Below are 72,089 nucleotides of genomic sequence, written 5' to 3'. Positions count from 1 at the left end.
GGCAACAGGACAATGGCTCCCTGGAATATTGGCCACATGGCCCTCCGAAGTCCTGTGGACAGCTTTATCTCTAAGTAACAGAAAGTACATTTCTACAGTAAATGTCCACTCCAAACTGCAACTATTCGTTAGAACTCTTTTTAACTAAACTAGACATACCAAAAACGGAACTCGGACGACAAAGTTGCAACTTTCTAAATTCCCTAGAGATCTCAAGCATGGACCCACAGCACCCCCAAGGGGTGAAACCGCGAATTGTCACATCACCACCATGAGGACTTGTGCTAATAAGGAACCCAAGAAACGTCTTGCTTTGTCTGCTTGATTATCAACATTTATATAATCTGTAAGCAATACTACTTGTTGTATTAATCTTGTTGTTGTGTAGTACCTAAATATTACCTGTATGTTTTTCTACTATTAAATGCTAGAAATACATAGAGTATAACTTTGATAACAGTCAGACCCAACCATTTAATTGCTGTGAGTTTAGACCATTGACCAATATGTATCCTGAATGTGGTTTTCTTTTCTTTTCTTCCTTTGTTCCTTTCCTTTTATTGTCGATTTTATTTTTCATGCATTGGGTCATGTTCAGATATGATAGGCAAATAGTACCTGTGTTCGTTGACATGTGTTGTGTATCAAGTAACAAGGGTTAAACTCTCTCTTAGAAACATGCCTGAATATCCTAGTTGTTCATTCCTTGATTTTGAAAGTTAAACCAATTTGATGATATAGAAATGTTTCTTTTTCTTTGTTCAAACTAGCTGAAACAAAGGAGGCAGTGATTCTGGGGAAGGTATTCCTAAAATTATGCACAACCAATCAGATTGGAAACAATGAGTAGCTAGTAACCTTAGGTGAGGAGAACCTATCAGCACTCTGGCTCCACCTCCAAAGGGTAGGGCCTCCAGCCGAGCAAAACCCGAGTGCACCGCAAATTTGAGTTCAGATTCCTGCGTTCGGAACAAAGAATAGCTAAGTTTCTAAGCTCGTGCCGGCCTAGGTCAGAAAGACAGGTCAGAAGTATTAGAACACTAAATTTTCAGATCTGGAACCTTTGTTTGTTTGTAACTTGCCTGTGCATCTACACACCTTAAGTTTGAACCACCCGATTCTGCTAAAGAGAGGTAGTTAGTTAAATTAGTATCACCAGCCTCAGAACCCTGATTGCAACCTGAACCTTGCCAGCGGAGTGGGAGCGGTTCTGACGCCACGGAGACCCAGCATCGCACCCAGAGCCACGCACTGATCTGTGAACAGATTGACCCTCGAAAGGCTGCCCAAGCTCCACCCTCAGACGGCCACGAGACGCCTCCACCCAATCACTGACGGGAAGGCACGTGCCCGCATGTAGATGCAGCATCCACAGCCAGCTAGGAGAGGAACCACCGCGTGAGCTCCAGCCTTCGATCGAGTCTGTCCTGAGACGACCCCTCCTGAAGTCAGCCCCCGACTCCCACGTAAGCTGGTTCCATCAATTTGCAGTCAGGGCCCTGACGCCAATTTATTTAATAAGAGAACTTATATAGGTACATCCAGCCATATAGTTATTCCCGTCCAGGCTTAGGTTAATTCTCTAGAGGCTCTCCCAAGCGACTTCCCAAACCACACTGCCTCATACCATTTAGCCGTGAATCACTCTAACTTACTCGAGCTATTTTGTCTTTCATTACTATCACTTTGTTTTGTTTTGTTTTCTGGTTTTATTTTCTATTGTTTATCATTGAATGTAGTCCAAAAGTAGTTTGATATTTAGCCAATAAATTCCCTTTTCTGAAGCATCCTTGGTGTGAGCGTTTCTCTCTCTTGCCCTGGTCTGTAGACTTCAAATAAATCCGGGTTACCTCACACCCTCACATAAGTTTCTAGCAATAATAATATTAAAAGTTGCAAAACCCATTACAAATATATTGTATATGGTTCTATATAGAAGTTTTTTGAAAAGGGTACTGTAGAGCACCAAAAAGGTTCTTCTATTGTTATAAGCTTGGTATTGTAACAACAGCCAAACCCTTTTTGGTTCCATATAGAACCATAGACAACACATTCCCCAACACAAATTCCATTGAAGAGACATCCTTCATGACCAGTAAAACTGACTGTAATGTTTTTGTGTGTTCATTTAAATTTTCATTCTTTTAGCAAAGCAGGTATGGATTGGAATAGAAGACATCACATAAAAATAAACATGGAGAGGAATGCTGAGTACATGTAATCAGTGAGTTGTTGAGGATGTTGAGGATGTTTTTGTTCAGGTCAGCTGGGTGGTTGTAACGCTGTGGCTCTCTGGCGCAGTAATAAACAGCTGTGTCCCCAGACTGAAAGTTCTGGCCTTGTAAAAACACTGTGCTGCTGGACGTGTCCTGACTGAAACTGATCTTGCTCTTCACTGTGTCTTTGATATTAGTGCTACCACTACTACACAGATATCCAAGCCATTCCAGTGTTTTCCCAGCAGGCTGCCGTATCCAGTTAATACAGTAGCTCGACTCTGAGATCTTACAGGAGATGGAGAACGATTCTCCAGGTTTTACTACCTTAGAATCAGCCTGAGTGAGCTCCACACAGTCTACACCACCTGACAATAACAATGATAGAGTATGGTGTTAATTTCTTATTTACAACTATGTAGAAAATCTCAGTTCAGGTTTAATCAAAACTGATGGAGTTAAGGGAACATTGAGACTTACTGAAAGCTGTTAGCAGCAGCAGCAGCAGCACTGAGGAGATCATTGTTGTTTCGTATTAGACTAAACTGAATGGAGATGCTCTTCTCCTCCTCACCAGCACATACAGACCACTGCTTATGTAGGAGGGGCAGGTGGAGAATTTGCATATAGTGTAATATGTTCACCATTAGCACATCAAATACACTGGGTTTCACATTGTGTCCTTTCACATACGTAAGGGGGAAAAAGGAGGGATGGGAGAAAAAAATAATATAAAAGAAATGGACAGAAAGAAAGAAAGAAAGAAAGAAATACAGACAGAAAGACAGAGAGAAAGTCCATTCCAGACGGCCAGCATAGGTCAGTTGTGGGATATGCTGGTAGCTGTTGCTACTGACAGTTATTTACATTATAAAACCAGTTTACATTATAAAAATCAGTTTCCAGTCCTGGCATTTCTAAAATCTGGCAGGTTTGATAAGTGGACAGTCAGTTACATCAACACTTCAGTAATCATCACTGATCACAACATCCAGGACATCCATGTAAACTGAGTCTGTTGGTTAATGTGGAATCAGAAAGTCAGTTTATTCTCAGTGTCCAGCTGTGAGCACTAAGCAGAATTTCCCAGTTCAGATCTGCTTTGCCTCTCTTGTTGAACTTTAGCTCCACCTGTTGGTGCATTAATGGTAGTTTGCATACAAAAGTTTATCAGCAGTCAACAAACTCACATACATGCAGTTTAGGTTACAATCACTCATCATGTTATGATAAATTTAGTCCATTTTTGTCAACAACTTAAAAAAAAAAAATCAATTACTAAAATTATTGATTCAAATGCTTTACAGAAGATGATATTTTTAGATGCTTTGTTTAATATATGAAGCTATTTGGGAACATTAAACATTATTATGTGAGTAAAACTCTGAAATTATTTATATGCAAAAGTTTGGGCACCCCAGTCAAATATTCCTGCACATTTTTGTGCAAAATTACAGTTTCTTTGCTGAATTTAACAAATAAAATAATAATAATAATAATTGATAAAATGTGGCCTGTACAAAATTTATAGCACAGCATTGATCACCAAGTATGAAATATTTTAGGTATTGTTGATATTAATTGTTGATTTTATTGTCTACTTTATTTGATATATTTGTATTTGTCTATATAATTAAGTTCTGTTACCGAAGAAAACAGAACCCAAACCATTCATTCCTTAGATCATCCTGAACACTTTTCCACAGTATTCCATTTCATTTATATACTAAAATTTTGTCCTTTATGTTCTGCAACTTAGAATATTAACACAGTCTTATTACAATCACATTCCATACATATAGCTATGTGCATCATTATGGAGAAACTATTGGACACTTTATTATTATTACTCCAAACTTTTAACTGGTAGCATATGTCGTTCAACCCAGTGTTATATATCTGAGTGCTTCTCCTTAGGATGAATGGAGAAGTGTTTTTGTACAGCTCTGTCACTGTTTTCTATCACTGTGACGCTCTAGCACAGTAATACACAGCAGTGTCTTCACTCTTCAGGCTGCTCATCTGTAAGTACAGCTGACTGCTGGAGTCGGATCTGGAGATCGTGAATCTTCCCTGGACTGACTGGGAATAGTGGATGGGAGAACTTTGTGTGCTTATATATGCAATCCATTCCAGTCCTTTCCCAGGAGCCTGTCTGACCCACACCATACGATAGTCACTGAATGTGAATCCAGATGCTGTACAGGTCAGTTTATGAGATTGTCCAGGTGTTTTAACCACAGCTTCAGACTGAGTGAGAGTCTGACTCTGAAAACCTGCAGAAAAGAAGAAGAATTAAAGTTCTGAATGAAACATGATCACAGAAAGATTTTCTCTGCTATTTCATTCTCTTATTCTAATCCTGAGACGTACATGGTAGACTAGTGATCATCAGCAGTGTTAGAGATGTGCTGAACATGGTTGAGGTTGAGTCTGAGCTGATGAGCTTTTCTCTGCAGATCTCTCAGTGCTGTTCAGCGTCTCTTCATAAAGGGAGGAGAAGGATTTGCATAGTTACAGTGTCAGAGGGATGACATCACTCATCAGATAACTCTATGGACTTATTTGAACTTACTACATTCACGTTATCTTACAATAGGCCTTTTTCACAAGTGCGTACATCCGGTTGATTGTTTGTTCAATCCAGGGTTGGGATAAAATGGAATACATATTTTGGGAATATGTATTCAGATTACAGAAATTATGTATCTCTATTCAGTCCATGTTACAATTTATAAAGGCAGTATTCAAAATCCGGTTATTTTTCAAGAGTTTCTTGAAAAAGCCCTATTTCTGTTTTGCCTAAATTGGTACAATTAACAGTACCACAGCACAACATCACACTTTACTAGCAAGTGATTCAGTTGGCAGTTTTAGGGTAGTTACTCCGTTTACAATCCATAACAAATACCCCATTTCCAAAAAAGTTGGGATGCTGCACAAAATGTAAACAAAAACAAAATGCAATGATGTGCAGATCATTTATACCCTATATTTTATTGAAAATTGTTCAAAGGCAACATATTAAATGTTGAAACTGAGAAATTGTATTGCTTTTTGAAAAATCAATGCCCATTTTGAATTTGTTGCCAACAACACATTCCAAAAAAGTTGAGACTGGGGCCTATTTACTACTGTGTTTCATCACCTCTTCTACACTCTGTAAGCGTTTGGGAACTGAGCAGACCAACTACTGTGGTTTTGAAAGAGAAATGTTTCCCATTCTTGTTTTATATCGGATTTCAGCTGCTCAACAGTTCGGTGGCTCATTTATCGTATTTTTCGTTTCATAATGTGCCAAACGTTATCAGTGGATGACAGGTCTGGACTGCAGGTCAGTTTAGCACCCCAACTCTTTTAATATGGAGCAATGCTGCTGTAGTACTTGCAGGATGTGGTTTATCATTGTCTTGCTGAAAGAATCAAGGCCTTCCCTGAAAATCACATTGTCTGGATGGCAGCATATGTTGCCAAAAAATGTATATATTGTTCAGCATTAATGGTGCCTTCACAGATGTGCATATCACCCATGATATGTGCACTAATGCCCCCCATACCATCATGAATACTGGCTGTTGAACCGTGCACTGATAACAAGCTGACTGGTCTTTAGCTTGGAGGACACAGTGTCCATGATTCGTCGGACCGCAGGATATTTTTCCACTTCCCCTCAGTCCATTTTAAATGAGCTCAGGCCCAGAGAAGGTGGCGGCGTTTCTGGATCCTGTTCATGTACAGTTTCTTCTTTGTGTATTACAGTTTTAACTTGCATTTGTGGATGGAGTGATGAACTGTTTTCACAGACAGTGGTTTTAAGAGATGTTTCTGAGCCCATGCAGAGATTTCCACTACAAAATCATGTCTGTTTTTAATGCAGTGCTTCCTGAGGGCCCAAAGATCAAGGCCAGCAAATACTGGTTTTTGGCCTTGTCTCTTGCATACAGAGATTTCTCCAGATTCTCTGAATCTTTTAATGTTATTTTGTACCATAGATGATGAAAAGTTCTCAATTTCTCAGTTTCAACATTTGATATGTTGTCTTTGTACTATTTTCAATCAAGTATAGAGTTTAAATGATTTGCACATCATTGCATTTTGTTTTTATTTACATTTTTGTTATGTTGTTATGTTGTAATGTTATTGTGTTGGTTCCAGTGTCTCTGGAGATGCTGAACTTGTTTTTCAGTTTATCACTGTACTCTGTGCTCCCACTGCCCCTGATAAAGCCAATCCACTCCAGAGCTTTTCCTGCAGGCTGCCAGATCCAAGCTGTAGCATAGCTTGTAACTGAATATGAGACCTTACAGTCGATAGTCAGACTCTGGCCTGGACGGACCACCATGGAACCAGGCTGAGTCAGTTCCTCACAGTGAACACCTGTGGACAAAAAATATATAGTGATTAGATGCACCAATTTAATGCAGTTTGAAACTGAGCTTAAACTTAATAGCATTCTGACTGAGTGAAATGTGGTCTTTACTGAGTAACTCACAGGATGCAGCTGCCAGCAGGAGCAGTAGAGATGTAGAGAACATGGTTGGTGTTGAAGTTGGACCTTCACAGCTTAACAGAGAGTGTCTAATCCCCTATTTATCATTGCACAAGTGGACATTTGCATACAGGCCGTATTATTCATAGTTTATTCATGGGGGAGTTGTGTGTTTTTGACTGTAAGCAGCCCTCTGATGGCTCCTACAGTCATTACAGTTTAAGTGATGTCACAGATGGAAATGATTTTGGTCCCATCAGTCATTGTTCAGATTTTTGGATAAATCTGTTACATGTCTTGTCCTCAACTGTAATTGTAGAAAAAATGTCAAAACAAAGCATGTTTTGTCGTTTTGTGTCCATTCACATCTAACTGTATTTTTTTAAAATTGCTCCACCAAAAGTTCATCATTTCTTGTAAAGTTTAACTACAACCCCAATTCCAAAAATGTTAGGACACTGTATAAAATGTAAATAAAAAAAGAAAGCAATGATTTGCAAATCTCATAGACCCATATTTTATTCACAATAGAACACAGGACACATATCAGATGTTGAAAGTGAGACATTTAGAACTTGATGGCAGCAACACATCTCAAAAATGTTGGGACAGGGTCAACAAAGGCTGGAAAAGTAAGTGTTACTAATAAAAAACAGCTGGAGGAGCAATTTGCAACTAACTCACATGAGTGGGTATAAAAAGAGCATTTTAGAGAGACAGAGTCTCTCAGAAGCAAAGATGGGCAGAGCAAAACTGTGTCTAAAAATTGAGGAACAATTGCAGAAAAATGTTCCTCAGTGTGAAATTGCAAAAACTTGGGATATCCCACCATATACAATACATAATATCATCAAAAGATTCAGAGAATCTGTAGAAATCCCTGCATGCGAGGGACAAGGCTGACGGTCAATACTGGATGCTCGTGATCTTTGGGCCTTTGTCAGCACTGCATTAAAAACAGGCATGATTCTGTACTGGAAATCACTGCCTGGGCTCAGGAACACTTCCAGAAATCATTGTAATCCGCAAATGCAAGTTAAAGCTGTATCATGCAAAGAAGAAGCCATATGTCAACAAAATCCAGAAACACCGCCATCTTCTCTGGGCCAAAGCTCATTTGAAATGGACTGAGACAAAATGAAAACTGTACTGTGGTGAGATGGATCAAAATTTGACATTCTTTTTGGAAACTCAAGAGACTCCTCGGACTCAAGAGGAGAGGGACCATCCAGCTTCTTATCAGCACACAGTTCAACAGCCTGCATCTCTGATGGATTGGGGTTGCATTTGTGTCTGTGGCATGGGCAGCTTACACATCTGGAAAGGTTCTATCAATACTGAACAGTTTATAGAGGTTTTAGAACAACATGTGCTCCCATCCAGACAATGTCTCTTTCAGGCAAGGCCTTGCATATTTCAGCAAGACAAAGCTGCATCCATCACAACAGCATGGCTTCACAGAAGAAGAGCCCGGGTGCTGAACTGGCCTGCAGTCCAGACTTTTCACCAGTAGAAAACATTTGGCACATCATGAAATGAAAAATCCAGCAAAAAAGACCCAGAACTGTTGAGCAGCTAGAATCCTACATCAGACAAGAATGGGACAACATTCCTCTCCCAAACCTCCAGCTATTGGTTTCCTCACTTCCCAGATGTTTTCAGACTGTTGTTAAAGGAAGGGGGGATGCTACACAATGGTAGACACGGCTCTGTCCCAACTTTTTTGAGATGCATTGCTATCATCAAGTTCTAAATGAGTTAATATACGGGAACACCTTTAACATCTGATATGTGTTCTATGTTCTGTTGTGAATAAAATATGGGTCTATGAGATTTGCAAATCATTGCATTCTGTTTTTATTTACATTTATTTACATTTTATACAGTGTCTTAACTTTTTTGGAATTGGGGCTGTAATATTCAAACATGTCTACTGCCTTTGTAATGACGACATTCCCATAAATGTGAAATTATTTTTCTCAGACGGGTTCACGATCGGAAATCTTCATTTGGGACATTTTACATGTTATTAACTAACCCTATCAGGAAGGACAATCCAGAAGGATTTCTATATTTTTTGTCGTAAGTAGAAATCCCAGAGTAGGTAACTGGGAGATTAAGGAGAATTCCCAGTGAGCTGGTAGCGCTTTGGGCCGGTTACTGTGAGCTATTATATAAACTCATACATATAAGCACAAGAACTCTCAGACAAACATAAAAGTTACATACAGGTGTTTATCTGTTGTACATTAGGGGTTAAACCAGCCTCTACCTACCCCCCTACCTCTAGTGGTCCAGTCCTAAGTTTGCAGATTGAAACCGAGTCTTGTACAGTGGACAGAGATTAAATGAAGCTGAAGTTAGCATCTTATTCTCATTTCCCATTGCACTTTAAATGATGTAGCAGTTACATTTAGACACCTGTTTAGGTGCTAGCATGTAACTGCTGCACTATTTAAGAAGGAAGGAAATTCGAATAGGAAGCTAACATCAGTCTAAAAAAAATGGACAGCAGCAGAAAGAACTGCAAAATATCATGACAAGAATGAAGAAGCTATTTAAGGAGGATGAGGAGATATCCAAGCAGGTGGGCAGTGAAAGATGCTGACCTTAAATTGCTTAGCTAGCATTTTGACTGTCATGATTGTCAGTTATGATAAAAGCAAAACAATTTTAATTTCATTACTAGTTGGCCACCTTAGTATTTCAGTGTAGCATATAAATAATAATTGAGAGTAAGAAATAAAAAGATGAACATCTACAGATTTGCATCATATGATGTCCATTCTGAAAACAAGTCCCATTCCGGCCCTGATTAGAAGTAATAGTAGTGGTAATGGATTTATACTGGATTTATGCAGTATTTCAATATTACTATTACTATTTTATGTCGTAGAATACATTTTATACATACATTTTATTTTGCTCATAGCGGGATTTATGCTAGATTTTTTGTGCTACAAAATGAGCTGAAAAACATTACATAATCAAAATGCGTAGGAAAGTTCAGCAACCTCTTCTATAAAATCTTCTCTTTACAAAGAAATAAATATTTTATTTCTAACATCATTCATGGACTACATTTTTTGAAAATCATGTAAATCTATGCACATTGCTTTATATTTAGATCTAATTTCATAAATCTGTAATTTGTAGTTTTTCAGAAAACTCTAAATGCAAATAAATAAATAAATAAATAAATACTTGTAAGAATATCATCAACCAACTTGCAGAAGTTCACTATAATATTCAGTGTTTTAAAAATGGCCCTATTGACCCTTAGTTTCTTGCCTTAAAGGGCCCAAATCATGGAAAACTGAAATTTTCCTCACTTTTTTGAGTTTGATATAAGTTTATGAGACGCTCCAGGTCTTTTAACCACAGCTTCAGACTGGATAAAGGTTTGGCACAGAACACCTTTGGAAAAGATACATGTAAATACAACCAATATTGCAATATAATAAAACAAATTCAAATACTGATTATTGAATTCATCTCACCATTCAGAAACATTAGTATCAAAAGCTGATTCACAACAAGCTCCATAGTTTCTTCCTTATTTTCTTGGTTATTCTTTCTTAGTTCATAGCAGTGGAATCAGGCATCACATATAAGAGGAAGATGAGTTTGCATGGATCCGCCTCACTGGCTTCATCCACCAATAAGGAACCTGATAATGAAGCCTGTACAATGAGTTCTGTTTAAGATTTAGGGTGATGTGTGGAGTAGAACAATATAATCACTGCAACATTTTTTACTGCTGTTTAATGAACAACCCAGTAAAATCACATGTAAAAATACGTTAACACATCTTCTAATTAGAACAAATGTAAATATGACTTTTAACTGCTAATTTAGTGCATAATTTCTCTTTATTTGCTAAGTCTAAAGTATAGAAAAAAATTAAACAAATAACATCAACAAAAACATTAACAAATTAAATTAACCCTCTATTGCACGATGTTGCCTCAGGGCAACAAACTCATTTTCCTCACTTTACACTATCATTATACATATTTAATGACAACGATAGAGTTAACAAGAGGAAGAGTTTGAGTAAGTCAATAAAATGTATTTGGTCACGAATATACTTGGTCACACTATCTCTTAGTGGGCACATTTACACCTCATTTTTAACATTAAGTATCTTTTTTTTTTTTTTGAGAATTTGCAGAAATGTTTGTTGCCTAGAAGTAACATTGTATAAAGGTGGAATGGATTTAGCCATGTCACAAGCCAGGTCTCACCACTTCAAGGAACACAGCTCTATATAATTTCTTCCCATTGTTGCACAATGTTGCCTCAAGGCAACATACTCCAAAGGGACACCCTGCACACATATTTTTTGTCTTTAATAATAAGGAATGAAAAAATAAATCAAGGACCATGAAAAGCGAACTTTTTTATTGCTCTCATAATGTGTGCAGTAGAGGGTTAACAAATAACAATAAATTGCCCCATAAACTTTATACAGACCGAATTTTATATTTTATTCTTTCCCCCAATATGTTCATTTCAGTAGATATACAGTATAAATACATTCAGATGTGGAGAAATGTTCTCTGTAGAGGATGTGTTAACATACTTTCACTTAGAAAATCAAATCATGTCATTTGAGCAGGGGTGCCCAAACTTTTCTTGTATCGTGTATATAAATTCATTAAGAATGATTAATAATGATGTATGTTTTTTGTGTATCTATTACATTTTTTGTTCATTTAAAATGCTTGTATGGATTGATTGATATTTGCATGCATAGATTAGAAGATATAAGATAAAAAAGAACATGGAGAGGAGTGCTGAGATGTAAGCCATTAGTGAGTTGTTGAGGGTGTTTTTGTTCAGGTCAGCTGGGTGGTTGTAACACTGTGGGTTGTCTGACGCAGTAATAAACAGCTGTGTCATCAGACTGAAAGTTCTGGCCTTGTAAAAACACTGTGCTGCTGGACGTGTCCTGACTGAAACTGATCTTGCTCTTCACTGTGTCTTTGATATTAGTGCTACCACTACTACACAGATATCCAAGCCATTCCAGTGCTTTCCCAGCAGGCTGCCGTATCCAAGTAATACAGTAGCTCGAGTCTGAGGTCTTACAGGAGATGGAGAACGATTCTCCAGGTTTTACTACCTTAGAAGCAGCCTGAGTGAGCTCCACACAGTCTACACCACCTGACAATAACAATGAGAGAGCATGGCGTTAATTTCTTATTTACAACTATGTATAAAATCTCAGTTCAGGTTTAATCAAAACTGATGGAGTTAAAGGAACATTGAGACTTACTGAAAGCTGTTAGCAGCAGCAGCAGCACTGAGGAGATCATTGTTGTTTCGTATTAGACTAAACTGAATGGAGATGCTCTTCTCCTCCTCACCAGCACATACAGACCACTGCTTATGTAAGAGTGGCAGGTGGAGAATTTGCATGTAGTGCAATATGTTCATCATTAGTACATCAAATACACTGGGTTTCACTTTGTGTCCTTTCACATAAGTAAGGGGGAAAGGAGGAATGGGAGAAAAAAAAGAAGATAGAAGAAATGGATAGAAGAAAGAAAGAAAGAAAGAAAGAAAGAAAGAAAGAAAGAAAGAAAGAAAGAAAGAAAGGAAAAAAGAAAAAGAAAGAAAGAAAGAAAGAAAGAAAGAAAGAAAGAAAGAAAGAAAGAATGAATGAAAAGAGACAAAGAAGAAAAAGACAAGAAAGAAAGAAAGAAAGAAAGAAAGAAAGAAAGAAAGAAAGAAAGAAGGGAGGCAGGAAAAGATAAAGACAAAGGAATACAGAATGAAACAGAAAGAACAGAAGCAGGAAGAAAGAAAGAAAGACAGAAAGAAGGGAAGGAGACAGAAGAAAAAGAGAAGAAAGAAAGAAAGAAAGAAAGAAAGAAAGAAAGAAAGAAAGAAAGAAAGAAAGAAAGAAAAGAGAGAGGAAAAGAAGAAATATATCTGCTTTCAATATGGGTCCATTCCAGATGGTCAGCACAGGTCAGTTTGTGGGATCTGTTTGTAGCTGGAGCTACTGACTGTTAGCAGGGACTGTAATTTGGTCAAGGATGATTCTCCACAGTAGAGGTCCTCATCTCCAGACCCTCAATCCAGTGTCCAGTCCTGGAGTTTCTAAAACTGGCAGGTTTAATATAAAGTGGACAGTCAGTTAAATCAATACTTCAGTAACTATCACTGATCACAACATCCAGGACATCCATGCAAATTCAGTCTGTTGATTAATGTGGAATCAGAAAGTCAGTTTATTCTCAGTGTCCAGCTGTGAGCACTAAGCAGAATTTCCCAGCTCAGATCTGCTTCGCCTCTTTTATTGAACTGTAGCTCCACCTGTTGGTGCATTACCGCTCTGGGGTCTGAGAGCATTTAGATTTTTTTTTTTTTATTCTTAAATTCACCATTAAATGTACTTTCAATGTGGCTTTAACCACATATTATATATCAAAATGTTCAAAACAATCTCTACAATAAGACCCCTTTGACCTGGAGCACCATGTAAAGAGATGATTGGGCCTGAAAGCTGAAAAAAATAAAATCTGGTTTTAGAAATTCTTAATATCGCTTGTGAAAACAGCTTTACTCAAATGGAAAATTTGTTTTAGTGCTTGAAATGGGTTTACCAAAGTCTTAAGTTCACAAACATAGTGGAATGTATGAATAAAATAGCAGATAAATTTTCTCCTCACCGCTATTTTTTCAAAACCGCTGCAGCAACTTCAGTGGTTGCGAACTTTTTACACACCACTTGCATCTGTGTCCAAGGCGAGTGAACAAAAAATGAAGTGTTTTTGACATGATGGGTCAGATCTTAGTGATATCCTGAGCGTCCATTGGTCAGTTTCCTGCAAAATATAGACAGAGACATGAATCCACCAATTACAGGTGCACATCCGTTATATCACATTTTTCAACACAGAAATCTTCACTTCTTAACTAGCCTGAGTATTGTCAACAATGCTCATTCCTGCTGTGGAGTTTTCAATATTTCAGTGGGGTTTTCCAAGCTAACAGTGGGGAACATTCACATTACATTCACATTACATTACTCATAGCTTAAACACTGCTATTAGAAACTTCTATTATATGTTAATGATGTATTCTTAACTTTTCAAGGTGCAGTCTTTCATTGCATTTGTAAATATGAATAATAAGCATTTACTGACCCAAATGTGCTCCGAAAACATCACAGTGTATCCAGCAATAAAGGAAGCCTCGTGCATCTTTTATATAGTGATAGAAAACACAGTTGCACGCAGAAAGTGCAGATTCTACATGATAACACGGTTCACTGTCTCCAATGTGGACATGCATATACCATAACACAAGGAGTCATCACCAAACACCAGTGGTGGACGAAATATACAAACCATGTACTTGAGTTAAAGTAGAGATACCCAAGGTAAAATATTACTCCAGTAAAAGTAGAAGTTCCTCCATTTAGACCTCCAAATGTACTTAAGTATCGAAAGTGAAAGTACTAAAAGATCAATTATGACTCTGATGTCCTATTATCATTTTTGTAACAGGACTCTGCTTCATTAACTCATTTTAGGTGAAAATACTCCAGTATCACTCTTGGTAAACCAGTCTTTTAATGTCTATTTAAATTATCATAAGCACAAATCTCTGAAGGCAAACCATTTCCATTAGGTAGAACCGAGTGGCTCCATAATAACCTTTTACGAACAAGCAAAGTTTCAGTTTAAGATTTATTTGCAACTTAGTTACAAGTTTAAGTTTAATAAAAACTTTAAACTCAGGTTCACAAATGAGTTTTCCTTTACTATATTGCATCTGTAGGTCTCTGTTCATAAACATAAACTAGCAAAAACTAATTTACTATAAAATGAAATGTGTTTGTATAAATTCAGAAAAAAGACACGTCAGTCACAACTGCATATGTGTACATATTTCTATATTGTGGTCTATTTACACAAAGTTAGGTTCGAGTCAGGATATTCTTCCATCATTTATGTTGGAATAGACACTCCCAAACTTTTATGCTGTCGTTGAACCATGTGCTTGTACTGGGTCGGTATGTTCAACAGGTCAAAACAAGCTCAAAACAAAGTGCATGCTGTGCCCTGATTGGTGTTCTTGCTTCATGCCTCTTTCTTTTTGACATGTTATGTTTTTATACACACATAAACCAAAAGGACAGATTTCTCAGAATGTAGTGGAGTAAAAAGTGAGATATTTGACTTTGAAATGTAGTGGAGTGAAAGTAAAAAGTCACCCAAAGTGGAAATACTTCAGTAAAGTACAGATACACAAAAAAACGACTTAAGTACAGTAACGAATTACATTTACTTAGTTACTGTCCACCAATGCCAAACATTCAGAATAGAGATAAATTCTACCAAACATACAAAGGTCTATATTTGTCATATTATGGCTTATATATATTATGGCTTAGATATTTTTGGGTATAGAAGCATCTACATCTCCACACTGAAAAACAATACACTTTTACAGTTTTAGGATTTTTTACACATATCATAATTTTCCGATTAGGTATTAGTCAAGATTTTAGTTTAGATTGGCATGCTTACATTTTCAATGCATGTTCTTCATGTCTTACAGTTTCTACCTTACAATTTTCACTTTGACTGAAAAGAGCATAAACTAGTTCCAAATAGGAAACTAGTATTTTTTGAGCCAGACCATATGTAGCTAATTTCTTGACAAGTTGAACATATTTATTTCATTAGATCTCATTTCAGGACAGTAGGTTTTTGTAAGCCGTGTTCATTAGTTTAGTGTCACTGTGAGAGTCTCACACAGTAATACACAGCTGTGTCTTCAGTCTGCAGATTCTGTCCTTGTAATGTTATTGTGTTGGTTCCAGTGTCTCTGGAGAAGCTGAACTTGTTTTTCAGTTTGTCACTGTAAGCTGAGGTCCCACTGTCCCTAATATATCCAATCCACTCCAGAGCTTTTCCTGCAGGCTGTCGGATCCAAGCTGAATAATAGCTTGTAACTGAATATGAAACCTTGCAGTTGATGGTCAGACTCTGGTCTGGACGGACCACCATGGAACCAGGCTGAGTCAGTTCCTCACAGTGAACACCTGTAGATCAACAATATATAGCGAATAGATGCATCAAATTAACGCAGTTTAAATTTGAGCTTAAAATGAATTGTATATATATATATATATATATATATATATATATATATATATATATATATATATATGAATACATATTGAATCACAACTCACAGGATGCAGCTGCCAGCAGGAGCAGTAGAGATGTAGAGAACATGGCTGGTGTTGAAGTTGGACCTGTGTGATCGTCTCTGTTCTCCACAGCTTAATTGAGAATGTCTCATCCTCTATTTTATATCACACAAGTAAACATTTGCATACAGAACTCATTATTCATACTTTGTTTTATGGGGGAGTTTTTTGTCTTTTACTGTAAGGATCCCCCAAATTGCTCTTTAAATCACTGCATTCATAGCAGTATGATTAGATGACTAAATTTTTGAAATAAATGATTCCTACAAAATATAGTTTAAGTGATCTTACAGGCAGAAACAATGATTGTAATGCATGATATATGTGTTATAGATAAATTACATCTATACAATTTTTTTTTTCAGCTGTAATCAGTCAAAAATGTCAAAACAAAGCATGTTTTGTCAGTTTGCATCCAATACTATATTTAACTGTATTTTTTTAAGTTAGAAACATTATTGTATGCTTTGCTCCACTCAAATCTTGTTTCCTGTATAATTCAACTAATATCCATATATGTTTATTTTCTTTGTAATAACAGCATTCCCATAAATTTAAAGTTATTTTCCTCAAAATGGTTCGGAACCACAGGTCTGCATTCAGGACATGTTCTTTGCTAACTCTGTATTGAAGGATAACACAGAAATATTTCCACATTATTATTATCAGCAGAAATGCCAGAGTGGGTTATCAAGAGAGTCGAGAGAATCCTCGGTGGGTTACTATAAGCTAATGTATATACATGAAATATAAACACAAAAATGCTTAGACAAACTATACTTAATACATCCAAGTGCTTATCTGTACTAATTAAACCCACAGCCCCACCTCATTTTTTCAGCCCCAGCTGCTGCACTGTTTAAGAAGGAATGGAAAGACAGATAGCAGCAGAAAGAACTGCAAAAAACCTAGGCAGCATCAAGAAGACAAGAATGAAACTGATACGTAAGGAGGATGAGGACCTATCTGAGCAGATGTGCAGTGAGAAATGCTGACCTTCACTTACTTAGCTAGCATTAATTTAGCTTAGCTAGCATTTTGACTGTCATGATTATGTTACATTTATGATAAAAATAAAACAATTTTTCATTTTGTTATTAGTTAGCCTTGGTATGTCAGTGTGGTATATAAATAAAAATTAAGAGTAATTAAGAAATAAAGAAGATGAAAGTATGTAAATTTGCATCATATAACGGAAAACAAGTCTCACAAGTATTAGTACTGGTAGTGGATTTATACTGGTCTTATGTAGTAGTATTTCTATATTACAATGACTATTACATATTACAGAGTGGTTTTATATTGCTTATAACTGGATCTATTATAATAAAAGTTTTATAATACATATACAAATGTATTACAACAAAAGTGCATAATATTTTCTTCATTTTTATACTATTTTATGAAAAGTGTCACTTTTCAGAAAACTCCAAAAAATACTTATGAATGCAAAAATACTCATAAAAATTTCAGCAACCAGCTCACAAAAGTTCATTGTAATATTCAGTGTTTTAATAGGATGCCCTATTGACCTGCAAAATTTAGCCTTAAAGGGCCCAATCATGGAAAACTGAATTATCCACACTTTTATTAATTTGACGCAGTAAACAGTGTGAGAGTTTCAAAATATAATACATATTCCTCGGCTCATGTTTAGAATTTAGCTCATGTTCAGAATTCATTGTTTTTGTAATGTCATCAAAACCAATGCATTTGTATATCTGTCCATTCAGCCTACAGCAGTTTAGCACTGCCCACTCACACTGAAAAAACAGGGCAGCCAATCAGAACAGAGGCCTTGTACATGTATCAGTCTTAATGACACAGCAACAAAAACAGCCTGATTAATTCTAAAGGACAAAAAGAGTTTGGAAAATGCTTGTGTAAAAATATATTATGACTTTTTTTTATACATTAATGTTATAAGTGGAACTTGAAACAGGATGGTTCTCAAAATGCTTACTAGAATGCTGGTTATTATGTATGTATTAAGATGAGGTTCTCTAGTTTACTCCAGATCTGCTTGGTCTGCTTTGCCTTCATTTCATGAACTTTGGCTCCACCTGTTGATCAGACCAATGATTCAAATGAATGGGGAAGTGTTTTTGTACAGCTCTGTCACTGTTTTCTATCACTGTGACTCTCTTGCACAGTAATACACAGCAGTGTCTTCACTCTTCAGGCTGCTCATCTGTAAGTACAGCTGACTGCTGGAGTCGGATCTGGAGATCGTGAATCTTCCCTGGACTGACTGGGAATAGCGGATGGGAGAGCTGGATGTTCCAAGAGTAGCAATCCATTCTAGTCCTTTTCCAGGAGCCTGTCTGACCACACCTGCCCAGTAGCTACTGAATGTGTATCCAGATGCTGTACAGGTCAGTTTATGAGATTCTCCAGGTCTTTTAACTACAGCTTCAGACTGGATAAAGGTTTGGCACAGAACACCTGTGGAACAGAAACCTGTAAATTAAACCAGTGTTGCAATAATAATAAAATCAATTCAAATATTGATTATTGACTTAATCTCACCATTCAGAAACATTGTTATTAATAGCAAATTCACAGTAAGCTCCATAGTTGATCGATCTTTCTTATTTCACAGCTGTGGAATCAGGCAGTGCGTCTTGTAGAAGTCAAAGATTCAGCATCATATATAAGAGGAAGATGAGTTTGCATGGATCCTCCTCACTGACTTCAAGCACCAATAAAGAGCCTGAGAACACAAACTCTTCATCTACAGGTCATTAAATGCAGTCACCAAAAGGGAATTTAGACAGTCTTTGATTTCATAAATGATGTTTTAGTGAAATTCCATTATATTTATATAAGTACAGTACAGACTTTCTTCATTTTTCATCATAAAAAACATAAAATATATTATAATATATTATAATACATAAAACATAAAATATATTTCAATAATAATGTGGTAGAAGTGAGGTTATTTAAAGCTATTTTACAGCCTAAAAAGTTTTTGAAACAGTGTCTATTGGAAATGTTTCAATAATTTAGTTACATGCTTTTCGACATCCAATGTAAGTTTATACTCTCTGCCAGTTAATGTAAGTCTGGTAAACATAATTTTTATGACATGCATAAGAGGAATCTACAGCACTGTGCCTAAGTCCAATGTTCATTTATTTAATCCAGTCAAAATAGCCTTTAAGTACAAGTTATTCACTTTTCAGGGGATATTTCCAAGGAAATCAGATACAAGATTTAAGTTAGTGTGTCCTTTTACAAGACTCACTTTCAGCACCTCTAAAATTCAGTCTTAGAAGTTGTTTTTGCATTTTCCACATCTCATGATAGAAGTAATCCAAAACACATTCAGTAATACTGAGGTCTGGACTCTGGGGTGGTCAGTCCATTGTTCTGAGAACCCCAGCAGCTTCTTGATTTGATTTGTCTATGCTGTTTTCTCAGTGAGGGCATCTTGACAGCTGCACATCCTTTCAGACCCACGGCATTGACTCTATAGTATAGTCTCTCTATTTAAATGAGAAAGTCACAATGAAAATGGTCAGGTTGTACAGTCCTCTGTAAAGGTTAAAGACCTTTTTTATTTCTTGCCAAATCAGTCATCAAGTAAAAATTATCATTCAGCATAAAGCAGGAAGCATTTTCTTAACAGACAATTACACAGAAGCATCAATGACAAAATTTAATTTCAAATTGTCAGTATTTAGTGTGCCCACTCTGCCTTTATTATAGCTTGCATTCTTTTCAAATCTGCAGGTAGATTTTTCCACACCTTCAAAGTTCAGTCTTAGACGTTGGTTGCACTTTCTGCTTTTAATGATCCAAATAATCTCAAAACACATTCGGTGATGTTGAGGCCTGGACAGAAATACCTGTGGATTTTTTCAGATCTGAAGCAGGAGGGGTGCTTGATTTTCACCTGTCTCAAGCTTTACGTTTATGTGATGGGGACAACTTTTTTTTAAACTTATTTTTATATTACTTTTCCCTTCCTCATGCGAGTGATCTTATCTTTACTCCTCAAAAATAGCTCCTAAAAATGTAATTAATGGCCATTTTGACTGAAAATTAAGTAAATGAAGGGTGAGCTCTGACTGCAAAAATGAATAAAACAAAAGCTTAGCAAAATGCTGAGAATCTTATAACAACTAAAAACAATAACAGACCAAGGTGTGAAGCAGGTTTTGTATCTGTGCATGAATTCAACACTAATTTTTAAAGTGTTTTCCTGTAATTCATGCAACATGGACACTTACTGTATGCTGTATGCTGCAACAGTAAAAGCACTGAGAGTTCATCATTGTTCCTTATTAAACTGAACTGAATGAAGCTGGTCTTCTCCTCCTCGCCAACACATACTGACCTTATGTAAAAGAGGCACTTGGAAGATTTGCATATAGCATAGTTATTATTGCATCAAACACATTGGATTTCACTATGCAAAAGTCAGAGACCACCCTTTTGTTTCTTAATTTTTAGTCAAAAGAGCCATTAAATGGGAATTTATTCCACAGATTTTTCAAAATTCCTTCATAATTCAGTCTTTGAGATGTAAACAAAGTTATTCAGAGTGGTTTGATGTGAAATCGTTCACTGTAAGGAAACTGACTCCATTACAGTGGTGATGATAGGAACCTGAGGTTGTGATAGGCATTTTATTTACTAGGGACTCCAGCGAACCACAGTCAGAGCCATTATCCACAAATGGAGAAAACCTGAAACGGTGGTGAACCTCCCCAGGAGTGGCCAGCCTACCAAAATTTCAGCGAGACCGCGTTGATGTCTCATCAAGGAGGCCACAAAAGAAACCAGACGAACATCTAAACAACTGCAGGCCTCACTTGACTCAATTGATTTCATTGTCATCCATGGGAGAGATGTAAGGCGCAAAGCACTGCTGACCAAAATGAACACAAATTCTCATCTCACATTTGCCAAAACACATCTAGATGACCCCCAGGAATTTTGGGATAATATTCTGTGGACTGACAAGTCAATGGTAGAACTTTTTAGACGACATGGGTCCCATTACATCCGGTGTAAAGTTAACACTGCATTCTACCATAAGAACATCATACTAACAGTAAAACATGGTGGTGGTAGTGTGATGGTCTGGAGCTGCTTTGCTTCTGCAGGACATGGACGACTTGTCATAACTGATGGAAACATGAATTCTGCTCTCTATCAGAAAATTTTGAAGGAGAATACCTGGCCGTCAGCTTCTGACCTAAAGTTCCAGCGAGTTATGCAGCAGGACAATGATCTGAAGCACACAAGCAAGTCCACCTCTGAATAGCTGAAAAGAAACAAAATGAAGGGTTTGGAGTGGCTGAGTCCTGACTTGAATTCCATTGAGATTCTTTAGCAAGACCTTAAATGGGCAGGTCATGCTCAAAAACCCTCCAATGTAGCTGAATTAAAACAATTCTGCAAAGAAGAGTGGGGCAAAATGCCTCCACAGCAATGTGAAAGACTTGTTGCAAGTTATCACAAAAGTTTGATTGTAGTTGTTACTACCAAGGGTGGCATAAGCAGTTATTAGATTTAAAGGGGTAATTGCTCTTTCACATGGATGATATACATTTTGAATAAATCTTTCTTTTGAATAAATCAAATAATCAAATAATTGTAAAACGATACAGAGAAAATGGATGTAACACCCTTGCAAGACCTGGTAGACACCAAAACTGCTCCCATCACATAAACAGCACTTAAAGCTTTCGTCTTTGAGAGAGAGGAGAAAATCAAGCTGCTTCAGATCTGAAAACATCCACAGGTGTTTCTGTCCATCGTTCCACGTGAGAAGACAACTCAGCGCTATGGGTCTGAAAGGATGTGTACCTGTCAAGAAGCCTCAATGAGAAAAGGAAAAAGACAAAAAAGAAGAATCAAGTAAGAAAGCTGCTGGTGTTCTCGGAACAAAGGGCTGACCACCCCAGAGTCCAGACCTCAACATCAGTGAATGTGTTTGGGATTACTTAGATCGATAGAAGCAGACAATGTGAACCAACTTTGAAGACTGAACTTTGGATATGTAGAAAAATATCAATGAAGATTTCTCAGGAAACTTCTGAAAAGAATGGAAGCTGTAATAAAGAGAGGACACAATAAACAGTGAAAAATATGACATTATTATGTATTATGACAAAATTATGTTTTTTTTCCAGTGACACTGAAAAACGACTGTTCGCATATGCATCAAAATGTGTCAAATTAATCTAGTTATAAGTTTGTTGTCCACATTTGAACAATTATGTTTGGCCTCAAAAGAAGTATATGTAGTTACTGACTGTCACTAAAGCACTTTACTGTGAATAATACGTTTAGATACCAAAACTGAAAACAATTTTAGGCTGAACTATCTTTCAGTTTATTTAAACATCTATTGTGTTTCCTGTGTGAGGGGGTTATTGTACAGGTCCCTTGGCAGTTTATACCAGTGTGCATCTCGAGCGCAGTAATACACAGCTGTGTCCTCAGGCTGGAAGCTTTGGCCCTGTAAAAGCACTGTGTTGCTGGACGAGTCTGCAGTGAAGCTGATCTTGCTCTTAAGTGAGTCTATGGTCCCAGTTTCACTGGAGCTTTTGAACCATCCAAGCCATTCTGGCGCTTTTCCTGCTGAGTGTCGTACCCAGTTGGTGTAGCCTCCACCTACGGCTGTATATCCAGTAATCTTACAAGTGATGGAGAAAGACTGTCCAGGTTTAACAACCATGGCAGCAGGCTGAACCAGCTCAATACATTCAACACCTGCGGACAACAATTGTGAAATTATTCAATATTCAATTAGAATTGTGAAGTTATTAGTAGTCTACCAGTAACTTGAAAGTGTAGCAACTGTGGCAGCATGTTTTAATCCACTTACAGGATGCAGCTGTTAGCAGCAGCAGTAGACGTGTAGGTGTGGAGATCATGGTTTGTGTGGAAGCTGAACTCAGAGGAGCTGCTCAGTGATCTGGTGAAGTTGAGCTTAAGTAGTTTTACTGGATGCTGGATTTGCATGATGGTGTTTGCACTTTCACTCACATGTAGAAGAACAGCATATCATTACTGTCCTATGAGCCCTCATATTCAGAGGCTGGATTAATATGACCCAGTAGCTGGATAGCTACACCTGGCAGTCCTGGAAGTGGGAAGGGAGCATGGTCTTGTCTGCATTGTCTCCACTGTCACTGAGATTGACCCAGTTACTAACCCAGTGACTGGGCTACACATACCTGCCGAGCAGATACCCATTGTAATACTGTAAATTGAGGCCTGTGGGAGGCGCTCTTTGTCTGTTTTAACAGCCTTATACCAAATGGAGGGTTAATTGGAGGAGAGAAACAGTAGATGCAAACACATGGTCTCCTGGGATTTATATCAAACTGATAATATCCATTAACGGTTTTACAATAGGGTCTGACTGGGCTACACATAACTACCCAGCAGATATCCATTATAATCCAATCATAATTAGATTTCTGCAGTTATCTGATTATTCAAATGGTCATGTAAACAGCACACTCTGATTTCTCAGATTGGAGTAAGGTCTAGAAATACAGTAAAGAAATGTGATACATTGGCTGGATTTTAGCTCAGTAATCAGATTTCTTTCGGATTTCTCAGTCTGTGCTTGTGCGAAAGCCACGGTACCGGAAATAAGCAAGCAGCGTTGCCGCGAGACGGGGGCAAAACACTTTTGGAACAACTCTGAAACCAACTACATACTTGATGAAATCAAGGATTTAAATATTCTTCATTTTCTACATGATGTATGTTCATATTTTCAGGTAAAGTTGCGCAATTTAAGCCGCTGCATGAAGTTAGAGTTTTACGCTCACGTCACGTCTTCTTCTGTGAGTATATTGGCCACTTGCAAAGCAGAAATCGGATTACTGCCTGACTCATGTAGACCCGAGGTTTTCCATTATCTGATTACTCAAGTGCATCGGATTACTGACAAAAACTAATTTTCTGCAGTTATCGGATAATCAAGTGCACGTAGACACACTGATTGAAACACATCATAGGTCTTAATAGTAAGTGAAATAACACAGTAGTGAGCATTTGTATTTAAGTGCTAACTGTGTTTAACTTGCTGTACAAGCAGCCTTATTTAGCTATTTCTGCATTTTTGAGGTGAGGATACAGTAACATCACTAGTACATGACCAATAAGTTACTGACTTTCACGGAAGCACATCATGGTGGGCAGTGGGTTTAGTTACCATAAAGTAAAATGAATTAAAAATTGTCCTTTAGTTCAGTGAAATATCTATTGTGTTTCCTGTGTGAGGGGGTTATTGTACAGGTCCCTTGGCAGTTTATAGCAGCGTGTTTCCCGAGCGCAGTAATACACAGCTGTGTCCTCAGGCTGGAAGTTCTGGCCCTGTAAAAGCACTGTGTTGCTGGACGAGTCTCCAGTGAAGCTGATCTTGCTCTTAAGTGAGTCTATGGTCCCAGTTTCACTGGAGCTTTTGAACCATCCAAGCCATTCTGGCGCTTTTCCTGCTGAGTGTCGTACCCAGTTGGTGTAGCCTCCACCTACGGCTGTATATCCAGATATCTTACAGGTGATGGAGAAAGACTGTCCAGGTTTAACAACCATGGCAGCAGGCTGAACCAGCTCAATGCATTCAACACCTGTGGACAATTGTGAAATTATTCAATGTTCAGTTAGAATTGTGAAGTTATTAGTAGTCTTGGAAGTGTAGCAACTGAAAGCAGTATGTTTAAATGCACTTACAGGATGCAGCTGTTAGCAGCAGCACTAGACGTGTAGGTGTGGAGATCATGGTTTGTGTGGAAGCTGAACTCAGAGGAGCTGCTCACTGATCTGTTTAAGATGAGCTTAAGTAGTTTTATTGAGTGCTAGATTTGCATGACAGTATTTGCACTTGCAGTATATCAGCACTGCCATGAAAAACCCTTTTATCTCAGAAACAATGACTCATAGAAGAAAGAAAAATGTGCTGAACTCTAAAGTATGTTGTTCAGTGAACCCAGAACAATTTTTATTGGCCCATTCACTATGAAATATTCACATAAGGGAACACTGTTAGAAATAAAGGTTCTGTTCAGGTACATTTTTCGTTCATCAAGGTGCAAACAATGTAAATGTTCCCTCAAAGGTGCTACAGTGGTTTTAAGGGCTAATTGTGAAACTTAAATAAGTTTTTCCAGGTGAAAATGTTCGTATTTGTACCTTTTCATAACCTAAATGTTTTAAAACAGAACAGTAAAATAAAAAGCCTGGAGACGAGACGTGGTGTGTGGAGTCAATACAACTTAAAAAAATATAATTTCAATGAATTATGGTGCAATTATGTTCCCTGACTAAAGGTACTGAGATCTACCCTTGAGATGATTATCAGTTTAATTTAAGAATATGGAGATCGTGTGTTTACATTCACTGACCACCCTTCCTCTTTTTTAAACTTCCATGTGCAACAAAGCTGTTAAAAATAAAGAAAGAGCGCCCCTCAGTGGCCTCAAAGAGTAACGATATCAATTATGCCAAAGTTTTATTTTTTGATGTTGTAGAAGTAATAAATACAGAGCCTTATAGAATTATTAGCACTTTTAGCAAGAAAGTTCTGAAAAAATGTTTTTTTTGTCATTTTTCATTAGACTTAATATTAGAGGTAATAAAATATTAAATGAATTATTGCCATTTTTATTCATGTTCTGTCTGAACTAATGCTTCCTTTTCCATTAAACTCTTTCTTTTTTGTTAAACAATGTGTTTAATGTTATTTAGGTTTTTTGTTTGTTTGTTTTTTTGGGTTTTTTTTTCTCTATACAGTTTGTTTACATCATTTTACTGCTTAATTTAAACAGATTATGAAGCACATTGAGCCATGCTAACATGTATGGGAAATTATTAGATAAACAGAGTTAATGTTATTGTTATCACATGACAGAAACAAGATGATTGAAAGAAAAATTTAAACGCTTTGTATGTGAAACAGCTTAAAAGAGATACACATACACCGATCAGGCATAACATTATGACCAACTCTTGTTTCTACACTCATTGTCCATTTTATCAGCTCCACTTACTATATAGGTGCACTTTGTAGTTCTACAGTTACAGACTGTAGTCCATCTGCTTCTCTGCATACTTTGTTAGCCCCCTTTTACCCTGTTCTTCAGTGGTCAGGACCCCCATGGACCCTCACAGAGCAGGTACTATTTGGGTGGTGGATCATTCTCAGCACTTCAGTAACATTGACGTGGAGGTGGTGTGTTAGTGTGTGTTGTACTGGTCTGAGTGGATCAGACACCGCAGTGCTGCTGGAGTTTTTAAACACCTCAGTGTCACTGCTGGACTGAAAACAGTCCACCAACCAAAAATAGAACTGATAAAATGGACAATGAGTGTAGAAACAAGGAGGTGGTCATAATGTTATGCCTGATCAGTGTATCTATACACTAAAGTTGTATTTGTTAGGGCATTAATAATTCCTCTGTATGTGTTTGTATAGTATATTGTCGCAAAATCTGTTTTTCAAGCTAAACTGTAATGTACCAGTTTTGATGCAGCTGCACCACAGTTCCAGAGTGAAATCCCACTAGAACTGAAGACACTAGCTGTTGTGTTTTTGTACAGCTGCAACAGCAGGTTGAATAACTGTGTCTGTCGAGCGCAGTAATACACAGCGCTGTCCTCAGACTGGAAATTCTGCCCTGTTAAAAACACTGTGCTGCTGGAAGCGTCTGCAGTGAAGCTGATTTTGCTCTTTAGTGAATCCTTCACTGAACTGCTGCTGCTACACACAACTCCAATATATTCCATTGGCTTTCCTGCTGGATGCCGTATCCAATAAGGACAGTAGCTGGATATGGAGAACCCAGACACTTTACAGGAGATCTTAAAAGACTCTCCGGGCCGCACAACCACATTTTCAGACTGGATCAGTTCAATAGAATGAACACCTGCAAAACAGCAACACAACATGTGTCTTTGGATTTTTATGAAAGCAAATTCAACCTTGTTAAATATCGTCTTTGTTATATTCAACCTTTTTTTTACATTGTTTGAACATTTCATGATGAACAGACCAATAGAACTGGTCCAAAAACTACTTGATTACATTAATTTTTCCTTCTCCTCTAAATGTACCATTTCACAGAGGCAATGATGTCTAACAGTATCGATGGTTAAGAGCAGTATAAGCAATGAAGTAATGTTATTTCAATACCACTTACAGGACGCAGCTGCCAGAAACAGCAGAAGAGAAACAGAGGACATGATGTTTAGCACTGGTGGAGGTTCTGCTCTGTGATCTCTACAGTGCTGAGGGCCTTTTATTATGCCTGTCTGTTCTGCTTTTGACGAACAATGTAGGTAATTTACATCAACGGAAACATGTATCAAATCTGGGTCAAATCACATTCAACCTCTTCTTTTCCCAACTGAATTATCAGGCTTTGTGTACATGACATGTTTATGAACAATGCAGTAACACTCAGTTTAAGTACATTCATTAAATACATTCATTAATGAGTAACACAAGTACAATGTAATGAACTGAAAACAGTGATGCTTTTGTATACTTAAGTGTTGTTGAGTATATCACTGCTGTCGGAAGAAAACCTTGTATCTCCATTTTTGTTGTTTTTCTGTTTTTGAAAATGCTTGTTGCTCTTTATATTGTGTGTAAATTTCATGAAGCATGGACCAAAAGAAATGGCCCAAAACAACTTGGAAACAATTCTGGTTCCATTGACTTACACTAAAAGTAAAGTGTGTTTTTTCCTTCTCCTGTAAAGTTACCATTTTGGAGATACGAGGTTTTCTTCCATCAACAACGAAATTCAAATCTGTTTAGGGAGTAAACAGCCTATGACACTATGCACATGGTAAGTCTTCTCAAGAGAGATCCAAACTCCACTCCTTAGTGTTCAAAGTGTTTTAAGTATTCATTCATATAATTATATGAAATTCAAACAAATTAAAACACTCATACATGAAGTATTTCTACAGCAAAGTACAATAATATTATGGTACAACTCCATTGCTGCTCTGGCTCTGTGTGAGATGAATCTCTTTTGTACAACCTTGTTCTGCAGTAACAGTGCATGGAGCTGACAGTGTTTCATTGAAGTTACAGTGAAGGTAGGAGGCTAATGGCTCATTATCCAGCTGAAACTATTATAATATTGAGCTCATACTGTTTGATTCAGGACTAAACTGCAAGCCAGTGAGCTGGAAACTTGTGTGTATTGTACAGGAATGTGACATCATCCGTTTCTTTTTATCCATCATGAATGTTTTTGAGCATTACAGAAGGAGGGAAAGGCAATATGGATGTCTTTTGAATATTATGTGCTTAGAATTTTTCATTTTAAAAAGCACCACTGACCACAGAATCAAGCTTTTGACATGGCCATCACAGCCCGCTGATCTGGAGAGGCTCAGGTTCCTTGCTATGTATTCTCAACTCATTGATGATCTGCCAGCAAAGGGAGGTTACACAAAGTACTGACTGCACAACGCAAGGAGTTCTAGTTTTATTAAAGCATAAAAAAATAATAATGATAAAAATTGAGGTTTGACAAAAGAAATCAAAAAAGTTTTGCGACTTTACGTGTGTTTGGGTCTTATGTCACTATTCTGCAGACTCAGGATTCAAACTGAGACTTGCCTTTATTGACTCAGGACTGAACTTGAGATTTGCTTTTATTGACTTGGACCTCAACCTGAGACTTGCTTTTACTGACTCGAGACTCAACATGGCATTTGCCTTTATTGACTCGAGACTCAACATGAAACTTGCCTTTATAGACTCAAGACTGAATTTGAGACTTGCCTTTATTGACTCAGGACTCAACTTGAGGCTTGCCTTTATTGACTCAGGGCTCAACTTCATACTGGCCTTATTGATTTGGGACTGAACTTCTGACTTGACTTTACTGACTCAGGACTCAACTTGAAACTTGCTTTTATTGACTTGGGACCAATATTGAGAATTACTTGTAGTGACTCTGGATATATCTTAAAACGTGTCTGCATGATTTGAGACAGTGAAACTTGTCTGGACTGACTCAAGCCTCAACTTCAGGCTTGCCTGTATCGACTCAAGACTGAACATGAGACTTGCTAATGTGGCTCAGGACTTAACGTGAGACTTGCCTGCGTTGACTCAAGACTCAGATTAAGACTTTCCTTTATTGACTCAAGACTCATCTTCAGAATTACCTGTATTGACTCAGGATTCAACTTTAGACTTGTAATTATGACTCTGGACTTGACTTGAGACTTGCCTGTACTAACTCAAGACACGACTTAAGATTTGCCTGAATTGTCTCGCGACTCAACTTGAGATTGCCTGTATAGACTCGAGATTTCAGACTTACTAGTATTAAGATTGGACTTGAGTGTGAAGACTTGTTACTGGCAACTCAATGACTTGTTCTCACCTCCATAAATTTCTAGAGTGAGACTGAGCTAATTAACCATGAAGACAGTTTTTCATCACATTTTTCTACCCATTTTTACCAACAGTGAAATGATTATGGACTTGACTGTGTATGCATTTATGCATTAAGAGGGTTATTGTACAGGTCCCTTGGCAGTTTATAGCAGTGTGTGTACCGAGCGCAGTAATACACAGCTGTGTCCTCAGGCTGGAAGTTTTGACCCTGTAAAAGCACTGTGTTGCTGGACGAGTCTGCAGTGAAGCTGATCTTGCTCTTTAGTGAGTCTTTGGCCCCAGTATTGCTCGTACTGCAGAAATATCCTATCCATTCTGGCGCTTTTCCTGCTGAGTGTCGTATCCAGTTAGTACAGGCACTCACAGCTGAATATCCAGTAACCTTACAGGTGATGGAGAAAGACTGTCCAGGTTTAACAGCCATGGCAGCAGGCTGAACCAGCTCAATACATTCAACACCTGTGGACACCAAGCATGAAATGATTCAATACGACATAACAGTCTCTAAAAAACTATTAGTAGCCTTTCAGTATATTAAACGTGTAGAAACAGTGTCAATATGTTCCAGATACACTTACAGGATGCAGCTGTTAGCAGCAGCAGTAGACGTGTCGGTATGGAGATCATGGTTTGTGTGGAAGCTGAACTCAGAGGAGCTGCTCACTGATCTGTTTGATCTGTCTACTGGCTTAAGTAGTTTTACTGGATGCTGGATTTGCATGATGGTCTTTGCACTTTCACTCACATCCATAAGAGCAGCATATCATCACTGTCCTAACAAACCCAAAATAACATGTTCTAAACTTATGTAAATGGCAATGTTTTGATGACAGTGATTTTTTCATCAGAATGATTTTGGAGCAACAATTCTTTTGGTCTATTAATTATAAAATATCCATACATTGTAAAGGGAAGCTGGTGCAGCTATGAGGTTTTTCATAGGATAGCAATGATAGATTCAGCTACAAACAGTACTGTGCAGAAGTCAGAGACTAGTTATCTAGTTATAAAGGACAAAAACCAATATATATATATATATATATATATATATATATATATATATATATATATATATATATATTGGTATATAATGTATATAATGGATACAATCATTTGATAATGCACTCTTCCTCCTTTTAAACTTCAATAAGGTATAAGGTTGTGAAAAATAGAGCAAGAGCGCCCCTCGGGGGCCAAAAGGTTCATGATATTTTTTTATGCTTATAAATTCACTGTGTTGTTGGTGTATTTGTGACACATATAGAGTCCTCTAGAAATTACAGGCAGTGAAATACTTCTGAAAACTGTGTATAGTTCTCCAAATCTCAATTTAGGAAGGCACTAAAAAGGGAAACTACTTTTAATTATTATGCTTTTCGTTTTTATTAATACATGTGTGATTCATAACAATGAAAATCTTAAAAATGCCATTTAAATGGTGACAGAGTGCAAGAAAATTTAAATGAGAAGCAAACATCTGTTTAAAAATGTGTATGACACAATTTTACATTGTTGCTCTCAACATTAAACAGAGTTTATTAGACTTTCTCTGAGCTCATCTTTTATTAGAACTTCTATTCGTTTCAGGAATGTTTGTGTTCTGCTTCTCACAATCCATGTTATTTGAATAATACCAAACTCTTTGAGTGATGTTGAGGTCTGGACTCTGGGGTGGTCAGTCCATTGTTCTGAGAACATCAGCAGCTTCTCGGTTTGATGGGAGAACATGCAAACTACACACAGAAAGGACCCTGGTCACTGGCCAGAAATCGAACCCAGGCCCTTCTTGCTCGGAGTGTGCTTACTGACACATGCTTTTGAATTAACCCCTTAAAAGGCCAGGGCCCACCGGTCAGCCCAAAGTTTTATTACACACTTCTATAAGCTAACAGTGGCTCAACTACTTTCCACTGGTGTCTCAGTAGTTCCTGAATAATAAGCCTTAGTATGTAATAAGCCTGGGATTTTAGGAGGTTAGGGTTCATCAGGTACCTATATATATATATATTATTAACAATAATACTAATACTAATATGTGCAATACATTCAGTGTTATATCAAATGACCGAAATAAATTGATGAACAGTAAAAAATATAAATAGTCTATATGTGATCTGCTAAGAACAATTCATGCACTTACTGTAATACGCAAAAACACTTAACAATGGCACTTTTCAATAAAGTATACTGCACAATTCTATTTATTTGGATTGACCAAATCACTTGGAATAAAATCTTGCATCAACAATTAACAGAATTTTGCCTTCTGACTAATAAGGAGCTTTTTTTTTGTACATATGTATAAATATGTACAAAGCAAAATATTTTGTATACCATTTTTAATGCAGATGCAAATTAAGATCCCACTAGAACTGAAGACACTAGCTGTTGTGTTTTTGTACAGCTGCAACAGCAGGTTGAATAACTGTGTCTGTCGAGCGCAGTAATACACAGCGCTGTCCTCAGGCTGGAAATTCTGCCCTGTTAAAAACACTGTGCTGCTGGAAGCGTCTGCAGTGAAGCTGATTTTGCTCTTTAGTGAATCCATCACATAACTGCTGCTGCTACATACATATCCAATATATTCCATTGGCTTTCCTGCTGGATGCCGTATCCAATTAGGATAGTAGCTGGATATGGAGAACCCAGACACTTTACAGGAGATCTTAAAAGACTCTCCGGGCTGCACAACCACATTTTCAGATTGGATCAGTTCAATAGAATGAACACCTGCAAAACAGCAACACAACATGTTATATTTTATAGAAAACAAATTCAACCAAAACAAAGCAATTGTTATATGCCGTTCTTGGTGTTTTCAAACCTTTTTAAAAGTATTTAGCTTTAAAAGAAAAACACCAGCTGTCATTTATCTTGTGTGAAAATGTCACGGTGACTTGAAAAGCAATATTGTTACATTAATGTATATTAAATTTAAGAAGAGCAGCATAAGCAATAACATAGTGTTATTTCAATAACACTATTAAAAACACTTACAGGACGCAGCTGCCAGAAACAGCAGAAGAGAAACGGAGCTCATGATGTTTAGCACTGGTGGTGGTTCTGCTCTGTGATCTCTACAGCACTGAGCTTTTATTATGCCTGTCTGTTCCTGCTTTGATGACAAAAGGAGGTGATTTACATCAATGTAAACATGTATCAAATCTGGGTCAAATCACATTCAACCTTCTTCTCCCAACTAAATAAATTATTAATGACACTGACCATTTAAAAGCAAAAAGGAACCATTCAGCATCCAAGAGGAACCACTCGAACCTGTCACAGCAACTCCTGACAAAAACTCCAGCAGCACTGCTGTGTCTGATCCACTCGTACCAGCACAACACACACTAACACACCACCACCATGTCAGTGTTACTGCAGGGCTGAGAATGATCCACCACCCAAATATTACCTGCTCTGTGAGGGTCCATGGGGGTCCTGACCACTGAAGAACAGGGTAAAAGGGGGCTAACAAAGAATACAGAGAAACAGATGGACTACAGTCTGTAACTGTAGAACTACAAAGTGCACCTATATAGTAAGTGGAGCTGATAAAATGGACAGTGCGCGTAGAAACAAAGAGGTGGTCATAATGTTATGCCTGATCGGTGTATATAATCATTCATTCATTCAGCTATCATGTGGAAAATCTGTTGCCATGTGTGTCACATATGTAATAGGTCTGGGCGATAGGGCAACGGATATCATTCACAATGGGCAAGTAACCCAATGGCGATGTGTACAAGGACATAATTGCCATGTCAGCAGAAGAACTGAGATAGATGTAACTGTAAATGTAGATTTAGAGAGGACTAATTTACCATTAAACATCTAAAAAAAATACAGTGGGGAAACTGGGGTTCACTTTTAAGAAGTGTGCAGGTTAGCGCACCAGTGGTCAGTTTCACAGAGAGACACAGAAAGAAATCTTTGTTCTGAAACTACCTGTGTTATTTCGCTCTGCTACACTCTGTAATGCTAGCTTTACTGCAGGGATTCTCCTTAATTTACTTTACGTGAATGGAATCAAAAATCAATGCAAATGTGCTTTGGAACTTCCACTCCCCTTTGAAGTGACTCAGTAAAAGTGCAGTAAAAAAATGAGCTAAAATGACTGAAAGTCAGTGTAGAGCAGCTAAGTTAACTCTAACCTGGAGAGAAAGTTCCTTTGATCCTCGTCTATGGTGGGTGTGCAGTATTCTCTGTACAGATTAAGTGTCCCGGTGGTTAACTGAATTATGAAAATGCCAGAAAACTAGTTGTTTTTAAAGTGGAAAACACATGGGCATGTATTTGGAAATCACTTGCAGTCTGAAGTTTCTCCATCAGGGAGTGCTGTTAGCATGCGAGTTGCCACGATCTGTGGCAGAAGAAGCTCAGAAACACACCTGTTTGCAGTAACGTTTATTATAACAACAGATGAAGTGGTTCTCAGTATCATGATTTAATATGTGAGTTTTATTAAAGATTGTCATAAAAAAAAAACAATAAACATGCAGACTAAAATAGAATAAAAAGTAGGTGAAAGCTGCAGCGCAGTGTGTGCATTTATTTATGTATTTTTGGGGGGTGAGGTGAGACAAAAGGGGGGAGTGGTGATATTATCAATAATCATGATTTTTTTTAACCAGGAAATATCCTGCTAATTATTTTTAGATATCGCCCAGGCCTAATATGTAACGGACAAATAAACCTAGAGCAGTGAGTTTTGTACTTTATTTCAAACATTTTGTACACATATGATCACAGCTGCTTGGCTGCTGGCTTTCAGTTCCTGTGTGAGGGGGTTATTGTACAGGTCCCTTGGCAGTTTATACCAGTGTGCTTCCCGAGCGCAGTAATACACAGCTGTGTCCTCAGGCTGGAAGTTTTGACCCTGTAAAAGCACTGTGTTGCTGGACGAGTCTGCAGTGAAGCTGATCTTGCTCTTTAGTGAGTCTATGGTCCCAGTATCACTGGAGCTATGAAAATATCCTATCCATTCTGGCGCTTTTCCTGTTGAGTGTCGTACCCAGTTGGTGTAGCCCTCCACCTACGGCTGTATATCCAGTAATCTTACAGGCAATGGAGAAAGACTGTCCAGGTTTAACAACCATGGCAGCAGGCTGAACCAGCTCAATACATTCAACACCTGTGGACAACAAACATAAAATTTTTCAATATTAAATTAGAATTATAAAGTTTATTAGTAGCCTAGCAGTATCTTCAGTGTGTAGCAACTGTGACAATATGCTCCAGATACACTTACAGGATACAGTTGTTAGCAGCAGCACTAGATGTGTAAGTCTGGAGAACATGTTTTGTGTGGAAGCTGAACTCAGAGGAGCTGCTCAGTGATCTGGTTAGGACTGGTTTAAGTAGTTTTACTGGACGCTGGATTTGCATGACAGTGTTTAGTCATATAAAGAAGAACAGCATATCATTACTGCCATAACATCTCAGAGCCAGTAACTACATAGGAGAAAGGAAAAGATTCTGAAGTTTATGTTAACATAGTAAGATTTTATTCAGATTAATTTTGGGCCATGTCAATGTAAAATGATATTAAGGGCAGCTGTCATTCTGTAATAATACAAAAACGATTGACATATGAGGTTTTGGTATGACAGCGATGATATCTTAATCTTCATATAGTCATAGAATTCCAGAGTTAATTTGAAGACAGATGTGTCATCAAAAGACATGCATTTAAAAAGTGGAGAGCTACGCTAGGCTAACCGTAGTGAGGTAATTAGGTAGCCAAGCAAACTTTGTCAATTCAAACCTAGTGGACTGAAAATGTAGAGTTAGTTAAACTGTACTTAACAGGCATGTTTAGCTTTGTTTGCACTACCTATTGGCTCAACTTTGGTTTGCCCACAGTAACACAGCTAATGCCAGGAGTTCATGTTACTAAGCCCTGTGTAAAAATCCATTTCTGAGGCACAGTTAACATTCTTATTTCATACACAACAGTTTTGTGAAGGAACTGCTATCATGAAGTGAAATCTCGCTAAGAAGGTAGCATAATGACATAGCTTGCTAGCTAATACTGATGACGCAAACAGTTGTTTGTGGAGTCATAGTCAGTACGAAACTGCTTACCAACCAATTTATATTTGCTTTTTTGCTGCACTTCAAAGTCTACTTTCTTTCGGAAAAGTGGAAGAGCAGCAGGAAAAAGCCAACTTTATGTTTATTTCTATGGTGTTCTCTTCCTTTTAACACTCTGCTGTGGAAAGTAGAGAAAGAGCGTCCATCATCAGCCTTAACGGTCAATGACATAATATATGCAGTGTCCTCCAGAGTTATTGGCACTCGTAGTAAAGATGAGCAAAGATGCTCCAAAAAAAAATATTATATTTTATCTGCTTGATCCATAAAATACCAAGAGATTTTAACTGAAAATCTGGCTGCCAAGGCCAAAAAGCTACACCTGGGTCATGGATGGATCATCCAGTAGGACAATGACCTGAAACATATGTGCAGATCCACACAAAAATGGTTAATTAACCATAAAATCGTATGACATGGCCATCACAGCCATTTGACCTAAACCCTAAAAACCTGCAGTGTGAGCTGAGGAGGGGAGCTGAAGAGGACCCAAATATGAGGCTAACACATAATGGAAGAAAGCAGAAACCCACTCACTGAAAAACATCATGGGTCTTACCAAAACCTAATAAAAGGTGAAATGACACTGTGAGTGTTTTGAGTTTAAACAGTGTCTGAGTTTTTCCTTCATCTTGAGATAAAAGCAGCCATAATTAGCTTTATGTAACAGTTCAAGGTGAGATGGAGTCACCAAGCAGTAGCACACGACCAATAAGTGCAGCAGAATGTAAACTGGAGTAATATGTTGATATGTCAATAATGCTGGCATCTATAATGCTGGCAATGAACCCATAATGCTAGCACCTTTAGCTTGTACACTAGTAGAACTAACGCTTTGAATATAAATATTGTTACATAGCAGAAGACCCACCATGTCAGAATTATGAAATTAATGAACAAACAAATCTACAGAGAATATGCTGCTTCTTCACCAGCACAGGATAGTGACTATGTAACACACTGTCTTAACTGAGTATTCTATTTGTGATTAGTATTAATATGAGTAGTAGAAATAGTATTAGTAGCAATGATAATAATAATAATAATACTCTTTTTATGTTTTTTATTATTATGCTATTTATAATAGTACAAGTGCATAACTTTGTTTATACATATATATATATACACTGCTCAAAAAAATAAAGGGAACACTCAAATAACACATCCTAGATCTGAATGAATGAAATATTCTCATTGAATACTTTGTACTGTACAAAGTTGAATGTGCTGACAACAAAATCACACAAAAATCATCAATGGAAATCAAATTTATTAACCAATGGAGGCCTGGATTTGGAGTCACACACAAAATTAAAGTGGAAAAACACACTACAGGCTGATCCAACTTTGATGTAATGTCCTTAAAACAAGTCAAAATGAGGCTCAGTATTGTGTGTGGCCTCCACGTGCCTGTATGACCTCCCTACAATGCCTGGGCATGCTCCTGATGAGGTGGCGGATGGTCTCCTGAGGGATCTCCTCCCAGACCTGGACTAAAGCATCCGCCAACTCCTGGACAGTCTGTGGTGCAACGTGACGTTGGTGGATGGAGCGAGACATGATGTCCCAGATGTGCTCAATCGGATTCAGGTCTGGGGAACGGGCGGGCCAGTCCATAGCTTCAATGCCTTCATCTTGCAGGAACTGCTGACACACTCCAGCCACATGAGGTCTAGCATTGTCCTGCATTAGGAGGAACCCAGGGCCAACCGCACCAGCATATGGTCTCACAAGGGGTCTGAGGATCTCATCTCGGTACCTAATGGCAGTCAGGTTACCTCTGGCGAGCACATGGAGGGCTGTGCGGCCCTCCAAAGAAATGCCACCCCACACCATTACTGACCCACTGCCAAACCGGTCATGCTGAAGGATGTTGCAGGCAGCAGATCGCTCTCCACGGCCTCTCCAGACTCTATCACGTCTGTCACATGTGCTCAGTGTGAACCTGCTTTCATCTGTGAAGAGCACAGGGCGCCAGTGGCGAATTTGCCAATCCTGGTGTTCTCTGGCAAATGCCAAGTGTCCTGCACGGTGTTGGGCTGTGAGCACAACCCCCATCTGTGGACGTCAGGCCCTCATATCATCCTCATGGAGTCGGTTTCTAACCGTTTGTGCAGACACATGCACATTTGTGGCCTGCTGGAGATCATTTTGCAGGGCTCTGGCAGTGTTCCTCCTGTTCCTCCTTGCACAAAGGCGGAGGTAACGGTCCTGCTGCTGGGTTGTTGCCCTCCTACGGCCTCCTCCATGTCTCCTGGTGTACTGGCCTGTCTCCTGGTAGCGCCTCCATCCTGTCACACTACACTGACAGACACAGCAAACCTTTTTGCCACAGCTTGCATTGATGTGCCATCCTGGATGAGCTGCACTACCTGAGCCACTTGTGTGGGTTGTAGAGTCCGTCTCATGCTACCACGAGTGTGAAAGCACCACCAACATTCAAAAATGACCAAAACATCAGCCAGAAAGCATAGGTACTGAGAAGTGGTCTGTGGTCCCCACCTGCAGAACCACTCCTTTATTGAGTGTGTCATGCTAATTGCCAATGATTTCCACCTGTTGTCTATTCCATTTGCACAACAGCAGGTGAAATTGATTGTCAGTTGAAGTGGACAGTTTGATTTCACAGAAGTTTGATTTACTTGAAGTTATATTGTGTTGTTTCAGTGTTCCCTTTATTTTTTTGAGCAGTGTATATATATATATATATATATATATATATATATATATATATATATACACAAGGTCTTGTTCCAGAATGTGTTACAGACCACTTTCAAAAAAAAAAAAATCCCCATAATATTCATTGTTGAGAGTGGGCTATGCACAGACAAAATCAGTGCACCTCCTTTAACAGTGTTAAGTATTAGTAGGAATAATAATAATAATAATAATAATAATAATAATAATAATAATTATTATTATTATTATTATTATTATTATTATTATTATTATTATTATAGTATATAAAGGCTTTTTAATATTTTAAACTTTTGTTCCAGAATGTGTTACAGACCACTTTCATTTTTTTGTTTTTTTCTTTCTTTTTTTTTCCTTCCATAATATTCCTTGTTGAGAGCGGGCTATACACAGAATATCAGTGCTATGTTATACCACCTTTATGTGAGAAACAAACATATGTTTTCCATTACCAACAGTTGTTTTTCTTTTCAAAAAATCCAAAATTGTTACAAATGGATCTACAGCCTTTTGGAATTAAATTTTTCATACATATCCTGTATCATGTACACAGAACAAGGGTACCAATAATTATGGAGCTGACTGTGTATGCATTTAAAGGGGTTATTGTACAGGTCCCTTGGCAGTTTATAGCAATGTGCGTCTCGAGCGCAGTAATACACAGCTGTGTCCTCAGGCTGGAAGTTTTGACCCTGTAAAAGCACTGTGTTGCTGGACGAGTCTGCAGTGAAGCTGATCTTGCTCTTTAGTGAGTCTTTGGCCCCAGTATTGCTCGTACTGCAGAAATATCCTATCCATTCTGGCGCTTTTCCTGCTGAGTGTCGTACCCAGATGGTGTAGCCTCCACCTATGGCTGTATATCCAGTAACCTTACAGGTGATGGAGAAAGACTGTCCAGGTTTAACAACCATGGCAGCAGGCTGAACCAGCTCAATACATTCAACACCTGTGGACAACAAACATGAAATTATTCAGTATGACATAACAGTCTCTAAAAAACTATTAGCATCCTATCAGTATATTAAATGTGTAGAAAGAGTGTCAATATGTTCTAGATACACTTAGAGTATGCAGCTGTTAGCAGCAGCAGTAGACGTGTCAGTGTGGAGATCATGGTTTGTGTGGAAGCTGAACTCAGAGAAGCTGCTCACTGATCTGGTTAAGACTGGCTTAAGTAGTTTTACTGGATGCTGGATTTGCATGATGATGATTGACTCTGAAAAAACATTTCTATTTTTCCGTTAATATATTTACCATGAAATTGCACAGAAGCCTCAACATCTAAATTTAATATCTTTTTTTTTCAGAATTTAGTAATAGATATTATCAGATTTATATAAATCCAAGGACACTGTGTGCTAACATTCACTGTGCTCTCCTCATCCCTTTAAGCATCCTTACAGTGTAGGGCTGTGAAAAGTAGAGAAAGAGCGCCCCTCAGAGGCCTTAAAGTTGAATTGTAGTATTAGTGCTTATGAATTCAATTTTGGGTGTAGAAATGCTTGTGACCAATTTTACAGTGATTATGTTTTATGCTTTTATTATTTCATGTATCTTTCATAACAGTGAAAATGAAAATCTGATCATTATAATTTGACTGGCCTCACAAAGCAAAGCAAAGTTCAATCAGAGGCCCATCTATCTATCTATCTATCTATCTATCTATCTATCTATCTCTTTGTTTACTGTTTGCTGTTTAATCTAAACATACAGTATATTATTGTTGTCTGTTATTGTGTTAACTGTTTATTATTATAGTGCAGTTATTATTATAGTACAGTACTAATGTTATGTACATATGGTTGTGTGCAAAAGTTTGAACACCTTTGTTCAAAGTACATCATTTTGTAAATGAAAATACATTAACACATCCTCTGCGGAGAACACACTTAACTCTGGCACTTGTCAAATATATATGCAAATTTCTATTTATTGGGATTTTTGTTTTATTTTCTTGGACAGTGACTAAATATTTTTATGCATATTTCTTCTATAGCAAAGTGAAATCCCACTAGAACTGACTCTTGTGTTTTTGTACAGCTGCAGCAGCAGGTTGAATAACTGTGTGTATCGAGCGCAGTAATACACAGCGCTGTCCTCAGGCTGGAAATTCTGCCCTGTTAAAAACACTGTGCTGCTGGAAGCGTCTGCAGTGAAGCTGATTTTGCTCTTTAGTGAATCCTTCACTGAGCTGCTGCTGCTACACACATATCCAATATATTCCATTGGCTTTCCTGCTGGATGCCGTATCCAATAAGGACAGTAGCTGGATAGCGAGAACCCAGACAATTTACAGGAGATCTTAAAAGACTCTCCGGGCTGCACAACCACATTTTCAGACTGGATCAGTTCAATAGAATGAACACCTGCAAAACAGCAACACAACATGTTATATTTTATAGGAAACAAATCCAACCTTGTTAAATATTGTCTTTTTTATATTCAAACCTTTTTTAAATGTTAGCTTTTTTTTAACACCGGCTGTTGTTTACATTGTGTGAACACTTCATGATGAATGGACCAATAGAACTGGACCAAACATTCTTCATCACTATATTATATATTATTTTATGTTCCATTTCACAGAGGCAATGTTTTCTTACAACAATGATGGTTAAGAGCAGCACAAGCCATGAAGTAATGTTATTTCAATACCACTTACAGGACGCAGCTGCCAGGAACAGCAGAAGAGAAACAGAGGACATGATGTTTAGCACTGGTGGAGGTTCTGCTCTGTGATCTCTACAGTGCTGAGGGCCTTTTATTATGCCTGTCTGTTCTGCTTTTGATGAAAAATGTAGGTAATTTACATCAACGGAAACATTTATCAAATTTGGGTCAAATCACATTCAACCTCTTCTTTTCCCAACGGAATTAACAGATTTTGTGTACATGACATGTTTATGAACAATGCAGTAACACTCAGTTTAAGTACATATTTACTCTGAAACAACCATTAAATACATTCATTAATGAGTAACGAGAATACACTGTAATAAACTAAAAACACTGATGCTTTTGTATACTTGATATGTTTACATATTGTATATGTAATATTACAGTAATAATATAATATTGCTCTGGTTCTTTGTTAGTAAACAAAGCTCATTTGTTTATGGAGCTAACAGTGTTGTAGTGAGGTTTTAGTGAAGGTAGGAGGCTAATGGTTCATTTTCCTGCTGGAAATATTATATTATTGAGCTGAAATTCTGAGCTTGATTCAAAATTGTAAGCCAGGTTTAACAACCATGGCAGCAGGCTGAACCAGCTCAATGCATTCAACACCTGTGGACACCAAGCATGAAATTATTTTCTCTAAAAAATATTAGTAGCCTATCAGTGTATTAAATGTGTAGAAAGAGTGTCAATATGTTCTAGATACACTTATAGGATGCAGCTGTTAGCAGCAGCAGCAGGTATGTAGGTGTGGGGATCATGGTTGGTGTGGAAGCTGATCTCAGAGGAGCTGCTCACTGATCTGTTTAAGACTGGGTTAAGTAGTTTTATTGGATGCTGGATTTGCATGATTTGCAATTTTACTCACATACAGAAGGACAGTCACTGTCCGAACAAACCCTCATATCTCTAAAACAATGACTTGACAGGAGAAAGGGAAAATTGTCTGAAATTCAGTAAATGCCACTGTTGCAAGATTTAATTCAGATTATTTTGGAGCAACATTTCTTTTGGTCCATTCATTAAGAAATATTCACACAAGGTAAAGCGAAGCCGGTTTAAAAAAATATAATATAAAGAAAAAGCGCATATACATAACAATATGAGACCATCTCACTCTCCACTTCTTGCAGTTCCAGATTATATCTGTGACACTGAATTTAAATATACTTATTGCATTTCACTGAAATACTTCACCTGATATAACTTACTTATCTGACATATTGCATTTTTGCACATTTTACTTATGTAACAAGATTGGCTGCTAGAATTGCTATATCAACAAAACACTCTATTCCGCTGCTGTTCTGGTTGTTATCTCAGTGACTGCTATGTTCATATATGCTAGGCTATCTGCTAATCTGCTAATATGTCATAATATGTTACATCCTCCTTTGCACAGCTCCACATACTCCCAGTACTGTGTACTACCTGTGTTCTGTTTTGTATTTATTGTTAGTTTATTTCTGTATTTATTACACTGTATTGTCTGCGCTGTGTATATTGTATTGTTTTGCACTTGTGTTCCTGTGTTGGTCCTGGAGAAATGTTGTTTTGTTTCACTGTGTACTTGTATATATCAAAGCAGCCCCCGACCTTTACACTACCACCACCACGTTTCACTGTTGGTATGATGTTCTTATGGTAGATTTATATGAATGGACCAATAGGAATGCTCCAAAATCACCTGGAATAAAATCTTACATTAACAGTGAAGAGCAATTTTTGCCTTCTAAATAATTAGGAGATATATTTTTGTTGTTTGTTTTTTTGTGTTTTTTTTTTTATGTACAAATATGTACAGTGCTAAACATTGTATATACATTTTGTTAATACAGAAAATCTGCAGTTGCAAATTAAGATCCCACTCGAACTGAAGACACTGGCTGTTGTGTTTTTGTACAGCTGCAGCAGCAGGTTGAATAACTGTGTGTATCGAGCGCAGTAATACACAGCGCTGTCCTCAGGCTGGAAATTCTGCCCTGTTAAAAACACTGTGCTGCTGGAAGCGTCTGCAGTGAAGCTGATTTTGCTCTTTAGTGAATCCTTCACTGAGCTGCTGCTGCTGCACACATGCCCCATATATTCCATTGGCTTTCCTGCTGGATGCCGTATCCAACGTGGACAGTAGCTGGATAGCGAGAACCCAGAGAATTTACAGGAGATCTTAAAAGACTCTCCGGGCCGCACAACCACATTTTCAGACTGGATCAGTTCAATAGAATGAACACCTGCAAAACATCAACACAACAGGTTATATTTTTATGAAAGCAAATTCAACCTTTTTATGTCATTTCTGTCATATCAAAGCACTTAAAAAAAAAAAATGTTTAGGATTTTTTGAAAACACCAGCTGTCTTTTACATTGTGTGAACAAGGTGAAGAGATTAATAGAATTAGTGAAAAACAATCATGTTACTTTAATGTATTTTAGTTTTCCCTTCTAGTGTAAATGCATCATTTCACAGAGGCAATTCTTTATACAACAATGACGTTTAAGAGCAGCACAAACAATTATATAATGTAATTTAAGTGCCACTTACAGGAAGCAGCTGCCAGAAACAGCAGAAGAGAAACGGAGCTCATGATGTTTATCACTGGTGGTGGTTCTGCTCTGTGATCTCTACAGACCAGAGCTTTTATTGTGTATGTCTGTTCCTGCTTTGATGAAAACGTAGGTGATTTACATCAACGGAAACATGAAATCTGGGTCAAATCACATTCAACCTCTTCTTCCCCAACTGAATAAACTTGTAATGATGTCGAGCATTTAAAAGCCAAAAGGAACCATTCAGCATCCAAGAGGAACCATTCGAACCTGTCACAGCAGGAACACTGCACACTGAGTCATAACTAACTTAGCTATTAATGTAATTTAGACCAATAGTTAAATCTACCTTCGCAGATTCATTGATGTCACAGTGGCAGACATGACAGAATTAAGAGATGAATGGAATTATCAATCAAATTAACAGCATTTTTAAACACTTCACTCTCAGTAATGTCACCAGCATTCAATAGGCACAATAATGGTATAATAATAAGTTATTATTTATAGTAGTAGTAGTAATTGTGGTTTGTGGTGGTACAAGAATTGTTAATAAACATTGACTAAGATGTGCTTAAATGAGTGTATATCATCAAATTCATGGAACACTTTTGCCCCATTTTAACTAGCTAACTTAGGAGAAGACCATCTAAATGGCGGTGGACTAAGGGGGCTCCAAATCCATGGACAGGGTAGTGGAGGGCTAATAAATTGTGCCACAATAGATGGGCTACAGTGACTAACTGTAAACCTACAAAGTGCATATATATGGTTTCTGTTAAAATAACCAGTGAGTATTTCATTTAGTGTTCCCGTTATTTGTGACAACTCGGTTAGTGATGTAGCACTTGAGTAAAAGATTAGAAGCAAACTTCAGACACCAAACATGTCTTAGCTGATTGACTATTTGGTAAATTTAATCTTTTGTCCCTTTAAAAAAACCCATATTAGCTGTGTTAAGATGAAGGTGACAAAAATTTCTTAGTAGATTCAAATCATTAAGGCTGCACTATGTAAGACTTTTGTTTGTGAAAATTAAAAAAAAAAGCAACATTACTGAGTCAGGAGATAAAAAATGGTGTGTGCTGCTGTGATAATGTACCAGATAAAGACGTCGGGTCAGATTTCACAGGACTTTTTCACACAATGCCGTACATCTTTAAATAGCAATGTAAGGTCCAGCTAGATGTTTAGGTCTCAAATGCAAAATCAACATTATACTGATAAAGATATGATGAAAATAATAGATAATTCACTCACAATCATGAGATTCATCCACTCAGGGATGGGAGGAAGGGGTCAGAAGCCGCATGTTACGTGCAATTACGCATTTCTACCGGAGAGGCCTCCAAATCCCCAAAACTTACATAGGTCAGCTTTAAGCATATTACTCACCAACAGTATATAGGTTAGGCCACATTGTATGTGTACTTTCATTTAACATATATTAACCCATTTTAACCATTTAGCCTTTAATCTTTATTATTATTATTATTATTATTATTATGTGAATAAATAACTTCAGACTTATTAAAACAAATGCAACATGACATTTTTTCATTGCACCACTGCAGTGTTGGACCTCATAGGCCTTCTCTCCCCTTATATATATGCTGAATAAGTCATGAATAATATAGAAATGTTGCCCCCTAAAGGCTAGTAAAATTAATTTGTTTATACATGACAGTTCCTTTGGGTGCAAAGGAGGGAAGTGCTGGTTTTTGCACAGCCTCTACAGCTGGTTGCATGACTGTGCGTCTCGAGCACAGTAATACACTGCGCTGTCTGCAGGCTGAAAGTTCTGCCCTCTTAGATACACTGTGTTGCTGGACGAGTCTGCAGTGAAGCTGATCTTGCTCTTTAGTGAGTCTTTGGCCCCAGTATTGCTCGTACTGCAGAACCATTCTATCCATTCCAGAGCTTTTCCTGCTGATTGTCGTATCCAGTTAGTACAGTCTCCACCGGTGACTGAATATCCAGTAACCTTACAGGTGATGGAGAAAGACTGGTCAGGCAACAACCATGGCAGCAGGCTGAACCAGCTCAATACATTCAACACCTGTGGACACAAATCAGGAAATTATTCAGCATTAAATTACACTTGCTAAAAACGCAAACCTAAGATAAGTGTTGATAAGTGTTACACTTATAGGATGCAGCTGCCAGAAACAGCAGAAAAGAAACCGAACACATGGTGTTTAGCATTTGTGATATTTCTGCTCTGTAATCTCTACAGCTCAGCGGGCCTTTTATTACGTGTGTCTGTTCCTGCTTTAATGAAAAAAAAGCTGACCACATCTCATCACAACCTCTTCTTTTTCCTCGTGCATTATAATTAAATCAGTTGAGCATTTAAAAAAATACTGACATTCAATGATGCAAAAGGAAGTATTAAAAGCATTAAAACCATTTTTTTTACATTTGACCGACCCCATGATGGACATGGTTGTGGCCTCCTTAATGACCCTTAATGATGCAGACTGGTTCTATTATTTTAGTCACTCATAGAATGGACCAAAGCAATGGACCAAACAGTGGCTACTGTTACTATTTTAATCTATGCTATGTTTTTGTGTCTGTGTTTCTAGACAACAGTGTGTCAGAAACCACATACGTCTATTTGAGATGACTTAACACCTTGACATGGTTTGAGGAGAGTGTGTGATGTTTTAGGCATGCAGTTAGCATGATGCTGATTTTTTGGGTCTGAAATTTCACTTCTTGTTAACTACATTAGCCACATAAGTGCAAAGCTAAAGAAGAAAACTTCAGGCTTAAAGACATCCATCCTCTAAACCGCTTATCCTTCTGGGTCACGGTGGGGTGCTGGAGCCTATCCCAGCTGTCACTGGGCGGAAGGCAGGATACACCCTGGACAGGTCGCCAGTCCATCGCAGGGCAGACAGACAGACATACACATTCACACACACACTCACACCTAGGGGCAATTCAGCATGTCCAATCAGCCTGACTGCATGTCTTTGGACTGTGGGAGGAAACCGGAGTACCCGGAGAAAACCCACGCAGACACGGGGAGAACAGGCAAACTCCACACAGAAATGACCCTGGTCACCCAGCCGGGAATTGAACCCAGGCCGTTCTTGCTGTGAGGCGACAGCGCTACCCACTGCGCCACCGTGCCGCCGGCTTAAAGACATGTCATGGTCAATTGATTAAATATGGGAAATCTGGGATATAAGTGGTGAAGTGGAGGAAATCATTTTTTATTTTTATTGTGATGAAACATACTCACTGGGTCTCTTATAGCTTGGGAGTCCTAAGTGACTGCTTATATTGCTTATAGAAAGAAATGGCCCTCAATTTTGTGCAATTTTGTGCAGCTACACCACTGTTCACCAGTTTGGAATAATTTCTCATATTAATAATTGCTGTTAATTTATTCAGTAATAACTCATACAGTGTATATGTACAGAAAGGATTTTGAGATGTTTTACTCAGTATTTGAAGAACTTTGAAAACCCATTACATGGTAAATTATCTATTTAGAGTAATTCCTTAAAAGGCTACCTGCCTTAAGATTTGAGATCACTACTGTTCAAATATGAAACGTTGTGCACTCTGGATTCTTCACACTTTATTCTGAATATTATTTTGTCATAACTTTATTCTTGAAGTCATACAACTTTCTTGGTCAATCATCTATAATTCTATTCTTCATCATTGTGGACACAGGCAACATTTTTTCATGTTTTACAGCGTCCTACTTCCAAATTGTTATAGTTGAACTCTCTTAAGCTATAGATCAGCATTGTTTTAGAATCATGGTCACACTTTATTTGGATGGTCCACTGTAGATGCTTTGCAGATGTTCAGTCTAGTTTTAACTAACTTTCAACTAAATATCTATGTAATGCAACTGAACTTTAAGTTGTATGTGAAAGATTCCATTAAATCTGTCCTTATCCCTAAACCTAGCCCTAATCCCAATCTTAAGGCAAAACCTTCACCTACTTCTAAACCTAATCTTAACATTAATGTTGTTCATATTCAATTATCACCAGAAAATTTGTTAATAATATAAGTATCTGTATATCATCTATAGGGGACCATCCAAATATACTGTGACCAGAATTATTTTATGCATGTAAAATTGGGTTTATTGGGTGAAAACTTGCAAGCTTTTAAATACTAATGTACATAATTAATACATAACCTTAAGGAGTGCACCAATTTTTATGACACTTCAGCACAGACATTATAATGCCCTTGTAATGCTCTAATTAAGCAATAAAAAGTTAGCAGCTGCTATTTAAATGGCTGCTTTTTGCTACTTTAAGCAGTAATTATGGTGCCAGAGTACTTTTACCTGTGTATTTTTCATCATAATCTTAAACCATCTTAATCATAAACAACCTTTATCTAAGCACTAGATCGTTTACTTTTGATTCCTATTAATACCTAAATACAGACAAAATGTATTTATTATTATTATTATTATTATTATATTATGTAAATTAATAACTTCAGGCTTATTAAAACAAATGCAACATGAAACTTTTTCATTGCACCACTGCAGCGTTGGACCTCATAGGCCTTCTTTCCTTTATAAAACCTTACATTTGCTGAATAAGTTATGAATAATATAGAAATGTTGCCCCCTAATGGCTAGTAAAGGTATCTTATTTATACATGACAGTCCCTTTGGGTGCAAAGGAGGGAAGTGCTGGTTTTTGTACAGCCTCTACAGCTGGTTGCATGACTGTGCATCTCGAGCACAGTAATACACTGCGCTGTCTGCAGGCTGAAAGTTCTGCCCTCTTAGATACACTGTGTTGCTGGACGAGTCTGCAGTGAAGCTGATCTTGCTCTTTAGTGAGTCTTTGGCCCCAGTACTGCTCGTACTGCAGAAATATCCTATCCATTCTGGAGCTTTTCCTGCTGAGTGTCGTAACCAGTTAGTACAGTATCTACTGGTGACCGAATATCCCGTAACCTTACAGGTGATGGAGAAAGACTGTCCAGGTTTAACAACCATGGCAGCAGGCTGGACCAGCTCAATGCATTCAACACCTGAGGACACCAAACATGACGTTAAATCGTATGAAATGACGGTCTCTAAGAAAAACTATCAGTAATCAAACAGTATATTAACTGTGGTGCAACAGCATCAGTATGTTTTAGGTACACTTACAGGTTGCAGATGTTAGTTATTGAGTATTAAATTAAACCTGCTATTACAAACCTAACTGTAGCCTACCAATATCTCGAACGTGTAGCAACTGCTAGCTGATAAGTGTTACACTTACAGGATGCAGCTGCCAGAAACAGCAGAAGAGAAACAGAGTACATGGTGTTTAGCATTAGTGATATTTCTGCTCTGTAACCTTTACAGCCCAGCAGGCCTTTTATTACGTGTGTCTGTTCCTGCTTTGATGAAAAAAAGATGATTTACATCAGCGCAAAAGCTGACCTCATCTCACCACAACCTCATCTTTTTTCACATGCATTGATTATTAAAGCAGTTCGGATTATCAAAGCAGTCATCATATCTTTATGAGTATAATGCTGATTTTGCATTTGAGACCTAAACATCTAGCTGGACCTTCTTTTTGAGTCTGTGTGACATTACTATGTAAAGACGTATGGCATTGTGTGAAAAAGTCCCGTAAAATCCGACCCGACATTATGTGGTACATTATCACAGCAGCGCACACCATTTTTATCGCTTGATTCAGAAATCAATTTTCACAAACAACTTTCTATGAATGTCACTTTTGTAAGCATCTATATACACATCCATAACTGTTATAATGCATTCATAAGACATTATAAACATAGCTATAAATATTTATAAAAATGCATTATACATCATAGCCATGTTTATTATGCATTATGAATTGTTAACATAATACATTATAAGTACTGATCATAACAAATTATAAGCGCTCATAAGTGGTATTTGTCCGCTCTAAGTAAAGTGAAGCGTACTGTACTAAAGCCTCCTCCAGTGTTAAGAGTGAGGCTTCAAGTTGAAGTATTTACTGAAGGATTTACTGAAACACTAAAACATACACAGTAAAGCACATTACAGGCTTCAAATGTCAGAGTTTAAACTAGTGCTGCCATCAGTGTTTTACCCAATGTGAGAAAGGTAATGTTCACCACCGTTAGCTTGGTCTTTGTCTTTACTTTACGCTCTCCAAGCTGGGACTGACTTCTTTGGCACTGACATTATAACATTTTATTAACTCTATTTATAATGCATTATATTAACAATTCATAATGTATAATAAACATGGCTATAAAATGTTATTCAGTGTAATTATCTTTTATAAATATTTATAACCATGTTTATAATGCCTTATGAATACATTATAACATGTTATAAATATGTTTATAGATGCTTACAAAGGTGACATTCATAGAAAGTGTTACTTTATTTTTATAAATATTAAAACCATGTTTATAATGCCTTATGAATGCATTATAACATGTTATAAATGTGATTATAGATGCTTACAAACATAACATTCATAAATAGTGTTAACCAAAGGGCCAAAGTACTTTTATGTGTGTATTTTACATCATAATCTTGTAAACAACCTTTATCTAAGCACTAGATCATTTTCTTTTGATTCCTATTCACACCTCATTTGTAAATATAGACAAAATGACACTGTTCTAAAGTAGAGATTCCCAGTTAACATGTACTAAGAATGTGTTAAATTTTGGCGTATAGGCCTAAAATGAAAATGGGTTCTGCATGAACTGTGTTTATTAACACTTCTAATCAATATTTATCCTGCTAGATTGATACTCTGGTTCCTATAACTCCATTCTGACTCAATCTGTGGAAATCCCTTTTAAATAGCTCCATGTTATTCTGTTACTGATTTATCTTGGAGGTTTTTGTGCAGGGCAGCTATGAGTTTGTCACACTGTGAGCTCGGGCGCAGTAATACACAGCTGTGTCCTCAGACTGGAAGTTTTGACCCTGTAAAAATAACGTGTTGCTGGAGGCGTCTACAGTGAAGCTGATCTTGCTCCTTAGCGAACTTTTACTCCCAGTGTTGCTCGTACTGCAGAACCATCCGAGCCATTCTGGAGCTTTTCCCACTGAGTGCCGTATCCAGTGAGTGCAGCTAGTTGCGGCTGTATATCCAGTGATTTTGCAGGCGATGGAGAAAGACTGGTCAGGTTTAACCACCATAGCAGCAGGCTGGACCAGCTCAACACATTCGACTCCTGTGAAAATGTAAATCAGATTTGTGCAGTAAGAATTATTCTGTTTTAGGAGTAGCTGAAGTACTAAAAGTAGTCTTTGTACGTGACTCAGCAGGTGATATGTGACAAGGACAGTGTCGTGCTTACTAGTTGCAGCTGTTAGCAGCAGAAGTGGAAGGAGAGATGAGGAGAACATGGTTTGTGTGGAAGCTGAACTCAGCTGAGTTGCTCTTTGCTTTTCTTAAGAACTCAACAAGTGGTTTTATGGGGTCTTGGATTTGCATGACAGCATTTGCACAAAGGCCCTGTTGGCCTACACATCATGGGACTAGATTAGATTAGATTCTATTAAATACAGTTACATTAGATTACATTAGATAAAATGAGATTAGACTTGATTAGACTAGATAGATTCAATTAGATTACAACTCAACATGTACTTTTGTGGGGCGTTGGATTTGCATGACAGCATTTACACAAAGGCCCTGCTGGCTTACAAGTTTATGCAACTAGATTAGATTAGATTAGATTCTATTGAATAAAATTAGATTAGATTAGATTAGATTAGATTTGATACAATTACCTTAGATTAGATTAGGAAAAAGATTCAATTATATTTGATACCATTACATTAGATTAGAGTAGATCGGATTAGATTAGATTAGATTAGATTAATGTTCAATTTTATTATAATTCACTAAGTAGTTTTTAGGGTGTTGGATTTACAAGATAGCTTTTGCTCAAGGCATGTACATCATGCGACTGGATTGGATTAGATAAGATGCAAATTGATTAGGTTGGAATATATACAATTAGATTAGATTAGATTAGATTAGATTAGATTAGATTAGATTAGATTAGATATGTTCCATAAGACTACAACTCAGTTTTATAGGGTCCTGGATTTGTAAGGCAGCTTTGGCACAAAGGCCCTGTTGGCCTACACATTGTGCAAGTGGATTAGATTAGATTAGATTAGATTAGATTAGATTAGATTAGATTAGATTAGATTCAATAAAACCACCTTTATTTTCCACTGCAGTGGAAATTTGTCTTTGGTTCAAAATGACAAACATACAAAGTGACACATAAAACACAAACACATAAAACACAAATGCCTGTTAAAAACATCAATTAACAGTGCTGAGCATCAATATAGACGACACATTTATCACCAGTCATTCAGCTGAATAGGAACAATTTTATAATATTTAAAAGCCTTTTATATATATATATATATATATATATATATATATATATATATATATATATATATATATATATATATAATTGGTCAATACAAGCTAACATGCCCCATTTTCATGCAGTGTCCCTGTAGCCTTAATGAGAAAGCTTTAATATTCGCTAGAACAATAGCTGATGGTGCTTTGTGCTAAGATTAGTGATGTAGGCTGTGTTCAATTATGTTACAAAATATGTGGGAAATACTCATGACAGACCACTACAAACATTCAGAAGGCAATGCTAGATAAAAACCAGAGAAACTAGGTTATTGAAGATGATATTGGTGAAAGATAAAATCCAAAGAAGCCTTGTGTTTCACAGTCACTGTGTTCCTCCAGTCATTTCCTCTTAAAATGAGTGTGTATTTTGTGAATAATGGAGAAACGCTGCCACCCAGAGGCCGTAAAAGTGAAAAGTACTATTTACACACATTTACACACAGTTTATGGGTGAAACCCACAACATTTAAAAGTAAACTATGAATGTAAAAATGTCCTGTGTTTATTTGCTGAACTTCACTGAAAGAATAGAAATAATAGCCTTAAAATTAAAAGCAACAACAAATAGTTCATCTAGCCAGATGATCAATTCCACTCCAATCACTCTTTTGTAACTAAAGCTACAGTCATTTACTGAGTGTTTGTCATATTGAATAACAAAGTTGACTGAATTCTTTTCAGGACAGCTGCTGATGGAAAAGTGTTTTTTATTAATTCATTTATGTTATAGAAAACAAAATGTGCCATACAGAGTTGTATTAACTTAATAACATTAACTTAATTCTACATGTCGTGTTCAATGATCATTTTACTGTCTATAAACTGCAAGGAATGAAAGCACTGCATGATCAACGTAGCCTAAAAGTTTCTTAAGCATTTTCATTATGAAGTGAAATTATGACACAGCACATGCAAAAAATCATCGATTCGCATCAACAACTTTGGCCGAAGCACACAGGTGTTTCCTGAAGGCCATGAACTGGAAACTCTGAAATGCCCCAGCTGTAGGAACATACTATGTTTTAAATAAAAGGCTACTGAATAACTGATATTTCAATTATCTGTACATATTTAGAATTTTACACCCATTAAACATATTAAACTCAGACATCTGAGCCTTTTCTGCCTCATTTTAATCCACAATGTCTATTTATTTGTTAATATTATTGGGGAAAAAGAATATTAAATGTGTTATAACTTTGGTACATGCACAATTTTATGTTTTATTTATTTTTTTCCAGTATTTAAAAATAAAGCAAATAAACAGAAATTGTCAATTAAAATGTAAAGATGTTTGCTTTCCGTCAAGGATATGTTCACTTATATCCACTTGGAAAACCAAAAAAACAATTTAATTTGACTGGTGGCACTCAAACTTCACCCACTTGGTTTACAGTAAAGTCCTGTAAATATCCAACATCATACTATAAAATATTCTACAGTAATTTTATTATAATTTAAAGTAAGAAATTACAGCACTGTGTAAAACTTGTAGTTAAAATTCAGAATGTCCAGTTTCTCAAAGATGAAAGCTTTCAGTGCTGTTTATCTGATGGGGACAGTTTCGGTGGTTTACCAGGTCCTGCAGGTGGTTGTTAAGAGTCCAGTTTCCTCAGCATCTTTTCATTTTTAGTTTTGGAAACTATTTGTCTGTTTTCCCTTTTTTATTACCTCCTTCCTTATGCAGGTAGAATGTCTTATACCCAACCTCCGCAGTAATATCAATAATATCTCTTGGAAAATGTTTAACTTGTACTTTAATTGCCATTTTGACTAGAAATGAAACAAATGAGGAGTTGTTTCTGACTTTTGCACAGTACTGTATAGGAATAGCAGTAAAGGTCAATGTCAAGTTGCCAGTACATTACTGGACGCAACCACAGGAGACGTTTTTTCACAGGCATGAACACAGGCATGTTTTGTTTTACTGTGTACTTGTTTACAGCTAAAATGACAATAAAGCCTCTTGAATGTAAACTCGAATTCATGGTTCCATCAATTATAAGTCATGCAGGTCCTGCAGAAGCAAAGCAGCCCCAGACCATCACACTACCACCACCACGTTTCACTGTTGGTATGATGTTCTTATGATAGATTTATATGAATGGACCAACAGAAATGCTCCAAAATCACTTGGAATAAAATCTTACACTAACAGTGAAGAGCAATTTTGCCTTCTAAATAATTAGGAGATATATTTTTGTTGTTTTTTGTGTGTTTTTTTATGTACAAAAATGTACAGTGCTAAATATTCTATATACATTTTGTTAATACAGCAACTCTGCAGCTCCAAAATGAAATCCCACTAGAACTGAAGACACTGGCTGTTGTGTTTTTGTACAGCTGCAGCAGCAGGTTGAATAACTGTGTGTATCGAGCGCAGTAATACACAGCGCTGTCCTCAGGCTGGAAATTCTGCCCTGTTAAAAACACTGTGCTGCTGGAAGCGTCTGCAGTGAAGCTGATTTTGCTCTTTAGTGAATCCTTCACTGAACCGCCGCTGCTACACACATATCCAATATATTCCATTGGCTTTCCTGCTGGATGCCATATCCAATTAGGACAGTCGCTGGATATGGAGAACCCAGAGAATTTACAGGAGATCTTAAAAGACTCTCCGGGCCGCACAACCACATTTTCTGACTGGACAAATTCAATAGAATGAACACCTGGAAAAGATCAACACAACATGTTGTATTTTTATGATAGCAAATTCAACCTTGTTATATGTCGTCTCTGTCATATCAAAGAATTAAAAAAAAAAAGATTTTTTAAAAGCACCAGCTCTCATTTACATTGTGTGAACATTTCAAGATGAAGAGATTAATAGAATTAGTGAAAAACAATCACGTTACATCATGTTAATGAATATTGCTTTTCCATTCTACTGTACGTGCACCATTTCGCATCACCATCAGAGCTCATGATGTTTATCACTGGTGGTGGTTCTGCTCTGTGATCTCTACAGACCAGCGGGCCTTTTATTATGCCTGTCTGTCCCTGCTTCGATGAAAACGTAGGTGATTTACATCAACGGAAACATGAAATCTGGGTCAAATCACATTCAACCTCTTCTTCTCTCAACTAAATGAATTATTAATGATGTGGAGGATTTAAAAGCAAAAAGGAACCATTAAGCAACCAAGAGGAACCACTGGAACCTGTCACAGCAGGAACACTGCACACTGAGTTATAACTAACTTAGCTATTAATGTAATTTAGACCAACCTAAATCTGCCTTCGAGGATTCATTGATGTCACAGTGGTAGATACTGTATTACAGAATTTTGGAAATGGATGGAATTATCAATGAAATTAACCACTTTAAACACTTTAAAGTCACAATAATGTGACTTGCATTTAATAGGCACAGTAATGGTATTATAATAAGATATTCATAATAGTAATTGTGGTTTCTGGGGGTAGAAGAATTGTTAATAAACATTCACCAAGATGTGCTTAAATGAGTGTACATGATCAAATTCATGGAACATTTTTTTCCTATATTATTTTTAGCTGCCCCACCTTGGAGAAGACCATCTGGCTAGTGCTCCCCACTTAATTTAAGTCTGAATAGTCAGTTTCTGAGCCCAGAGCCACTCTTCACTGGATATTTCTGAGTGGTTGTCCACTCTCAACCTAGCAGTGACACACACTGATGTGTGTAAAAATGCTGTGTCTGATACACTCGTACCAGCACCACACACATTACCATGTCAGTGTCAATGCTGCGCTGAGAATGTAAACCAAATAATATCTGAATATTGGTGGTCCTATGGTGCTCCCAATCCACGGACGGGGTACAGGGGGGTCAGATTTCCCAGGACTTTTTCATATCATACCATACATCTTTACATAGTAACATCACACACATACTCAAAAAGAAGGTCCAGCTTGATGTTTAGGTCTCAAGTGAACATTATACTGATAAAGATATTATGAAAATATCATGAGATTCATCCACTCAGGGATGGGAGGAAGGGCTCGGAAGCCCTGTTATAACCCTGTTACAAAATGCTCTTCTGCATGTTACATGCAATTACGCATTTCTACCAGAGAGGCCTCCAAATCCCCAAAACTTACATAGGTCAGCTTTAAGCATATTACTCACCAACAGTAAATAGGTTACGCCACATGTTACGTGCACTTTCATTTAACATATATTAACCCATTTTAACCATTTAGCCTTTTTATTATTATTATTATTATTATTATTATTATTATTATTATGTGAATAAATAACTTCAGACTTATTAAAAAAAATGCAACATGAAACTCTTTCATTGCACCGCTGCAGCGTTGGACCTCATAGGCCTTCTCTCTCCTTATATTGGCTGAATAAGTCATGAACAATATGGAAATGTTGCCCCCTAATGGCTAGTAAAGGTATCTTATTTATACATGACAATTCCTTTGGGTGCAGATGAGGGAAGTGCTGGTTTTTGCACAGCCTCTACAGCTGGTTGCATGACTGTGCATCTCGAGCACAGTAATACACTGCGCTGTCTGCAGGCTGAAAGTTCTGCCCTCTTAGATACACTGTGTTGCTGGACGAGTCTGCAGTAAAGCTGATCTTGCTCTTTAGTGAGTCTTTGGCCCCAGTATTGCTCGTACTGCAGAACCATCCTATCCATTCTGGAGCTTTTCCTGCTGAGTGTCATATCCAGTTAGTACAGTCTCCACCGGTGACCGAATATCCAGTAACCTTACAGGCAATGGAGAAAGACTGGTCAGGTTTAACCACCATAGCAGCAGGCTGGACCAGCTCAATACATTCAACACCTGTGAAAATGTAAATCAGATTTGTGCAGTAAGAATTATTCTGTTTAAAGAGTAGCTAAAGAGTCTTTGTACATGACTCAGCAGGTGATATGTGACAAGGAGAGTGTCGTGCTTACTAGTTGCAGCTGTTAGCAGCAGAAGTGGAAGGAGAGATGAGGAGAACATGGTTTGTGTGGAAGCTGAACTCAGCTGAGTTGCTCTTTGCTTTTCTTAGGAACTCAACAAGTGGTTTTATGGGGTCTTGGATTTGCATGACAGCATTTGCACAAAGGCCCTGTTGGCCTGCACATCATGGGACTAGATTAGATTAGATTCTATTAAATACAGTTGCATTAGATTACATTAGATAAAATGAGATTAGACTTGATTAGACTAGATAGATTCAATTAGATTACAACTCAACATGTACTTTTGTGGGCTGTTGGATTTGCATGACAGCATTTACACAAAGGCCCTGCTGTCTTACAAATTATGCAACTAGATTAGATTAGATTAGATTAGATTCTATTGAATACAATTAGATTAGATTAGATTAGATTAGATTTGATACCATTACATTAGATTAGATTATGAAAAAAGATTCAATTATATTTGATAAAATTATATTAGATTAGATTAGATTAGATTAGATTAGATATGTTCAATTTTATTATAATTCACTAAGTAGTTTTTAGGGTGTTGGATTTACAAGATAGCTTTTGCACAAAGGCATATACATCATGCGACTGGATTGGATTAGATTAGATGCAATTTGATTAGATTGGAATATATACAATTAGATTAGATAGATTAGTTTACACTGATTATATTAGATTAGATTAGATTAGATTAGATATGTTCCATAAGACTACAACTCAGTTTTATGTCCTGGATTTGTAAGGCAGCTTTGGCACTGTTGGCCTACACATTGTGCAAGTGGATTAGATTAGATTAGATTTGGTAGATTTATTTAGATTAGATGCAGTTTAATTAGACTGGAAGAGATATAGATTAGATTAGATTAGATTAGATTAGATTAGATTAGATTAGATTCAATAAAACCACCTTTATTTTCCACTGCAGTGGAAATTTGTATTTGGTTCAAAATGACAAACATACAAAGTGACACATAAAACAAAAACACATAAAACACAAATGCCTATTAAAAACATCAATTAACAGTGCTGAGCATCAATATAGACGACACATTTATTACCATCATTCAGCTGAATAGGAACAGTTTTTTAATTATATATATATATATAATTAAATTGTCCAATACAAGTTAAATGCACCATTTTCATGCAGTGTCCCTGTAGCCTCAATGATAAAGCTTTAATATTCGCTAGAACAGAGTTGGTAAGTTTATCTCATAAATTATAATCGCCTTAACCAATAGCTGATGGTGCTTTGTGCTAAGATTAGTGATGTAGGCTGTGTTCAGTTATGTTAGAAAATATGTGGCAAATACTCATGACAGACCACTACAAACATTCAGAAGGCAATGCTAGATAAAAACCGGAGAAACGAGGTTATTGAAGATGATATTGGTGAAAGATAAATCCAAAGAAGCCTTGTGTTTCACAGTCACTGTGTTCCTCCAGTCATTTCCTCTTAAAATGAGTGTGTATTTTGTGAATAATGGAGAAACGCTGCCACCCAGAGGCCTTAAAAGTGAAAAGTACTATTTACACACATTTACACACAGTTTATGGGTGAAACCCACAACATTTAAAAGTAAACTATGAATGTAAAAATGTCCTGTGTTTATTTGCTGAACTTCACTGAAAGAATAGAAATAATAGCCTTAAAATTAAAAGCAACAACAAATAGTTCATCTAGCCAGATGATCAATTCCACTCCAATCACTCTTTTGTAACTAAAGCTACAGTCATTTACTGAGTGTTTGTAATATTGAATAACAAAGTTGGCTGAATTCTTTTCAGGACAGCTGCTGATGGAAAAGTGTTTTTTATTAATTCATTTATGTTATAGAAAACAAAATGTGCCATACAGAGTTGTATTAACTTAATAACATTAACTTAATTCTACATGTCGTGTTCACTGATCATTTTACTGTCTATAAACTGCAAAGAATGAAAGCACTGCATGATCAACGTAGCCTAAAAGTTTCTTAAGCATTTTCATTATGAAGTGAAATTATGACACAGCACATGCAAAAAATCATCGATTCGCATCAACAACTTTGTCCGAAGCACACAGGTGTTTCCTGAAGGCCATGAACTGGAAACTCTGAAATGCCCCAGCTGTGGGAACATACTATGTTTTAAATAAAAGGCTACTGAATAACTGATATTTCAATTATCTGTACATATTTAGAATTTTACACCCATTAAACATATTAAACTCAGACATCTGAGCCTTTTCCACCTCATTTTAATCCACAATGTCTATTTATTTGTTAATATTATTGGGGAAAAAGAATATTAAATGTGTTATAACTTTGGTACATGCACAATTTTATGTTTTATTTATTTTTTTCCAGTATTTAAAAATGAAGCAAATAAACAGAAATTGTCAATTAAAATATAAAGATGTTTGATTTCAAGGATTTGTTCCCTTATTTTCACTTAGAAAACCAAAAAAACAATTTAATTTGACTGGTGGCACTCAAACTTCATCCACTTGGTTTACAGTAAAGTCCTGTAAATATCCAACATCATACTATAAAACATTCTACTGTAATTTTATTATAATTTAAAGTAAGAAATTACAGCACTGTGTAAAACTTGTAGTTAAAATTCAGAATGTCCAGTTTCTCAAAGATGAAAGCTTTCAGTGCTGTTTATCTGATGGGGACAGTTTCGGTGGTTTACCAGGTCCTGCAGGTGGTTGTTAAGAGTCCAGTTTCCTCAGCATCTTTTCATTTTTAGTTTTGGAAACTATTTGTCTGTTTTCCCTTTTTTATTACCTCCTTCCTTATGCAGGTAGAATGTCTTATACCCAACCTCCACAGTAATATCAGTAATATCTCTTGGAAAATGTTTAACTTGTACTTTAATGGCCATTTAGACTAGAAATGAAACAAACGAGGAGTTGTTTCTGACTTTTGCACAGTACTGTATAGGAATAGCAGTAAAGGTCAATGTCAAGTTGCCAGTACATTACTGGACACAGGAGACGTTTATTCACAGGCATGAACAACCATGGCACAAGCAGTAACTCCAACTCTCATATACAGACCATTATATACCCATCTATGTGGTTATGATGTCTATAATGCCTAATGTGTTTAAACTTTGCTTATGTATTAAATGTAACAGTTTCAACTGTAGTCCTCTGTGTGCTTTGCAATCTTTGTGTTAGTGATCCCTCTTAACAACAGTGATATCACCTCAAACAGGGATCTTCAAATCCAGTTCCCTTTCCTGGATTTTCTAATCCTTGATAGGTATGACTCCACATGGCCAATCAGTTACCTCAACAGTTCAGTTATCTCCCAGCGTGTACAAAATCTAAGGCCAAAAACTAGTAATTGAGACGTCAGAGCTTTCCTGGTAATGTACCAGCTTCTGTTCACATTTAATCCCTCTAAGTTTTGGAGGAAGAGCTCAAGGTCTTGTGCAAATTTTTGCATTAACCTTACTGGCATTTCAAATCAGGCTTGTGTTCACACTCACCTCCATTAATTGCTGTTAAATTCCCAAATAAAAGCGTATGTGTGAAAAGGTCTTATTTCTTGATTTTTGGGAATTCTGAAAATTATTGTGTGGAATTGAATCTTGGGATCGAGACCCAACATTGAGATCGACATCAGAATTTCTGAAATCAAACAGTCCTGCAAGTATTACAATAACAACACTGCTGGACGAAGTTATGCTCCAATCTGAAAACCGGATACCAACGGAATAGAATGGTGACTGGGATAAAGAGGAAATTCTAGGAATCTCACTTCCACAGAACTATTAATACTACATGATTGTAACTTGATGCCTTCCGGTTCTAAAATTCTTCACAGCACATTCACTTAGAATTCCAAAATCCCATTTTTTATCATTTGCTACTTTGTTCACATTTTACTGCAAGTGATTACTCTGAGTTACACTGAGCAAACATGTTTTTGTACATAGTGGTGCCTGATTAGAGTCAGTGTGAGGCTCTTGCACAGTAATACACAGCTGTGTCCTCAGTCTGGAGGTTCTGTCCTCTTAATGTTATTGTGTTAGTGGACGTGTCTCTGGAGATGCTGAACTTGCTCCTCAGTGAATCTTTGTAAGGAATGTCTCCACCTGCGTAAACGAGCCCGATCCACTCCAGAGCTTTTCCTGCATGCTGTCGAACCCAAGCTGTAGCATAGGTGGTAACTGAGTAGGAGACTTCACAGTTGATGGTCAGAGTTTGACCTGGACTAACCATCAGGAAATCAGGCTGATTTAGCTCAACAGAGTGGATCCCTGTGAAAATATTACAGTTACTACACAGAAAAATACTGACAGATGATGAAAACAAATATATCATAATATGAAAGCTCACATGATGGAAATAGCAGCAGCAGTAATATATGTGCAAACACCATGTTTTGTAGTGAACGCTGTTCTTCTCTCTACAGTCTTTCTGCTGGGATTTGTAGTTTTTATGAAGAGGGGCCTCGACAGAAGATTTGCATTTACACACATGATCAGCAGTGGGTTTAAAAAACAGGAACACTGTGGGGAAATAAACACTAGTACATACACATACATACATCATCTAAACCGCTTATCCTTCTGGGTCGCGGTGGGGTGCTGGAGCCTATCCCAGCTGTCATTGGGCGGAAGGCTGAATACACCCTGGACAGGTCGCCAGTCCATCGCAGGGCAGACAGACAGACATACATACACAATCACACACACATTCACACCTAGGGGCAATTCAGCATGTCCAACTGGCCTGACTGCATGTTTTTTGGATGGTGGGAGTGATTTACACTATTGTTACAAGTTTGGAGTCACAGTTTTTATTAATATATGACCACTTTTGCTGCAGATGTAGAGGTGAGAGCAGGGAAAAACACATTTTGTTTTTTTGTTGAATAACTTTAAAAATATTTAAGCTGGAATAATTATATTTTTGTACCATGCAACATTTACATCTATGCTCCAAACAAACACTTGAACTTTGTTTCTACCACAAGCTGTTCATGTGCAATTCCACCAAAATTGATGGGAAGCACAATATTACAGTTTACCCCATTGGTGGGTTCACTGTAACAGACAGAGGGTCAGTTTAACTCTTGCTAAAAAAGTCTGATGAATGAATGCAAAACAGAGTTAATTCAATGTAATTCTGTGTTGTAAGACACAAACATATTTCCCAGCCAAACTGCATTATATATTATCTATTTATAATACGCACAGCTCAATTGATAGATACACATCAAATTGTATATGAAAACTGACATGAGACTGTGTGTCAAACCATGACACGTTTTTGTCCAGTGAAGGACAGTTAAATAAAAACATCACACTTCAGTAAAATATGGAAAACTGTTTCTGAATAACTGTTAATGTCAGTTTCACTGATATACTTATTTAAAACCAAAATACTAACATCTGAAAGATACTAATAAAGTAGAAGAAAATCCCTGTTTTCAGATGTTTTCATGTTTTCCTTTAAAATCTGTGTAAACATATGGAACAAAAAGACAAAACTGACTTTACTTGTCTTTGTTTACTAAAGGTGGCTTAGTTGTAACACTGTGTTTCAACTAACCCTGCAGCAGAGAGGCTGTACTTGAGCCTATCTAGCACTTGCTGTGAGCTTGTCAGCTGCTTCAAAACCATGCTGCATTGTAGGAAACAAGGTGGTGATATTAGACTGGATGTTGTGATTTACATTAACAGCTTAGTAACCAAAAAAAAAGAAAACTTTTGAAAAAAATGACATACATGCCCTGATCTCTTTAAAACACTGATGAATCGCTCTGAATTTTGGTGGGAGGTCATGCCTTGGAAATGTGGTAATGTGGCCAGAAGCTCACGCTGCTTGACCTTCTTTAACAACATAAAACGTCTGTGTTAAATTGTCGCCCACACTCCCCTATATAAAGTGATTCTATTACTATGGTTGAGAACTTAAGTAACTACTTTAACAAAGATGTAAAAGTGAGTCTTATTCTCATTCATAAACACTACCACTACTGTAATGTTTTCCCTAATATGATGACTTAATAATCAAATCACATAATCAAATACAAAAGTGTAAAAAGGGTCCTCTGTGGTGACTTTCTGGCCTTGTCCACTTCAACTCACCATTCAGATGTCATCACACATACATTACACAAGCGGCCACTCGTGGCAGATGGGGAGGAGTGGACCCTGAGGATTATTCAAAGAGTGCGCTAACCCACTTCAGGTTAGCCACAGCGAGCTAATTGACTAGATGGAGAGGTTTGCAGTTCAACATGATTTTTTTTGCTTGTTTGTTTGTTTGTGCGAAGTTTGAACACAAGTTTCATGACATTTGTGAGTAATTACTTTATCTGGCTAAACACTGTAGAACCGTGGTGCCGTACCTTTGTTGTAGGTATTAGCTGGGTAGCCTTTAGCATACTAACTACCCAGCTAGCAGAGGAAAGTGATGAAATCATGTATAAGGATGGAAATTTTGCAACCTGAAGCCCAATGGATGAGCCCTTTAGGGTGCTATATAAGGGTGCTAATGAGGACAGCCTGTGACAGCCTGTGACAACTGCCACCTACAGTTCAGACCGGATCAAACTTTTATTTGTTAGTGAAGACTGCCCCCTACAAGTTCTATGAGGTACTGACTGCAGCTTCACTTTAAAAGGCTCTAACTGAGGCAGTGTTTTCTAACAGAGAGCTGTTTTTGTACAGGGTGTCTGTTGATGTGTTTCACTGTGGTACTGACGAGCGCAGTAATACACAGCTGTGTCTCCAGTCTGCAGATTCTGTCCTCTTAAGGTCACTGTGCTGCTGGACGTGTCTCTAGTAATTTCAAACCTGCTTTTGAGTTTATCACTGTAGCCAGTGCTACCACCACCACAGATATACCCAATCCACTCCAGAGCTTTTCCTGCAGGCTGCCGTATCCAGTGTGAACATTAGCTGGTATCAGTCAGTGAATATCCAGAAACTTTACAGGTCAGTGACATCGACTGACCAGGATTTACGACCATGGATCCAGGCTGGGTCAGCTCAACACTGTGAACACCTGTTAAACAAATGTTGTTAATATATTAAAGTACCTAAAAGTTATTTTATGGAAAATTACACTCACAGGTCACAGTGGCCAGCAGCAGCAGCAGCAGTAGAGATGGAGAGAACATGGTGAAAGGGAGTCAAGGCTGTTGGTCTTCACCTCCTCCTTCTTAAATATGTAGTATAAGACAGAATATTTGCATACAGCTGCTCTAATACAAATACAGATGTGACAACAATAATATTAAACACTACAGATGCAATATATTAGATTAAGAACTTATACTGAAAAACAGCATTGTTGAGTTAAACTGTTGAAAAATGACTTACATGCCCTGAAAACATTCTTTGGCACAGATCTGTTTAAAACACTGATGAATGGCTCTGAATTTTGGTGGGAGTTCATGGCTAGGAAATGTATTAATGTGGCCAGAAGCTCACGGTGCTTGACATTCTTGAACAACATAAAAAGTGTGTGTTAAATTGCACCCCGCGTTAGGTTGCTCCCCACACTCCCCTATATAAAATGATATGGTTGAGAACTTAAGTAACTACTTTAACAAAGATGTAAAAATAAGTGAGTCTTATTAATTCTCATTCATAGACACTATCACTACTGTAATGTTTTCCCTATTATGATGACTCCCACTTAATCAAATACGAATGTGAAATTTGCACTGCAATAAGTTTTTGTTTGTTTGTGTTTTGGCGAAGTTTGAACATAAGTTTCATGACATTTGTGAGTAATTACTTTATCTGGCTACACACTGTAGAACCGTGGTGTCGTAACTTTGTTGTAGGTGTTAGCTGTGTAGCCTTTAGCCTTCATGCTAACTACCCAGCTAGCAGTGGAAAGTGATGAATTCATGTATAAAGATTTAAAGGTATAAAGGTTTGCAACCTGAAGCCCAATTGATTGAACGTTATGGTTTTGAGGTATTTTAAAGTATTTTAAAGTGTTTTTTGCAATGGCAAATAAACAGCTTTGCCCACCATTATTTTCAGGATTGAAGAGGGAAATGTGTCAGGTCGCAATGGCTTCTGGGCAAACTTTATTTAAGTTCTAGTATAAGTGAGTTCATCAACCCTATGCTGTTTAGCTGAGGGAGCCAATTCTCCATTCATTGAGTGCCATAGCCAGTATTGTAAATGTGAGTGAGCCAATAAAAAAAAACATTGCACATTTTTTCTAAATGCTTATGTGTCCCTTCTTTAGGATCGTCACAACACGCTTCATCAGTTATTGCAACAATATGGCATTCATATGTTTTCCCACATCTTGTAATCTTCTTCATTATAAATTCATACATATTTAAGGCCATTTATCTGCGAAAAAAAAAGTTTTTTTTATGAGTTAGCTTGCTATCTAGCTTAGCTTTTGTTTGCTCATTTATAGAATTGTGTAGTGTGTTGCTTTAAAATATGAGACTGAGTAGTCGATTAAGCTGAGCGCTTAATGCTACTTTCATGAAACAGTTAGTAGGAATAACAGTATGAATGCATAAATGGTTTTATGCCAATTGTTTCTTCTTATACTGAGGCACACTAGACATTGTGAGCGCCCCCTAGGATGATTTTAAATCTTCAACTGTTTCATATTGAACCCTTACAGTGGAGATCCATTCCAGAGGGGATGTTTTTGTACAGGGTTTCTGTTAATGTGTCTCACTGTGTCCTTTGTCGTGCACAGTAATACACAGCTGTGTCTTCAGTCTGCAGATTCTGCCCTCTTAAGGTCACTGTGCTGCTGGACGTGTCCCTAGTAAGTTCAAACCTGCTTTTCAGTTTATCATTATAGTCAGTGTCACCAACATTACAAATCCTTCCGATCCACTCCAGAGTTTCTCCTGCGGGCTGCCGTATCCAGGCTGTACAGTAGTTCCCATCAGTAAACAAATATCCAGAAACTTGACAGGTCAGTGTCATCGACTGACCAGGATTTATGACTATGGATCCAGGCTGGGTCAGCTCAACACAGTGAACACCTGTTGAAATGTTGTTTTCATATATTTAAAGAAAAGGTCAAAGAACCCAGTGATGACTTTATAGCAAAATGAACACTCACGGGTCACAGAGGTCAGCAGCAGCAGCAGCAGCAGAGATGTAGAGAACATGGTGCGTGTTAAGGCTGAACCAGTGACAGCTGCTGGTCTTCACGTCCACCTGCTTAAATATGTATTAGTGGAGTGAACATTTGTATAAGGCTGCTCCCATCATAATGCAGACACTTAAACAGTCTTCATCACATGGATTCATCAATGTGTAACTTTGCATGATCTCTTTTAAACGTCACACCTTGGCTACGATGTATTAGATGAGTTAACTATCTCGTGATCTCAAGATAACAACTTTTATCTTGAGATCACGAGACAGCTAACTCATCACAAGATACTTAACCCATTATCTCAAGATAACAATTATAACTACCTCATGGCCTCTCCCGACTTCCGTAGAGTATATATTGAGTGTGTGCTCACATTAAATCAGATTAATAGTCATGTTGAAACTGGACACTAAAAACTCTTAGGAACAACATCACAGAAAAAAAAAAACATATTTGAAAGAAAGAACCTATCAATGGAATGTTCTTTAAAGAAATGAGCTATATGAGTGTGAAGAACATTTTCTAAATGTAAACAGCTTCCACATAACGTAAAGGCTCTACGCCAGTTATAAGATTTTTGTAGAACCATGAATCCAAGCCTAGAGCCTTTTAGAAGACTCTATATTAAGAGCAAAGTTTTTTAATCTTTTTTACGTTTTTAAAAGTTTTTAAACGAATAAACTGCACTTGGATATTTTTAGAAGGTATGTTACTTGTTTTGTTTAATTTAGTTCATCCTTTGTCTAAGAAAGTCTAAAAAAACCTGATTTTTCTGACTTTTATTTAGGTGTTGTGTTGTTACTGTAGTGTTCCAGGTGAATACTAGGTACTTAAGTAAGTAAGTTAAGTAAGTTGCTACGGCCCTAGTAGTAGTTGCTAGGGTATGATGGGGGGTTACAATGGTTTACCATTGATTGCCAGGGTATTGTTAGGTGGTTACTATGTTGTTCCAGGTGGTGGCCAGGTTGCTGCTGTGTGGATGCTGTTGTATTTCAGGTGGTTGGTAGGGTGTTGCAGCGTGGTTGCTATTGTGTTCCAGGTAGTTGCTAGGCTATTGCTATGTGTTTGTTACAGTAGTCCATTTGGTTGCTAGAGTGTTGCTAAAGCACATGACATGAGAAGAGAATACAAACTTTTGGCCACATACTTTACAATGTTTGTGGTAGAATGAGAGGTACAAATAATACAGTTTTAAATGTTGAGAATTCCTATGGGAAAAAATGTCATTTAAATTAAACAGTTGCTATGCAGAACCTGTGCATCCAAAGAAAAAGTGGTATGCAAGCGCACATCTCACAATCAGGCCAAACGTTCCAGATGTTGATCAACTTTAAATTGGGTTGACAAAGCTTGAAATGTTAAAGCAGTTGAAAACAGCTGTTGACTATTGAAAGCTCAAGCAGTTGCAAGGTGGTTGAAATGGTGTTCCAGGTGGCTGCTAGGGTGTTGCTAGATACAAATAATGGTACCCTATGTGGTTTCTAGGGTGTTGCTAGGTGGTTGCTATAATATTTCAGGCAGTTACTATGGTGTTGATAGGCAGTTGCTATTGATTTTTAGGTGGTTCCTAAGGTTTAAGGTGTGAGTCAAGGTGTAATGTCTGTGACAGTGTTTGAGGTGTCAACTGTGACATCATTTGTGGCAGTTAGATTTCAGTTTTCTGAATATTCCAGTCATAACTATAGGGAAAAAAATCATTTTAAGTAATCGCTGTATGAGAATGTCTGATCAGTACAAACACACTATGCCTGTATCAGCTTCACGGTTTCAGCTCAAAATTACAGGCCGTGAAAATGGTACAAATATCAGCATAAAACAATCATTCCAGTCAAGCTTAATTTAATAAGCAAATAATTCATTGCCATGTCCATTTGTATGCGTATAGGATCTGTGTTTCCCCCTAGCTGAATCGTAAAAAAGAATTCCAGTTTGACTTTGAGGGCACTCCCTTTGATTCCACTCGTATGCACTCAGAGTGTCTAGTGAAGACTGTAGATCACTACATCAGCTACAACAGCTACAAACAGCTCTCTTGACACTTTGAATGGACGGAGAAACATCAGATATTGAAAACTCTCTTGACTTTCAGGAAAAACACTACAGAAGCAGCAGCTCTGTAGAGTTAAACAAACAAAGGGCCTTGTTCACCAGTATCTTCCCATGATTTTCCTTAAATTTACTCTTAATGCTATGCTGTTGTGTTCTGGGGCAGCAGCATTAACAAAAGTGCTCTGAACAAAATGAACAAACTTATTAGGAAGGCTGGCTCTGTTGTAGGAGTCAAGCTGGACTCTTTGGAAGCTGTGGCAGAACAGAGGATGCTCAACAAGCTGTTAGCCATCTTGGACAACACCTCACACCCTCTGCATGCGACAGTCAATAAACAGAGAAGCACATTCAGTGTCAGACTGTTACAGCTGTGCTGTGTTAAAGAGCCATGTGAGATCTTTCTTACCTACTGATATACGGCTCTACAATGAGCCTCCTTACTGCAGAGACAGTACTGATCTCCTGCTGTCTGAACTGTGCTAAACCACATCAATGTGTCTCCTCTTCGATTAATACACACTGTGCAATATGTCACAACAATTACTGTAATGACACTTTCACTATGCACTTTACACTGTAATCTATCTATCTATCTATCTATCTATCTATCTATCTATCTATCTCTGCGCCAGATTCATGTCATTTTCTTAAACTACAGAATTTTTCACTTCTTTCTTCTCTTGAGTGTGTGTTGATTCTGTTCGTAAACTGTTAAAAAAATTGGTTCTTCAAGGGTTCTTTAGTAAAGAATGAGAACCATGAACATTCAAACAGTCATTTGCATGATTACAGGGTTCTTTGCATCATAAAAGGGTTTGTCAGACTGATGGACAATGTAGATGGTTCTATATAGCACCTTTTTGAAAATGGTTCTATATAGCACCAATTGTTATGGTGGTACGCTTATAACAATGGACAAGTCCTTTTGGGTGCTATATAGAACCACCTACAGCACATTCATGCACATTTTCCATCAATATAAAGAACTCTTTCATGATGCAAAGGGTTCTTTGAGTGTCCATGGTTCTATTTAGAGCTATTCCCTTTACTCAAAAACCTTTGAAGAACTATCTTTTTAAAGAGTGTACCTAAGAACAAATCCCAAATAAGGAAACATCAGTGAATGTCAGAATCTGTGTGAAAACTGCATGAATGGGTTTTAAAAAAGAAATTCTGAGAAAAGTTTTGAGAATGTTGGTAAATGAGGCCCAACGACTGGAAAGCTGCTCATGATGCAGCAACAACACCAAGAATTAAATATGTACCCAGGAATATAAGAAGCCTTGTAAGGAGTAATGCTAGTTTGTTTCTGCGACTGGCGAATACTGACACAGGCTGATGATGCAAATGTGTCCAAATGAATGTCATGTTTCAGGTGTTTTCATTGGCTATTCACTAAACTAAATAATTCTCCCCTATACAGCACATTACTGATGAGGACAGCCTGTGACAACTCCAAACTCAGTTTTATTTGTTAGTGAAGACTGCCCCCTACAGGTTTGATGAGGTACTGACTGTAGCATCACTTTAAAAGGCTCTAACTGAGGCAGTGTTTTCTAACAGAGAGCTGTTATTGTACAGGGTGTCTGTTGATGTGTTTCACTGTGGTACTGACGAGCGCAGTAATACACAGCTGTGTCTCCAGTCTGCAGATTCTGTCCTCTTAAGGTCACTGTGTTGCTGGACGTGTCCATAGTAATTTCAAACCTGCTTTTCAGTTTATCACTGTAGTCAGTGCCACCATCACTACAAATCCACCCAATCCACTCCAGAGCTTTTCCTGCAGGCTGCCGTATCCAGTGTGAACAGTAGCTGCTATCAGTCAGCGAATATCCAGAAACTTTACAGGTCAGTGACATCGACTGACCTGGAGTTATGACCACGGATCCAGGCTGGGTCAGCTCAACACTGTGAACACCTGTTAAACAAATAATGTTAATATATTAAAGTACCTAAAAGTCATTTTATAGCAAATTGAAAGACACTCACAGGTCACAGTGGTCAGCAGCAGCAGCAGTAGAGATGGAGAGAACATGGTGAAAGTGAGTAAAAGCTGCTGGTCTCCACCTCCACCTGCTTAAATATGTAGTACAAGGCAGAATATTTGCATACAGCTGCATACAGCTGCTATAATAGAAATGTCAAGTTACCATACCATTTTGGAGATATGAGGTTTTGTTCCAACAACAATGATATATATATATATATATATCATTGACGCAGACAGAACACTTCATTTATTGAAGGCAGAAATAGAAACATAGACATAAATTACAGTACACTATGAGAGACTAGGAATGAAAGTTTTTATCTATTTGCATATTTACATAGCATATAAGACAGATGTGTTGTATTTACATGAGAGCAGGTATTGCTCTGTGATATGAGGAATATCAGCAGTGTTTACAGTCTGAAGTGCATAGTGAGAGTGTCATTACAGTAGCAGTTATGATATATTGCACCGTGTGTATTAACAAGAGAGGAGATATAGTGATGTGGTTCAGCACAGTTCAGACACCAGAAGATCAGTACCGTCTCTGCAGTAAGGAGTCTCATTGTAGAGCTGTATAGCAGTGGGTAAAAAAGATCTTACACAGCACAGCTGTAGCAACCTGCCACTGAATGTGCTTCTCTGTTTATCCAGTGTAGCACGCAGGGGGTGTGAGGTGTTGTCCAAGATGGCTAACAGCTTGGTGAGCATCCTATGTTCTGCCACAACCTCCAGAGAGTCCAGCTCTACTCCTACAGTAGAGGCAGCCTTCCGAATCAGTTTGTTTAATTTGTTCAGAGCTCTTTTGTTAATGCTGCTGCCCCAGAACACAACAGCATAGAATACAGCACTCGCTACAACAGACTGGTAGGATGGTATAGGCTCCAGACACAGGGTAAGTGTTACAGCTCCAGTCCAGATACTTGTAGGTCCCAACCACCTCCACATCAACTCCATCAATGGTGACTGGTGACAAAGCAGGTTTGGACTTCCTAAAGTCCAGCACCATCTCCTTAGTCTTACTGATATTTAGCTGCAGCTGGCTCGGCTTACGCTCTGCGATGGACTGGCGACCTGTCCAGGGTGTTTCCTGCCTTCTGCCCGATGACAGCTGGTATAGGCTCCAGACCCACACCTCACAATGGCTGTGTCATCAGAGAATTTTTTCAGATGACATGACTCCGTGTTGTAATGTGAAATGGTTATGAATATTTTGATTTTGTTTATTAATTTGATTAGTTTATGAATATTCTGAAAAAATGAGTGCCTGATGTTCTGCTCTTCACATCTTTTCAGAACTATTCATGTTTAAAGGTATAAAACATTTGTAAATAAGTGTAGATTCTATAAATTCAGAAGATTGATCTCCTGCAGAACTGCTGTAATAACATTTAGAGATGCTGTACTGAGTGGATGTGTTTTTGTACAGCATGGCCACTGATCTGTGTCACTGTGAGCGTCGTGCACAGTAATACACCGCTGTGTCTCCAGTCTGCAGATTCTGTCCTCTTAAGGTCACTGTGCTGCTGGACGCGTCTCGAGAAACTGCCCCTTACAGGTTTTATGAGGTACTGACTGTAGCCTCACTTTAAAAGGCTCTAACTGAGGCAGTGTTTTCTAACAGAGAGCTGTTATTGTACAGGGTGTCTGTTGATGTGTCTCACTGTGGTATTGACGAGCGCAGTAATACACAGCTGTGTCTCCAGTCTGCAGATTCTGTCCTCTTAAGGTCACTGTGTTGCTGGACGTGTCCCTAGTAATTTCAAACCTGCTTTTCAGTTTATCACTGTAGTAAGCGTTACCACTACCACACATCTCTCCAACCCACTCCAGAGCTTTTCCTGCAGGCTGCCGTATCCAGTGTGTACAGTAGCTGCTATCAGTCACTGAATATCCAGAAACTTTACAGGTTAGTGACATCGACTGACCAGGTGTTACAACCATGGATCCAGGCTGAGTCAGCTCAATACAGTTAATACCTGTTAAAAATAAAGTTTTTTTTTTTACACTGGGAAAGAAGGTGTCTGTGGTTAATAAAGGTTTCTTATCTTCTAGATTCTCATAATAACTTACAGGATGCAGCTGACAAGAGCAAAACCAGTAGCTGTGTAAGGAACATGGTGAGTGCTGGAGCTCAACAACAACAAACTTAATCTTCACCACAGCAGGCTTAAATAAATAGGAACCACTGGAAATTTGCATAGAGCATCAGCTGATGTTCTGCTGCTCTG

At 37.6% G+C, this 72,089-nt stretch overlaps 13 gene segments (V, D, J or C); all 13 read right to left on the bottom strand.

Moving 5' to 3' along the window:
- Nucleotides 1-2,144: 2,144 nt before the first annotated feature.
- LOC118803423 lies at nucleotides 2,145-2,956 on the bottom strand. The segment is given in 2 exon segments: nucleotides 2,145-2,584; nucleotides 2,697-2,956. Coding segments are annotated over 2 exon segments (483 nt in total).
- Nucleotides 2,957-11,551: 8,595 nt separating this feature from the next.
- Nucleotides 11,552-12,073, bottom strand: LOC118803422. The segment is given in 2 exon segments: nucleotides 11,552-11,874; nucleotides 11,987-12,073. Coding segments are annotated over 2 exon segments (363 nt in total).
- A 3,391-nt stretch (nucleotides 12,074-15,464) lies between these two features.
- On the bottom strand, nucleotides 15,465-15,993 carry LOC118803421. The segment is given in 2 exon segments: nucleotides 15,465-15,772; nucleotides 15,926-15,993. Coding segments are annotated over 2 exon segments (351 nt in total).
- Nucleotides 15,994-22,307: 6,314 nt separating this feature from the next.
- On the bottom strand, nucleotides 22,308-22,857 carry LOC118803420. The segment is given in 2 exon segments: nucleotides 22,308-22,675; nucleotides 22,791-22,857. Coding segments are annotated over 2 exon segments (417 nt in total).
- A 1,324-nt stretch (nucleotides 22,858-24,181) lies between these two features.
- On the bottom strand, nucleotides 24,182-24,701 carry LOC118803419. The segment is given in 2 exon segments: nucleotides 24,182-24,549; nucleotides 24,653-24,701. Coding segments are annotated over 2 exon segments (417 nt in total).
- A 1,715-nt stretch (nucleotides 24,702-26,416) lies between these two features.
- On the bottom strand, nucleotides 26,417-27,160 carry LOC118803418. The segment is given in 2 exon segments: nucleotides 26,417-26,844; nucleotides 27,118-27,160. Coding segments are annotated over 2 exon segments (471 nt in total).
- Nucleotides 27,161-29,448: 2,288 nt separating this feature from the next.
- Nucleotides 29,449-29,972, bottom strand: LOC118803417. The segment is given in 2 exon segments: nucleotides 29,449-29,804; nucleotides 29,924-29,972. Coding segments are annotated over 2 exon segments (405 nt in total).
- A 1,501-nt stretch (nucleotides 29,973-31,473) lies between these two features.
- On the bottom strand, nucleotides 31,474-32,385 carry LOC118803416. The segment is given in 3 exon segments: nucleotides 31,474-31,484; nucleotides 31,713-32,075; nucleotides 32,343-32,385. Coding segments are annotated over 3 exon segments (417 nt in total).
- Nucleotides 32,386-41,361: 8,976 nt separating this feature from the next.
- LOC118803414 lies at nucleotides 41,362-43,403 on the bottom strand. The segment is given in 3 exon segments: nucleotides 41,362-41,426; nucleotides 42,686-43,048; nucleotides 43,361-43,403. Coding segments are annotated over 3 exon segments (471 nt in total).
- Nucleotides 43,404-45,097: 1,694 nt separating this feature from the next.
- Nucleotides 45,098-46,523, bottom strand: LOC118803413. The segment is given in 2 exon segments: nucleotides 45,098-45,424; nucleotides 46,494-46,523. Coding segments are annotated over 2 exon segments (357 nt in total).
- A 1,544-nt stretch (nucleotides 46,524-48,067) lies between these two features.
- LOC118803412 lies at nucleotides 48,068-48,690 on the bottom strand. The segment is given in 2 exon segments: nucleotides 48,068-48,396; nucleotides 48,633-48,690. Coding segments are annotated over 2 exon segments (384 nt in total).
- A 16,690-nt stretch (nucleotides 48,691-65,380) lies between these two features.
- LOC118803411 lies at nucleotides 65,381-65,829 on the bottom strand. The segment is given in 2 exon segments: nucleotides 65,381-65,700; nucleotides 65,781-65,829. Coding segments are annotated over 2 exon segments (369 nt in total).
- Nucleotides 65,830-69,424: 3,595 nt separating this feature from the next.
- Nucleotides 69,425-69,903, bottom strand: LOC118803410. The segment is given in 2 exon segments: nucleotides 69,425-69,786; nucleotides 69,858-69,903. Coding segments are annotated over 2 exon segments (408 nt in total).
- Nucleotides 69,904-72,089: the final 2,186 nt, after the last annotated feature.

This window comes from Colossoma macropomum, unplaced genomic scaffold, assembly GCF_904425465.1.
Source record: "Colossoma macropomum unplaced genomic scaffold, Colossoma_macropomum, whole genome shotgun sequence".
NCBI classification, from domain to species: domain Eukaryota; kingdom Metazoa; phylum Chordata; class Actinopteri; order Characiformes; family Serrasalmidae; genus Colossoma; species Colossoma macropomum.
This window is presented reverse-complemented; position numbering and strand designations above follow the sequence as displayed.